This window comes from Bos grunniens, chromosome 14 (assembly GCF_055505025.1).
Source record: "Bos grunniens cultivar Pamir isolate PY7600 chromosome 14, Bosgru_T2T1.0, whole genome shotgun sequence".
NCBI classification, from domain to species: domain Eukaryota; kingdom Metazoa; phylum Chordata; class Mammalia; order Artiodactyla; family Bovidae; genus Bos; species Bos grunniens.
This window is the reverse complement of record NC_141178.1, coordinates 3,188,809-3,260,897: the sequence shown is the minus strand read 5'-3', so window position 1 is coordinate 3,260,897 and position 72,089 is coordinate 3,188,809.

Below are 72,089 nucleotides of genomic sequence, written 5' to 3'. Positions count from 1 at the left end.
GTTTCCTGGGCATGGGGGTCTCTCTCCAGGTCCACACAGGCCATACCCTTTCAGAGTCAGTCCTGTGTAGACGTGTGCACCTCTTTGCCACTTCGGCTTCCTTTCTGCCATTCAGGATGCATCGATGATGAACATGGTCAGTGAATTCTATTTATATCCTGTAACAATGGGATATTTCCAGTCATAAATGAAAAACTCTGAAGATAATCTCATCAATTTGAAAGATCTACATACACCAGGTGAATGAGACCCATCCCTTGGTTGAAAAATCAGTACACTAATTCAAATTCTTTCACTTCACATTAAAAGACCTGGACACTTCAAGGCCACTTTTCACTGAGGTTAGAATGAAACAGTACAGTTGTTCTCCTTTTTCCATGGACAGGGTCACATACATTACAACACCCTCAGTGGTTGCCTGAAGTCAGGAATAGTACTCAACTCTATATATTATATATTTCTCATACATACACACCTATGATAAAGTTTAACTTATAAATTAGACACAGAGATTATTAACAGTAACTAACAATAAAATAGGCCAATTGTTACAACATACTCTGGGCTTCCCTGGTGGGTCAGAGGGTAAAGCGTCTGCCTGCAACGAGGGAGATCAGGGTTCGACCCCTACATTGGGAAGATCCCCTGGAGAAGGAAATGGAAACCTACTCCAGTGTTCTTGCCTGGAAAATTCAATGGATGGAGGAGCCTGTTAGGCTACAATCCATGGGGTTGCAAAGAATTGGACACGACTGAGCGACTTCACTTTACAACATTCTCTAATAAAAATTATGTGAATGTGGTCTCTCTCTCTCTGTCTCAAAATATCTTACTGTACAGATTTAATGTTTTTTCTGCCTTCACTAATCACATATGCACTGTGGCTGAACTTTCGCAGTTAGAGGGTGTGGCTGCGAAACGAGGACAAAATTCTTTCTCCTTCACAATTTCGCTCATAGAAGATTCGTTCTTACCTTAGAGCTTAGCAGCCTCAGCATACAAATGTTTTTCTTTCCCGATCAAGTCGAGAATTTTCACCGTTTCCTTTCAGGAGGCCCGTTATGGCTTCTCTTTGGCATATCCAAATTGCCAGAATCACTACTCTTGAGGTTTGAGGTCTTTATTAAGTAAAATAGGGTTTCCCTGGTGGCTCAAACCATAAAGAATCTGCCTGCAATGCAGGAAACCTGGGTTTGATCCCTGGGTGGGGAAGATCCCCTGGACAAGGAAGTGGCTACCCACTCCAGTATTGTTGCCTGGAGAATTCCATGGACAGAGGAGCCTAGGGACTACATACAGTCCATGAGGTTGCAAAGGGCTGGATATGATTGAGCGACTAACACTTTCACTTTTAAAGCTTACTAAAACACAGGCACTGCTATAATGCAACCATAAGGAAGAGGGCTATTAACTGACCGACGGTGGGACTTGCTGGGCAAAGGGATGATCCAAGCCCAGGCTGGGTGGAGCAAGATGGCAAGAGGTTTCATTGCACTACTCACAGCAGCATGCAATTTGAAACGTATAAACTGTTTAATTCTGGAGCTTTCCATTTAATGTAACCATGGCTGATTGTGGGTAACAGAAATCTCAGAAGGTGAAACTGTGGGTGGGGCAGGGAATACTTTATAAGATTTCCACAGGTCTAGCTAGTTTCCTCATGTGGATGAAACTTTACCATAACTTTTGATAACCTTGGAATTGAATGTTTTCTTCTATCTTTAATATTAGGGAATTTTGAGTATTGTCATGATACACTAATAAATACCCACATTGCAAATCACAGCTGCACATTTCCAAGGTTACAGAATATATAAGAAATAATGCTATTTCTCTAAAGATCTCAGTGCCTTATACAAATCATCAGTTCAATTTATTTATTATTCAGTATGATTTAAAATTAGATGAAAAAACAAAAAGAGCAGAGTAAGATTGTTTGCCTGTCCATGATTATATTGAATTTTTGTGCATAAATCTACTCACTGGTATAATATGCCCATTTAGGTAAATGCTTTTACTTACAGAAGTTGCTTTTGCTCTTATAGACTATATTGCATTTTAGACCTATTTTTAACAAAAAATCTGAGGTTATTTTTAAAGTGCACCTCATGATCTATATGGAGGCTTTGTCTTCTTTCAGAATAAGGTCTCTAAAATCAGATTTCCCTGATTAATTTTTATGCTATGAATTATTCATCATTTATCCATTATAAACCAAATAGGCTGATATTACAGAACTCATAAAACAAGATAGTAATGTAATGCTGAATCAAAGCCAGTCAGTTTAAAGGCAGAGATCTTTTGCTTTCATGTTATTTTTTAATTCTAGAGATGATGTCAACTGCTGTTACAACATTTGTAAATCGAAAAGTAGATAGAAATTTTTTATATTATTTTCTATTCTAGTTTATCATACACTCTAAATTTTACACTTCAAAACCCACAGAACACACTGTTATATAAAAGAAACAAGATAGCTCTCTAAGTCAGAAGTGTGTTTGAAATAGTTTTATCAGTTTTTTTTTGTGATCAGTTGTATTTCCTATTCTTTTTGTTTCTCAAGTGAAAAATGGTACATCAAATGCTTATGTATTTATTGCTTCTGTTAGGCAACAATCATGGGTTTTAATGAATTATGAAAATGCTTGGCAGTAGTAGCCTAGAAACAAGGGCTGTTTCCTAGATTAAAGGCAATGTGTGTTTCAACCAGCAGAGACTCAAGCTTGGGAAAGAGTTACACAGAGTGGGAGCTGGACTTTAGGAAAACTTAGTTCTAACTAAGATGAATTCTAGACAGTTATGGACTTTGTGGGTAGTGGGGGGCGGGAGTGCGGCTGGCAGGTCCTCGTACATTTCAGACATGTGATTCTTCTGAGAGCATATTTCATCGACCTGAGTATGCATGTAGGCATGGATATTGAAATGTCTTCATACTCTATCACATTCCAAAGCAATTTGGAATTTGAGGTTCCTTTAAAAATTGCACAGTCTATAACCCTCCAGTTGATGAATAGCTAAAAAATATTGAGCATTTGCCAAATGTTAGGCATTATTCTTAATGTGAATTAATTTAATTGTCACAAAACTCCATGAGGCAAGTGATTTTTTTTTTCTTTTAATGAACACTTTATGGGTCTAGAAACTAAGACCTAGAGAAGGTGCACAATTCACCCAGTACCCCTAGATAGCATGATGTCAGATGGGCTATAAAGTCAGACATCTGGCACCAAAGATTGCTGAAAGGGAAAATAAGACTGTAATTACAAAACACTTTTTTTGGTTTTTCCCCTTACAACTAGAATTTTGATATTAAAAAAAGATGCAAAATCCCTTGACAACTGTTATCTTGAAAAGTTGAGTGGCTTTTGTGGGAGAGCTGGATCTGAAGGGAGCCTAACTCATGTTTACTCCCCCCGCTACCCCTCTACCCCAGCCCCGCCAGGGTATGCAGGCAGCTGTTATCTTGGAGAGAGGTGCAACTGAAGATGGACTAGAGTCAGAATTCCTTCCTCTGCAAGCGGCTGCCACGGCCCTGTGAGGGGCAGGGCCTGGTCCCAAGGTGCTTACGCAGGAGCCCTGAGGGTCAAGCGCAAGTGGGTCGGTTCCCTCTAAGGGTGTGGTCTCCCTGAGCTGGGAGAAAGATGGGCCTCAGGTTAGGCATTTACAACTGGCCTGCTGTTTGCATTTCAGGCAGCAAGAAGAAGTGGGCTTCAGACTGGATACTTACAATTAGCCTCCTGTTCGTATTTCCTGAGATAAGACATAGATAGGTTCCATTTTAGGAATATACAATCAGCCTATTTGCCTTCCAACATGGAAGCAACAACAGAAATGGTAGTAAATCCCCAGGCTTTGTCCCTCGTAAGCACCTTAAGGCAATCGTCACGGCAAGGACAGAGGGCAGCAAGACCCTGCTTGAGTAGAAGATAAAGGGATCTCTGCTCCCCCCTCTTTGAAACAAGGGAGATGCTGCCCATGTGCAGAAAGTCTCCTTGGGGTCAAAAGTCAGTAGGTGATTCCAGGCCATAATGAGTCTTGCTCCTCCCAGAACCCTTCACTTCGAGACTCATCTTGACTGAGGGTTACATGCACACCTCCTAAGACAAACTAACCAGGAGGGGACAAAGCAAGGTGATTGGCCGAAAGGAAGACAAAAACCTAGAAAACTGTCCACTGATAAAGGATTTAAACTTCCCCAAGGCACGGCTCTCTCTCCGAGTTTGCCCTGCACCTTTCCACACGTACTTTTCTTTTCAATAAACTTTTTGCTTTACACTTTACCTTCGGCCTCCTCTCCTGAATCCGTTCTTGACTAGGCAGGCCAGGACCAGGGACTCCAGTCCTCACTGCCGGCCCTGGGGTCCGGTGCTTAGGACCCCCTGGGAAGCTAAGACCTCACTTGCAGGGACTGTTCACCACCACTTCTGCTATGTGAGTCCAAAGTCATCCGCACCCCCAGCATGGGCATCATCCCCCTGAGAGGGGCAGTGCTGGAGCAAGAGGGGCTGCTGTAGTGCCAGGCACACAGGACGGAGGCCGGGCCTGGCACACTGGCCAGAATTCCAGACCTCTCTGACCCGTGGCTTCCAAGAGCACCGGCAGTGGCCGCCCCACCCTCACCAGAGGTAGGACGGGATCTGAGTCTCCCCGGCCTTCACATCAGCCAAAGCGGCTCTCATCTTCCTAGCCTTGGTTGACCAATACTGCCTGACGCATTTGTCCTTAAATGAGCAGTAGCTGAGATCAGGGCAATAGTGTTCACGTTACGGAACATAGGATCTGACACACAGGATACTTTTAGCATAAAAAAGTGAAAGTGTTACTCAGTAGTGCCCAACTCTTTTCAACCCCAGGGACTGTAGCCAGTTAGGCTCCTCCAGCCATGGGATTCTCCAGGCAAGAATCCTAGAGTGGGTAGCCATTCCCTTCTCCAGGGGATCTTCCTGAACCAGGGATATATTTCTTTCATTTAATGAAAGGTGGTATCAAGGAAGTTTGAGGCAAACTGTAGAGATAAATCTATGACATTCCAGCTCAGGAACACAACTCCAGGTTTTGAATGAAGGAGCAGAGACAAGGTAGGTCTCTATAGAGAAAGAACACAAATATAAGTCACAGAATATAACATAGGGGTATGTGCACAGAAAGTATGTAGAAAGCCTAGATTTTACTTCCCTGGTGGCTCAGACGGTAAAGCGTCTGCCTACAATGAGGGAGACCCGGGTTCAATCCCTGGGTTGGGAAGATCTCCTGGAGAAGGAAATGGCAACCCACTCCAGTACCCTTGCCTGGAAAATCCGATGAACGGAGAAGCCTGGTAGGCTACAGTCCAAGGGGTCACAAAGAATCGGACAGGACTGAGCGACTTCACTTTCACTTTAATTAGCTGCTGAGTCATGTGACTACAAGTCTGGAGCTCTTTAAAACCCACTTCCATAAGGGTGGTGTTTTTAAAATTAATCAAGTAGGCTGCTTGGATCTTAGTTGCTGCACGTGGGATCTTCACTGCATCAGGTGAGATCTTTCACCAAAGCTCACAGATTCTCTGGCTGTGCCCTGGGCTCAGCAGTTGCAGCCCACTGGCTCGAGAGCCCATGGGCGTCATTAGCTGTGGGGCACCGGCTCTCTCGTCGTGGCTCTCTGCTTTAGTTGGTCTGCAGTATATGTAAGTTTAGCTTCCTGACCAGGGATCAAAGCCACGTTTCCACATTCATTGCAAGGCAGATTCTTAACCACTGGACCAGGGAAATTCCTAAAGGGCAGTTTTGTTTTCAAAATTCCAATGTGCTATGTCAGCAGAAAGAAGAGAAGTGGCCTGAGAGTCAATGGACAGGCAAGCTACTATTCATAGCTATTTTTGAGCAATACAGAGACACAGATGAAATGCTAGCACTTCAAGAAAAATGAGTTTTTCAATATGAGAAGAGTCCCATCTTTCCCTACATCATATAACGTTGTTATTTATTTATTTTTTTAATAAATGATTCCCAGATGGTTCAGTAGTAAAGAATCCATCTTTCAATGCAGGAGACTCAAGAGACACAGGTTCAATCCTTGGGTCAGGACCATCCCCTGGAGTGGGAAATGGCAACCCACTCCAGTGTTCTTGCCTGGAAAATTCCTTGGACAGAGGATCCTGGCAGGCCACAGTCTATTGGGTCATAAAGAGATGGGCTCCACTGAGCACACACAGAATTCAAGATTCAAGTTATGCAACATGTTATTTTTTCCCCATAAATATAAATATTTTAATTCAAAGTGAATCAACAGTAATACACCATAAATTCTTATTTTGACACTGTCCAAAATAATCACCTGAAAAACACATTTTTTGTGTGTGTGTCTGAGAGAGTACAGAAAGCATGACTACTAAGAACCAGAGAGAAATACTATTGCCCACTGTAGTGGACATAACACCCATAAAACTCTTTGCAGTCTTTATTGTAATATTGTGCAGTGCAATTGCTGCATGGCCAACTAACGCAACAGAGGAGTGAAAGTGGAAACAAATAAACGAAAGAAAGAAAGCAGTAACGCCATGCTTAAAACGGTTAAAGAGTAAATAGTTCAAACAGATACATTGGAAAAGAACCTGTTTCTTGGAAAGATTGAGGGCAGGAGAAGAGGGTGACAGATGGTTGAATGGCATCACGAATTCAAGGAACAAGAACTTAGGCATGCTCTGGGAGATGGTGAAGGACAGGGAGGCCTGGCATGCTGTAGTCCACGGGGTCACAGAGTCAGACATGACTTAGAGAGTATACAGCAACAAATCACATTTATATCCGTTGGGTTTGTGAAAATAGACATTCTTACATTTTTCTTTTTTTCTATATATATATTTTTTATTATTATTATTGTTATTATTTTTTTACTTTACAATATTGTATTGGTGTTGCCGTACATCAACATGCATCCTCTACGGGTGTACACGTGTTCCCCATTCTTACATTTTTCATTGGATGATTTAAAACTTACTTGATAGAAACCAAGGGTAATTTTTGTAGTGGAGTTTTTAATAAATGAAAAGGTTTTGTTCCTACAATATCATACTTAGCTAAAAACCCTACAGGAATAAAAAAATAAATATGAGGATATTTAATAAAATACAGTTTACAAATTAAAACACGATGTAGTTACACTACCTGAAAGCCACATAGTGTTTCATCTAAAAAATATTAAAACCAAGTAAACCAGCAAATGTTGTTTTAAAATGGGTAGGCAATAAGGTTTTGAAAAACAGTTTTGATAAGATAAGGTTTTAGACTGGACCTGAGGCAAAGCAGAATAAATCAATGAGCCATTGCATTAAAATAATTATTTACTGTTGGCAATTTTCAAAACTAAAGTCATTTTTTAATTCCTGTAAACCATTGGCGCATACTCATTAAGACTTTTAGTGATGTATTTTGTAAGTTTCTCTTTTACAGGTAAAGTATAGAAAATATGTATATTTGTATATGACACAAGGGCTGACATTTGCCTGGAACACACATTTGAATCTCTTCAATAAATGAATGCAACAAAAGTGTGAGTATCACCACGTGAATGTTGGCTCTAGGGTGCAGTAGGAGAAGGCAATGGCACCCCACTCCAGTACTCTTGCCTGGAAAATCCCATGGATGGAGGAGCCTGGTAGGCTGTAGTCCATGGGGTCACTGAGGTTCAGACATGACTGAGCGACTTCACTTACACTTTTCACTTTTCACTTTCATGCATTGGAGAAGGAAATGGCAACCCACTCCAGTGTTCTTGCCTGGAGAATCCCAGGGATGGGGCATCCTGGTGGGCTGCCGTCTATGTGGTCACACAGAGTTGGACACAACTGAAATGGCTCAGCAGCAGGGAGCAGTAAGCACCCCAGTTTCAACATTCCTCACAGTTTCATCCAGAATAACAAAAGCAGTTCAAGAAGCAGATATTTGACATCTGACATGACTTTCAAGGTTGTGAAATAGGCTAATTCTGATACAGTCAAATCTATAAAGCAGACTTTTCCCCTCTCATTAAGCTTCTTCAATAGATTGAAATAAACAAACTTACATACTTGTAGTCTATTTTTCTCATTATCAATGTATGCATTCCTTTTCTAAATTTTCTTCATCTTCTTCCCACACATTAAAAAATCATACCATGGAAAGCACTCATACATTTATTATTTATGTATATATTAATAAAACATCACTTTTATTATTTTATATGTGCCTGTATACTTTTAAATTATTTGCTTTTTCATTAATGATCAGATGGAGGTTCATAACATTGAGCAGTAGGCAGTGATTAAAACCATCCCCAAGAAAAGGAAATGCAAAAAGGCAAAATGGTTGCCTGAGGAAGCCTTGCAAACAGCTGAGAAAAGACGAGAAGCAAAGGGCAAAGGAGAAAAGGAAAGATATACCCATTTGAATGCAGAGTTCCAAAGAATAGAAAGGAGAGATAAGAAAGCCTTCCTAAGTGTAAAATGCAAAGAAATAGAGGAAAACAATGGAATGAGAAAGACTAGAGATCTCTTCAAGAAAATTAGAGATACCAAGGGAACATTTCATGCAAAGATGGGCTCGATAAAGGACAGAAACACTATGGGCCTAAGAGAAGCAGAAGATATTAAGAAGAGATGGCAAGAATACACAGAAGAACTATACAAAAAAGATCTCCATGACCCAGATAATCACGATGGTGTGATCACTCACCTGGAACTAGACATCTTGGAATGCCAAGTCAAGTGGGCCTTAAGGAAGCATCACTAAGAACAAAGTTAGTGGAGGTAATAGAATTCCAGTTGAGCTATTTCAAGTCCTAAAATATGATGCTGTTAAAATGCTGCACTCTATATGCCAGCAAATTTGGAAAACTCAGCAGGGGCCATAGGACCAGAAGAAGTTAATTTTCATTCCAATCCCAAAGAAAAGCAATGAAAAAGAATAATCAAACTATTGCACTCATTTCACATGCTAGCAAAGTAATGCTCAAAATTCTCCAGGCTAGGCTTCAACATTACATGAACTGAGAACTTCCAGATGTCCAGGCTGGATTTAGAAAAGGCAGAGGAACCAGAGATCAAACTGCTAACATCTGTTGGATCATACAAAAAGCAAGGGAATTCCAGAAACAAATGTCAACTTCTGCTTTATTGACTATGCTAAAGCCTTTGACTGTGTGGATCACAATAAACTGTGGAAAATTCTGAAAGAGATGGGAATAATAGAGCACCTTACCTGCATCCTGAGAAACCTGTATGCAGATAAAGAAGCAACAGTTAGAACCTGACATAGAATGATGGACTGGTTGCAAATTGAGATAGAAGTACATCAAGTATGTGTATTGTCAACCTGCTTATTTAATTTACAGAGTACATCATGAGAAATGCCAGGCTGGGTGAAGCACAAGCTGGAATCAAGTTTGCCAGGAGAAATATCAATAACCTCAGATATGCATATGACACAACCCTTATGGCAGAAAGTGAAGAACTAAAGAGCCTCTTGATGAAGGTTAAAGAGGGAGTTAAAAAGCTGACTTAAAACTCAACATTCAAAAAATTAAGATCAGGGCATCCAGTCCCATCACTTCATGACAAATAGAAAGGGAAACCATAGAAACAGTAATAGACTTTGTTTTCTTGGGCTCCAAAATCACTGCAGATTTTGACTGCAGCCATGAAATTAAAAGATGATTACTCCTTGGAAGAAAAGCTATGACCAATGTAGACAGCGTATTAAAAAGCAGAGGCATTCCTTTGCCAACAAAGGTACATCTAGTCAAAGCTACGATTTTTCCAGTGGTCATGTATGGATATGAGAGTTAGAACATAAAGAAAGCTGAGTGCCGAAGAATTGATGCTTTTGAACTGTGGTGTTGGAGAAGACTCTTGAGAGTCCATTGGACTTCAAGGGGATCCAACCAGTCCATCCTAAAGGAAATCAGTCCTGGGTGTTCATTGGAAGGACCAATGTTGAAGCTGAAACTCCAATACTTTGGGCACCTGATTGGAAGAGCTGACTCATTTGAAAAGACCTTGGAAAGATTGAAGGTGGGAGGAGAAGGAGATGACAAAGGATAAGATGGTTGGATGGCATCACTGACTCAATGGACATGAGTTTGAGCAAATTCTGGGAGATGGTGAAGGATAGGAAAGCCTGTTGTGCTGAAGTCCGTCGGGTTGCCAAGACTTGACACAACTGAGCAACTGAACAACAACAATGACCAGGAAATAACAGAAAGATTGCAATTTGGAGTACACATATCTATGAGATCTGCGTGAATAAAATCCATTTTCTTAGACATTGTGCTGAATGACGTTAATTTGCTGCAAGGGCCGGTTGTTTTCTCCTATCTCTCCTCATGTTTTAAATCCACAGATACATTTCCTTGTCAGTGTTATGTAGTTGTAATGGTGATGGATGGTACTAGTGACAGTTTGAGGATTTTTCATTCAATCTCTAAAAACCTCATAGTGAAGAGAATCTTTTTTGAAACAGCACTTATAGCTTAAAGGATGACTCTTCTTGAAACAGCAGAGTGCAGTAAGGGCCATTTGACATTTTATTCAGTGAACCTTATACTCCTAAAATACAGTTTAATCCATCTTAGAAGTTGGAGCTAAATAACTGATTACAGCAATGAGCAACACTGTGAAAGTTTTGATAAACCAAAGCAAATCCTCCTCTCTCTGAGGAACTCATATAATAGATCGATAGTTTGCATCCAAGTAAGTATACTGCTGCTGCTGCTAAGTCGCTTCAGTCGTGTCCGACTCTGTGCGACCCCATAGACGGCAGCCCACCAGGCTCCCCCGTCCCTGGGATTCTCCAGGCAAGAACACTGGAGTGGGTTGCCATTTCCTTCTCCAATGCATGAAAGTGAAAAATGAAAGTGAAGTCGCTCAGTCGTGTCCAACTCTCAGGGACCCCATGGACTGCAGCCTACCAGGCTCCTCTGTCCATGGGATTTTCCAGGCAAGAGTACTGGAGTCGGGTGCCATTGCCTTCTCCGCCAAGTAAGTATGGGAAGTGTTTAATTCCACCTGATAAATAGTGAGGCAAGTTAGAATTGATTAGAAGATAAATGGCATATTATAGACTCACTTTGTCTTCATGTTTAGTCTCAAACTTAACTTTCTTATTACTCTATTAGGACTTAATTTCAACTCAGTTATTGCTTTGAAAACTGGTCTTATAGATCTACTCTACAAGTCTACATTTAGCATTTGGTATATTGTCTTATGTGCTCAGTCACATCTGACTGTTGTATCCTCGTGGACTGTAGCCTGCTGGGCTCCTCTCTCCGTGGAATTTCCCTGGTGACAATTCTTGAGTGGGTTTCAATTTCCTTTTCCAGGGGGTCTTCCCAACCCAGGGATTGAACCTGTGTCTCCTGCATAGCAAGCAGATTCTTTACCACTGAGCCACCTGGGAAGCCCATTAAATAGAATCGTTACAACAATCTTACAAAGGGAATGTAATTACACACTTAATAAAATCCAAAAATGAGCTCAGACAAATTGACTGACTTTTCCTAAGGTAATGATATCTCTGATTATACACTAATAATCAATTTTCTGAAAAAGAAATAGATCAATCAATCCCATTTGCAATAACATCAGAAAGAATAAAACAGGAATAAATTTAACTAAGGAGATGAAAGATCTCTACTCTGAAAGTTACAAAATACCAATGAAAGATATCAAAGAAGATACAAATAAACAGAAAAGCATCTTGTGTTCATGGACTGGAAGAATTATTATTGTTAAAATGTCAATATTATACTGTATTGGTGTTTTTCTTTCTGGCTTACTTCACTCTGTATAATAGGCTCCAGTTTCATCCACCTCATTAGGACTGAGTGAAATGTATTCTTTTTAATGGCTGAGTAATCCTCCATTGTGTATATATACCACAGCATGAAACGAGTAGCCAGTCCAGGTTCGATGCACGATACTGGATGCTTGGGGTTGGTGCACTGGGACAACTCAGGGGGATGGTACGGGGAGGGTGGAGGGAGGAGGGTTCAGGATGGGGAACACGTGTATATCTGTGGCGGATTCATGTTGATATATGGCAAAACCAATACAATATTGTAAAGTTAAAAAATAAAAAAAATGTCAATATTACTAAAAGCAATCTACAAATTCCATTCGATCCCTGTCAAGATCCCGATGGTATTGTTTACAGATGTAGAAAAAACACTCCTAAAGCTTACATGCACCACCAAAACCTGAAATAGCCAATTAAATTCTGAGAAAAGAGGATAAAGCAGGAGACATCAAAACTCATTTTCAAGCGATACTATAAAACTGCAGTCATTAAAATAGCACGGTGGTTGTATAAAAAGGACAAACAGACCAATAGAATAAAACTGAGAGTCCATAAATAAACCCAAGCATACTGGATCAACTATTTGACAGAGGAGCCTAGACTACTCAATGGAGAAAAGTCAGTCTTTTCAATAAGTGATACTGGGATAATTGGATATTTGCATGCAAAAAAAAATGAAACTAGACCCATGTCTTATACAACTCCCAAAGGTTAATTCAAAATGAGTTAAAGAACTGAAACCATGAAACTCCTAGAAGAAAACAGGAATAAAGCTTCTTATTATGGGTCCTAGTAACTGTTTTTACTAGAATCTGCCTGCAGTGCAGGAAATCCAGGTTCGATCCCTGGGTTGGGAAGATCCCCTGGAGAAGGAAATGGAGACCCACTCCAGTATCCTTGCCTGAAAAACATCATGGACAAAGGATCCTGGTGGGCTGTAGTCCATGGGGTCGCAAAGAGTCGGGCATGACTGAGTGACTAACTGGTTTTTATATTTTTATGTACACCAAAAATACAAGCAGCAAAATAAAAAATAAACAAGTGGTACTGTATCAAATGAAACAGCTTCTGTGCAGCAGAAGTCATCAACAAAGTGAAAAGATAGCCTGTGAAATGAGAAAAACTATTCGCAAACTGCATGTCTGGTAAGGAACTCATACTCAAAATATATAATGAACTCATACAACTCAATTGCAAATAAACTCCAAGTAATCCAACTAAACATGGGCAAAGCTCTGAACAGACATTTCTGCAAAGAAGATATGTGAAAGGTCAACAGGCACAGGAAACTACGCTCAATATCCCTAATCATTAGGGAAATGCAAATTAAGACTGCAATGAGATGCCACTTCACACTTCTTAAAATAGTAAAAAGACTAGAGATAACACACACTGGCCCCGATGTGGGAAATAGGGAGCACTGTGAGCTGCTGGTGGGCTTATAAAGTGGAGCAGGCGCTGAAAAGGACTCTCACAAAATTAAAAATAGAAGTGCTATAGGATCCAGCATTTCTGCTCTAGGAATATAAACAAAGGAAACAAAAGCTCTAGTTCAAAAAGGTATCTGCAACCCCATGTTCACAGAAGCATTATGAGATATAGAAAGGATCTGTGTCCATTGATACATGAATGGATAAAGAAGCTCTGCTATCTCTGTCCAAGAGAACATTATTCAGCTGTTTATAAACGAGGAAATCCTACCATCAGGACAACATGGATGAACCTTAAATGCATTATGCTAAGTGAAACAAGTGAGACAGAGGAAGACAAATACTGTGTGATTTCATACACAGAATCTAACAGTTGAAAGAAAATTTAAAACAATAGAGAAAGAGATCAGACTTGTGGTTTCCAAAGGCGGAGTGTCAAGGGAAGGGGAATTGGAGGAAGGTGATCAAAAGGTATAAATTTTAAGTTATAAGAAAAATAATACCAGGGGTGTAATATACACCATGATGACGGCTTATGATAGATAGGAAAGTCCTTAAGAAAGTAAATTTTATGAGTTTTCATCACAAGGGTTTTTTTTTTTTTCCTTTTCTTTTTATTTTCTCTGCCTGAGAAGATGGATGTAAACTGAACCTATCATGATATTCATTTCACAGTATATGTAAATTATATCATCATGCTCTGCCCCTTAAACTTGTACAGCAAGGTATGTATTGAAACAATTATTTCTTAGTAGAGCTGGAAAAAATGATTTCTGCTGGACTCTGAACCATATATGCTTCAACTACACCTCAGTGTCTTTCCATTTTTTCTCAGCACACAGCTGTAATTAATGGGTATGCTAACATTCTGTGATCTCTTCACTCTGAACATCCCTGACAGAAACTGTGCCTCAGAGTTACTGTAGAAAGATTATTTCTGCCTTCTTCCATTAAGCCCCAGGATATGTGGCTTGGGATTCAAAAGCTCAAGCAAGAACATGAAAGTCTTGGGAGATTGGGAATTATATTTTGATCCTAAAATTTCCTGTGTAAAGTCTTGAATTTAATTATTGAGTCTTTAACTTCGTGGGGTATGAACTTCGCATCACTCCTCTGAAGATTAATTTTTGATTTTTTTTTTAAATCTGCAAAGGAAGATGACCTGTCTGCCTTACTTGTTATTTAGAATAATTAACATCACTTCAAATAATGTATGTAAAAGTGCTTTGTGAATGCTAAAAATCTAAATATATGTCTATAAAGTATATCTGGATACATCATTAAATGTATATAAACATACTGTTAAAATTACCTAAACTTATTTTGCGACCTGATAAGGCTAATTAAGACTAAAAATAGTTAACGGAATGTATTGAAATGTATTCAAAAGTATATTTTACTTATAGAAATCAGCATATGCATATGGAAATACTGAAACTAACTGGAAAGAATTAAGTTCCATTGTGCTAAAAGATAAACTACACTAAATGGTCCAGGTATGTTATATTTTGTGCACTCTAATTCATATTATACTTTAGTTGAAATCAGTAGTGTAAGCTCTAAATATAGTATAAGTATAAGCTGTAAAATAGAATTTATTTTAAAGAACAGATATAAAGTTTAACTAGGGGCAGGGGTTGAAGAGAGAGCCTTGTAAAACAAGATTTGTGTATTATTATGTTTAGTCCCTCAGTCGTGTCTGACTCCTTCCGACCCCACGGACTGTAGCCCGCCAGGCTCCTCTGTCCATGGAATTCTCTAGGCAAGGATACTGGAGTGGGTTCCCATGCCCTCCTCCAAGGGATCTTTGTAACCCAGGGATCGAACCCAGGTCTCCTGCACTGCAGGCAGATTCTTAACCATCTGAACCACCAGGGAAGCCTTAATTTGAGTAAAGATCTTATTGAATATCAGATTCCAATAAGACCTTTAGGGCAATTTAACTGATAGCTCTTTTAATGACATTTTAACTAGTTTTAAGAACTGTGTATAAGTCAATAACAGAATAAGTAAGCCCTGCTTGATGCTGCAAAATAAGACTAAATGATAAGTGTACTGGTAAGTTCTTTCATTTTTTTGTTCTCTGCTTTGCTTTCCTCCTTGTTATTGAAGAGAGACTGTAAAACTATGTGTAGAGTTTGATCAAAGAAAGCAATGTGTTTATAATGAGTGAAATTATTTTCTAAAGAAGTCTAGGTTGAAACTCTAATACCTTTAAGATGAATGTATGAATTCATAACTTGCAAAAAATATAACCAAGAATAATAGTATTGTGTTCATACCCTATCATTTCAGAGTCTATGACAGTTCTAGGCAAGGACCCAATGAAGCTTTTCCTATGAATGAATGAATGAGCAGTATCATTTTTAGGTATTTCTGTTCTTAAAATATTTTTCTATAAACCAGATTTTCCTTTAAGGTCATATTTATTTTTCTATTATTGTATATACGATTTAATACCTGACTTAAGAATATAAAAAAGATAGAGTAGGGTACATGGTCTTGGAAAAATAATAGATATCCAAACTTTAATTATAATTCCCTTATGTCTTCTCCTGCTTTTCCAATTATACCCTTTCTCCAGAAGCTCAATATCCAAAACAAACAAACAAACAAAATACCCATGCAATCAAAAAATGGGCAGAGGACCTCATAGACATTTCTCCAAATAAGGCATACAGACAGCAAACAAGCACAAGAAAAGATGGTCAACAACACTAATCTTTAGAGAAATGCAGATAAAAACAACAAAGAGGTATCACCTCATACTGGTCAGAATAGCCATTGCCAAAAAATCTACAAACAGTAAAAGCTGGAGAGAGTGTGGAGACAAGGAAACCCTTTTGCACCGCCGGTGGGAATGTAGACTGATATAGCCACTATGGAGAGCAGTACAGAGGTTCCTTAAAAAAACAAAGAACTGTTCTGTGACCTGGCGATCCCATTTCTGGGCACATAGACTGAGAAAATCATAATTCAAAAGGACCTGCCTGCTAAATTGCTTCAGTCATGTCCAACTCTTTGAGACCCCATGAGCTGTAACCCACCAGGCTTCTCTGCTCATGGGATTCTCCAGGCAGGAATATAGGAGTGGGTTGTGTTTCCTTCTCCATTCAAAAGGATGCTGCTGCTGCTAAGTCGCTTCAGTCGTGTCCAACTCTGTGCGACCCCATAGACGGCAGCCCACCAGGCTCCCCCGTCCCTGGGATTCTCCAGGCAAGAACACTGGAGTGGGTTGCCATTTCCTTCTCCAATGCATGAAAGTGAAAGTGAAAGTGAAGTCACTCAATCGTGCCTGACTCTTAGCGACCCCATGGACTGCAGCCTACCAGGCTCCTCCGCCCATGGGGTTTTCCAGGCAAGAGTACTGGAGTGGGGAGTCATTGCCTTCTCTGATTCAAAAGGATACATGTACCTTAATACTCATTTTAGCACTAAAGAGTCAGAATGTTTTTACTTTTCTCACATGGCTTCTTAAAGAATGCCAAAAATTGAGTAGAACATATATGTAGATTGAAACTGAAAGTCACTCAGTTATGTCCAACTCTTTGTGACCCCATGGACTATATAGTCCATGGAATTCTCCAGGTGAGAATACTGGAGTGGGTAGTCATTCCCCTCTCCAGGGGATCGTCCCAACCCAGGGATCGAACCCAGGTCTTCCACATTGCAGGCGGATTCTTTACCAGCTGAGCCACAAGGGAAGCCTGTATGTAGGTTAACAAGCATAATTTTAAAAGTCAAGTGTAAACAAAGTTCTATATGTCTATTTTCTTCTTAACATTTAAGTTAATTTATCTATGTATGTGCTTCTCATGTGGCTCAGTGCTAAAAACTCTGCCTGCCAACACAGGAGCTGCAGGAGCTGCATGTTAGATTCCTTGGTTCAGAAGATCCCCTGGAAGAGGAAACGGCAACCCACACCAGGACTCTTGCCTGGAAAATTCCACGGACGGGGGAACCTGGTGGGCTACAGCCCATGGGATCGCAAAGAAGCAAACACAGCTGAGACTGAGCACACACGCAGGCGTCTATGTGGCTATCACACAGGCACTGATGAGTTTAGTTAATGGAATAAACGCTGGTTATACTCATGCTGCTTGGATACACTGTAATAGGTCTGGGGTATAAGGATGACAGTCACGGTACTTGACAGAAAGATTTCTGTAACCACATAGATGATGTATTGAGTGTCAGCTATGGCACCAGAAGGAAAAAAAGCTCACTCAAATGGAGTAACTGAGGAAAGATTAATGAACCTTTCTTCAAAGAGTTGGGGGCAGATTTAAAGGGAAAGAAGGATGAGTGGCTGACAAAGGTAGAAAGTGGGAGTGTTAGTCCCTCAGTCATGCCTGACCCTCTGGGACTCCACCCCACCAGGCTCCTCTACGCACGGGATTCTCCAGGCAAAAACACTGGACTGGATTGCCATGCCCTTCTCCAGTGGATCCTCCCGACCCAGGGATTGAACCCAGGTCTTCTCATTGCAGGCAGATTCTTTACCGTTTGAGCCACAGGCAGGATGTCGAATGGAGCAGCGGAGGCACAGATGGGCTGAACAGTTACCGCAATCTAGAGGAAGGTTCGCTCGTGAGGCAGACTCAGGGCTCACAACCCAGAAACCGAGAAACTGCAAATCTGTGACCCAGCACTCAGGGATCCTAAGGGAATCTATCGAAGTATGTCTACCCTTCAAATTTCTGATTTCCCATGTGCCTGCAACAGCTGCACAAAACTGGAAGGCAGAGACAAAGGGAGTTCCTCTGAGAGGTGAGTTCCCCTATGAATGGAACAGAATGCAGGGGGCTGAAGAGCCAGTTTGGAGGAACATACGGTCAATATCCAAAGACTCAAGGAAACAAAATATTTTAAAAGCTATGTTATGGATTTTATAATAGAGATACAGAGAGATCGAGATAGGATATAAAACACAGTATCTCAATTTTTATAATGTGATTCAGGATGAACTTTGTACATAAAGTCATATGTTCACGACCTCATGGTTGAAGGGTGTTGGAGATGCTTTCTAGACAAGGCAAATGGAAGTGTCAGTAAGATCATAAAAGTGAATAAAGGTGCTCAAAGATGCTATACTGATTATAATAAGAAAGTGTGTGGGGTGAGATGAAGGAGCGTGATTAGGGAGAGAACTGTATTCAGTGGAAGAAAGAGATTAAAAAAATACCATCAAGCTATGGGAGGTTAAGAACCAGTGAGGTACTGTATGAATAGGATGGGATGCTTTGGTGATTTGTAAAAGAATCCTGTGTGAAGGAGGTGCTGATGCTAGAGCCGTGTCAGAAATATGAAAGGAAGCAAAACATTTAACATCAATAGTAATAGAGAAAAAATTAAGAGATTAACAAAAAATAAAAAAATTTTGTCAAAGATAGCTTGTACCTAATAAGTGAGAAAATCCACTTAAAAGAAACAGACCTGTGTTTAGCATTAAACATAGTTGAAACACTACTTTTTAACCATTCATATAAGCTATTTAGTCAGTATTTTTATTTGGTAAGTTGATGTATTTATATAAGAAATTAGAAAGAAGCATTATCTGTAACTCCACTTCCTAAGAACACCTAATTTTGGCATACTTTGATTTTTTTGAAGATTGCTTATACAACAGTTTATTGATTTTCAGGGAAATGTAAACACCTAATCCATATGGTGTTATTAATACTTGTGAGATATAGTAACATAGTTTGTTTGGTCATTTACTCTAGTTTGTTATTAAATCTAGCTCTAGTAGACCTTATTACACAGCTTATATATAAGGATATAGAAAGAGCTACCAGGGAAAACCCGTCTTCCCTGGTAGCTCAGTTAGAAGAGAATCTGCCTGCAGTGCAGGAGGCCCGGGTTTGACCCCTGGGTCGGGAAGGTCCCCTGGAGAAGGAAATGGCAAACCTATTCAGTATTCTTGCCTGGAAAATTCCATGGAGAGACGAGCATGGTGCGCTACAATCCATGGGGTCGAAAAAGTGTCAGACAGCACTCAGCGACTAAACAAAGCAAATAGAAAAGAACAATAGCAAATCATATATATGTGGACATATCAACAGGAAGTGTGTATTTATATCCGTATATGTGTGTGTGTGTGGAGAAAGAGAAATATCTAGCTACAGCTAATATTATATCTTGTTGTTTTTAACTATTTAAATTACTTATATTTCTATATGTCCTGATTCTGCTTCAACAAGATTTCTCATACTACAGAGGAAATTATTATTTGGGAATTTGTTCTACTCATCTGTCTAGTGTGAGCTGCTGCCACCTGTTATTAATTCAACAAATTCTTTGTTATTTATTCTTTTATATTTATTTTTTTCACTTTTTAAATTGAAATATGTTAACATATATTGTATAAATTTAAGGTGAATGACGTGGTAAATTGTTGTATGTTGCAATGTAATTGCCAGCTATCTTGTCACATAATGATCCTTTCTTTTCAGTTGTTAGAATCATTGCTATAATCTCTTAGGAACTTGGATGATTGTACTACAATATCATTGCCTATACTCACTATACTGTGCATTGTGTCTCTGCTGCTGCTACTGTTGCTGCTAAGTCACTTCAGTCGTGTCCAACTCTGTGCGACCCCGTAGATGGCAGCCCACCAGACTTCCCCATCCCTGGGATTCTCCAGGCAAGGACACTGGAGTGGGGTGCCATTTATCTCTCTAGGGCTTGTTTATTACTCATTGCAAGTGTGTGCCCATAAACAGCACCTACCCTAACCCCCAAAGCCCTCTTCCCTTGTACTCACCGTTTTACTTTCTGTTTTCAGGAGTCTGGCGTTCTTAGATTCCACCTGTAAGTGATGCCTTACAGTCCTTGCCTTTCTCTGCCTCACTTACCTCACTTGGCACAATATGTTCAAGGCCCATCAATGCTGTCCCAATGGTACCGGTATTCACGATAGTCAAGGTATGTAAACAACCATAACTGCCCAACAGCAGATGGAAGGACAGAGAATATGTGTACATATGTATGTGTGTACATGTGTACACACACACACACAATGGAATGCTAGTCAGCCGTGAGAAGGAGCATCACCTGCCGTTTGTGACCACGTGTGTGTCCCTTGAGCACACTGCACTAAGTCGACACATTCTTAGGGAGCACTGATGATGGATGGAATAGGCTCTGTTCTAACCCCTGATAAATATTCATCTCAAAGTGAAATCCATCCTGGAATATTCACAATATCACCAGACTGAATCTTCAGCAGAGAATGATGTGTGGAAAACATAAATATCACCCATATAAGAAGAATTTTATTTCAGCTTTCTTGGGAACAAAATGAGTCATTTGATACAATATACACTTGGCATATCTTTCCTTAAAAGTCTTTGTTTACATTGATCAATATTAACACTTTCATGATTAAAATAATTTAAAGCTACAGATGCATGATGCCTGAAAATTTATAACACACTCATGTATTGAAAAGTTCTGCTTTGTGTTATCAGTCCTGTATCAGAGATGAGTGAAGTGCCTTATCTTAATTACTAAAGACAAGGATCTTCGATTCACAATGCTCTGACTCAAATCTCTCTCTATATATATGTGTGTGATATATAAAGATGGCACCAGTATTAATAGGTAGATCACTAGTTTCTTCGTTCTTTAGTCCAATTGTGAACTGTATGCAGTGTTACCTTTTTATTATACTTCCTTAAAAGTTAAATTACTTATATAATATAATGTAAACAATGGATGCCTACTTGGAAAACATTCTATTTCTTCCACTGCAGTAAGAAGGCAACAGGAATTCTTAGCCAATTTTTAAGTGCACTATACTGTACAACAGATCTCTAGAACTTACTCATCTCGCATAACTGAACAGGGGATTTGCTGTTCATAGCTGTATTTATAAGGTCATTTTAGATGTAACGTTTGAGTAGCTAATTGCCCTTGACATCACCTTTGAGTATCCTCTCAATATCTGTGCCTGGTATTCTTACTGTTACATCATCACTATCTCCTGGAACAGATGAATCTATCTTTCAATTTATTTTGTGAAAACAGTGAGAAAGTTGGTTCCACAACTCTCATAGTTTATTTGACAATAGATGTTTGTTGAATACTACTATCTTTTAGGCACCTTGTGTTTTAGGAGGAAAAATAAATTTAGCCTGGCCTCATGGAGTTTGCATTCTCCTTGACCTCTTTCCAGTAAGTAATCTCCCATTCCTTAAGTAAAGCAATGGTTGAAAAATTTACCAATACAGCCAAACCATGATTGGTTGGCAGTTTTACACGAGCGTGATGAATCGTATTTGCTTTAGGCTATGTGCAGTACTCAGTCAATTTCATGGTGGTTGTCGGGAGATGAATTTACTATGATCCCTTCAGCAACTCAGTGTAAAAAGTGATGGTGGGGATGAGAAATGTGTGTCCATTTATTCAGATATGAGAAAACAGTATCAGAACGTGGCATTGGCATTTCTTCCTTCAAATTTACCACTTTCATGCAGAAAATTTTGACAGTATGTGTCTGATTACCAATTTTATTGAACTTTTGATTTTAACTTCATGTGCTGGGTTATTCAAATGCTTCCTTTGCTGACACCTCCATGTCCCTTTTAGAACACTTTTTTCCTTAAAAGTATTGTAGGGATTCATTTGGTTTGACAAATAAGGACGACCTTTAAAGTTGATCAAACACTGACAACATTTGAAAGAGAAGGAATAGATGAAATATTGGCCTACAAATGAATTTGTATTTGCCTTACAAAAAAGACAATGATAGGTATTGTTTATAATCCATTTTTTATTTATTTACATTAAATATGAAAGAGAAATATATCCTTTCATGCATCATATTTCACAGCAATACTGTTATAGATTTCTCTGTCACAATGAGACAACACTTGTAATAATGCAAATCTGATAAAGAGTACCATAAAACTTCTCTTTAACAAGAATTGAAATGTATAAACTGAATATAGGGCTGAATTGCAGTGGTAAACAATCTGCCTGCCAATACAGGAAATACGACAAACACAGGACTTTGATCTCTGGGTCAGGAGGATCTCCTGGGGTAGGAAATGGCAACCCACTGCAGCATTCTTGCCTGGAAAATTCCATGAACAGAGAAGCCTGGTGGGTTACAGGCCATGACATGACTCTATTAATGCACATATGAATTGTTTAAATTTTTAAATGATTTATATAATGCCTCAATCAATATCCTTGTACATACATAAGTATGTACTCAATTAAAAATATCGTTGACAAATGAATGCAAAATAATGGGGAAAAATGCAACATGAATATGCATTACTTAAAGACAAAATGCTACACAAAGCTAATTGTTAATTTAAGCTTATGTTTTGTGTTTACCGTGTTTTATATTGCTTTGCTGTCAACATTAGTCTAGTTAATGATTTCTGAAAAAGAAATCAAATCTTTGATTTGATTATCTAAGACTTTATTGTCCTGTAGTAAAATGAGGGGGAAATTAAAATTTTCAATTGACCTAAGAAATAGAAAAAAGTGTACGTATGTGTGTATGAGTGTGTAAGTGAATGAGTAACTGAGACTGAAGAGTTGTGGAAGGATCCACTCCTGCCAAGAGTTCACTTGACTTTCAGTTATAACTGAATAGAGGGCAGAGGAGACACTAGGAGCAAGCTTGTAGTACTGGTAATGTTGTCAAGAATGTTCATTTATTTTAGAATCCAACTCTCTTCCTTTGGTTGTTACATGTACCATGTGGAGTTGAGGCTTCTCTTTAAAGGACTCAACCTATAAACATGATCGTCAAACTGACCATTACAGAGGTCACTTCTAAGATAGCTCGTGATCTTCTATACGGCTGCTGTAAGAACAGTATCTCTCTAAGTCTGGGCATAAAACCCCTTGGGCCATGTGTCTCCTGGGTTGCTGACCTATTGATTCTCCTGCTCTACATGACCAGCACTCCAGGGTCACACAGTAAAAGTGGGATACTACAGGCACAGACTAAACCAGACATAACTCACTCAGAGAAAAAGTGATTTTTTTTAACCTCTACAAAAAACAGTTTCATCTAAGACTAAATTTAGCAGACAATTGTAGGTAATTAAAAGTTTGCTAACTGTTTTAATTCCTTAATTTTGCACTGAGCTTCTCACTTTTGAATTCAAACATAAATTCAAAAAGGAGAAAATAGGTATCAAGGCCTTGCTTGCTTGTTTGCTCAGGCGTGTCCAACTCTTTGCAACCTATATAAGGCTCTATATAAGGACTCTATATAAGGCTCCTCTGTCCATTGGATTCTTCTGGCCAGAATATTGGAGTGGGTTGCCATTTCCTCCTCCAAGGGATCTTCCCAATCAAGAGGCTGAACGCCTATCTCCTGTATCTTCTGGTTTGCAGGAGGATCCTTTACCTGCTGAACCATTAGGGAAGCCCATATCAGTTCAGCTCAGTTCAGTCGCTCAGTCGTGTCTGAGTCTTTGAGACCCCATGAACCACAGCACGCCAGGCCTCCCTGTCCATCACCAACTCCCGGAGTTCACTCAGACTCACGTCCATCGAGTCGGTGATGCCATCCAGCCATCTCATCCTCTGTTGTCCCCTTCTCCTCCTGCCCTCAATCTTTCCCAACATCAGGGTCTTTTCAAATGAGTCAGCTCCTCACATCAGGTGGCCAACATATTGGAGTTTCAGCTTCAACATCAGTCCTTCCAATGAACACCCAGGACTGATCTCCTTTAGGATGGACTGGTTGGATCTCCTTGCAGTCCAAGGGACTCTCAAGAGTCTTCTCCAACACTACAATTCAAAAGCATCAATTCTTCGGTGCTCAGATTTCTTTATGGTCCAACTCTCACATCCATACATGACCACTGGAAAAACTATAGTCCTGACTAGACAGACCTTTGTTGGCAAAGCAATGTCTCTGCTTTTTAATATGCTCTCTAGGTTGGTCATAACTTTCCTTCCAAGGAGTAAGTTCAGTTCAGTTCAAATCAAGATTACAAATGAAGAAAGTCATTCTTTTATTTATACACCAAATCGTCTTATAATGCTCAAACCTTATGAGTAATTCCAGTAAAAACTGTTCTGTACTAAAGGTAAAGGAAACAACAATACAAAGCCTGAGGATTTTAAGAGAGTACAGTGCATTACAGATATGAACATTATTTTGGTATTGTTGGAATGAGCTGTGGAAGATGAGATTGAAGGTCTAGTCAGGGCTAATCTGGTGACATGCTAGAGAATTTGGACCCTATTCTGAAGTTTTATGCTCAGATCTAAGCTTTATTATGTTTATTCTGGTTACAGAGAGAGAGAGAGAGAGCATAGATTTTAAGTAGGAAGTAAACTGCAGGTAAGTCAAATTCAGTGGTTAATTCAGAAATCCAGCAAAAATTGACAGTGGCATTAATCTTTTTTTTTTTTTCCCCTTAAGAGGATACAAAGAAAGAGTTGGGTTTGCGAAGTCTTAACAAGGACAGATTAATTTATTTTTCAATAGCTGCTGCTGCTGCTGCTAAGTCGATTCAGTCGTGTCCGACTCTGTGCGACCCCACAGACGGGAGCCTGCCAGGTTCCCCCGCCCTTGGGATTCTCCAGGCAAGAACACTGGAGTGGGTTGCCATTTCCTTCTCCAGTGCATGAAAGTGAAAAGTGAAAGTGAAGTCGCTCAGTCTTAGGGACCACATGGACTGCAGTGCACCAGGCTCCTCCATCTGTGGGATTTTCCAGGCAAGAGTACTGGAGTGGGGTGCCGTTGCCTTCTCCATTTCAATAGCTAGACTACTATAAATTGGTAAGTGATTCACTTTACAGCACATGTCTTTTCATATCCAAAAAGTGTTTTTCTAGTTATCCAGCCTACTATGGGTTCTAGAAGGTGCTATTTAATTTTTACTGTTCTCTAGTAATAGTCACACAATAGTGGCCAACTCTTTGTGACCCCATGAACTTTAGCCTGCCAGGCTCCTCTCTCCATGGGCTTCTCCAGGCAAGAATAGTGGAGTATGTTGCCATTTCCTTCTCCAGGGGTTCTTAACCTATCCAGAAAATAAAATAAAAAATCAGTTTTCTGATTTAGGAAAAGCTTTAAGTTCCTTAATTACCTATGACTGCATCTATGCTTCTTAAAAATTCCAAGTGCTGTATTATTGCAACTGGTTTAAGAGGAATGTGACTGGCATCTTGATTATTAGACTCCTGTTGCATCTGGGAACTCAAATTGCAGCAGAAAATAAAAAGCCAAGTCAATTGAGGACAGCATTCAGAATTCACATCCTCCACCTCCAAAATGGGAAAAAAAATACTTCTAGGATCATTGCCGTCTAATAAGACACCAGTTGAAAGATGAAGGTAAAACAAAATTGTTTTCTTGTAAATGATAACAACTGTAGTGGTCAGGACTGCTACTTTTCCTTTACTAGAAGACACATTTCTTTATATTGTGGAATTATCCATTTACTTAATAACATTTAAATTCTAGCTAATGAAATAGTATTCTGAATTCTTATAGCAGTAAGAATAAATTTCTTTAGAAAATCCAGTGGCTAAAAAAACATAAAACTGCAGTCCTTTTCATTGGAATTAGTAAATCAATGCAATGAGAACAAATGTTACAGTCGTATCATAACCAGGATTTATTTTGCATGCCATTCCTGGGGCCAGCTGTTAATAAAATCATATTAACAGGGCTAAAGTAGCATGAAAATGTTGATAATGTTTAAACTTTAAGCTAGGGAGATTATAACTCAGATTATAAATTTTTTTCCACATTCCAATTTTCATTTAAATTTAAAAAAAAGTATTTCCAATAAAAATAATTTAAAGCATTGAAACTTCATGATCTGTACCACTGACTGCCTTTCTACAGTTGTTTTGTGATGTGGCCTTATTACAAAGAGTGCCCTACCTTCTTAAAAAAATACATCTTTCTTCCCCTTTTAATACCTTTACTCTTTAGTTTCATCAACATTAATTAAAACATTTATCTATTTTTAAGAGTATCCATATAATGGTATATTTAAACAGTTTTATTGTATATATTACACTGTTGATTTCAGATGTTTGAGACGTTTGAACATTTATTCAAAAGTATTCACAAATGGGGCTTCCCAGATGTCACAAGTAGTAAAGAACCCACCTGCCAATTCAGGAATCATAAGAGACACATGTTCGATCTCTGAGTCAGAAAAACCCTTTGGAGGAGAACATGGCAACCCACTTCAGTATTCTTATCCGAAAAATCCGATGGGCAGAGGAGCCTGGTGGGCTATAGTCCATAGGGTCGCAGAGAGTCAGGCATGACTGAAGTGCTTTAGCATGAACACATACATTCAAAAATGAATTTGCCCACATTATCAACATCTATTTAGGTCATGTTGAGGCTTATTTAACTATTTCTACTCAACAGTATTTCTGGTCAACAACTCAACCCTGAATATTCATTGGAAGGATTGATGCTAAAGCTCAATACTTTGGCCACCTGATGTGAAGAGCCGACTCACTGGAACACCCTGATGCTGGGAAAGAATGAGGGCAAGAAACGGGGGTGACAGAGGATGAGATGGTTGGATGGCATCACTGGCTCAATGGACACGAGTGTGAGTAAACCCCCAGAGATGGTGAAGGACAGGGAAGCCTGGTGTGCTGAAGTTCATGGAGTCGCAAAGAATCAGACACGACCTAGCAACTGAACAGCAACTGGACATCAAAAACAAAATGGTAGAAACCACGGTCCTAAAATTTCATTGTATCTGTCTCCATGCAGTGTGGTTGTCTCCTCATACTCATTTTCCTTTTCTTCTTTCCTGAAAGAGCTCCAAGGTTTAGTTAAGAACAATAATGTTCAGAATAAAGACCATATTCCCTATCCTTTTCAGCTATTAATACCTAGGAGAAGGTTATCAATTACTGGCCAATAAAATAAACATTTGAGTAGACCTCAGGAAGATCTGATGTCTAAAGAACTAATTCAGCTGAGTGGGGCCCATGATTCCTAATTTGCTTCTCCTGTTCTGTGGAATATATACATAGAATATATGTTCCCCTATACCTGGGATGTACACGTGAGGGCTAGAGCTCCTGCAGCTAGCTCGGGTCGCTACACAGAGCTGAAGACAGAAATCACACAAAGAGGTGAGACACAGGTGGATCACTGATGGAACCATACTGCTATCTTATACTTATAAAAAAAATCACAGAATTTTTTTTTTTAATGAAAAGAAATACGGTTCTATTTTAATTAATACCAGGAAGATTTTTATTCTTCTCTGGCAAATGATGGTATTCATTGTGACCTATCTCTAGAACAATAATTTTGTTTGAAATAAATAGTGACACAAACTTTCTTATACAAGAAAGAAATTTATTTAAAAACAAAATTACCAAAGTGGAAGTCCAAAGATAAAAGTGGATCTTGGAGTTGTGTGATCAGTGTATCCTAATCAGGAGGCAGATTTACTCAGTCTCTCAGCTCTGCAGCACAAGTGTCAGAGTCAGTGGTTCTAATACTGCCTTTTCTTGACCATAAAATAGCTACTAGTGGTTACTGAGACTCAGTTCAGGTCAGTTCATCTGTCTCTCAGTCGTGTTTGACTCTTTGAAAACCCATGGACTGCAGCACGTCAGGCCTCCCTGTCTATCACTAACTCCCAGAGTTTGCTCAGATTCATGTCCATCAAGTCGGTGATGCCATCCAACCATCTCATCCTTTGTCATCCCCTCCTCCTCCTGCCTTCAATCTTTCCCAACATCAGGGTCTTTTCAAATGAGTCAGTTTTTCGCATCAGGTGGCCAAAGTATTGGAGTTTCAGCTTCAACATCAGTCCTTCCAATGAATATTCAGGACTGATTTCCTTTAGGATGGACTGGTTGGATCTCATTGCAGTCCAAGGGACTCTCAAGAGTCTTCTCCAACACCACAGTTCAAAAGCATCAATTCTTAGGCCCTCAGCTTTCTTTATAGTCCAACTCTCACATTCATGCATGACTACTGGAAAAACCATAGCTTTGACTAGACGTACCTTTGTTGGCAAAGAAACGTCTCTGATTTTTAATATATTATCTAAGTTGGTGATAGCTTTTCTTCCAAGGAGCAAGCGTCCTTTATTTCATGGCTGCAGTCACCATCTGCAGTGACTTTGAAGCCCAAGAAAATAAAGTCTGTCACTGTTTCCACTGTTTCCCCATCTATTTGCCATGAAGTGATGAGACCAGATGCAATGATCTTAGTTTTCTGAATGTTGAGCTTTAGGCCAACTTTTTCACTCTCCTCTTTCGCTTTCATCAAGAGGCTCTTTAATTCTTCACTTTCTGCCATAAGGGTGGTGTCATCTGCATATCTGAGGTTACTGATATTTCTCCCGGCAATCTTGAGGTTGAATTCATCTTTTTAGTGTCAGACAAGGGGAGATAAGAAAGAAAATAATTTTGCCCAAACTGGTAATACAAATCTTCCCTTTAATCTTGATGTATTTATGTCACATTTCCCATTTTGAGTCATAAGAATTGACTGGGGAAGACCTTAGACCAATTTGCTAAAATTAATCACCATTTATTCCTGGAGGCACTGATGAGATCTCTCTTCTCTCAGTTATACACGGTTACATACAGTTACAGACAGATGTCTGAATCAAGTTAGGCTTACTGAGAAAAAGAGTTTTGTCCTCATTTCGTGTCAATGATGCTACATTAAAGATTGCCATTATCTTGAAAGTTCAAACTAAGCCAGATATTTTATAGAAAATATGAATCATTTGAATAGAAGGAAAATGAAGGCAAACACACTTAATTACTGTTTTGAGTGATTCGCTTTTGAAAACACTTTTTGAATATGAATTACTGACCTCTTGAATAAGCAGACTATCTAGACATTAAGAAATTTCAACTATATTCCTAGCAGTTTATGTTGCATCATGTTATATTACAAAAGTCCCATGGCCTGTATCTGGGCTCAGGATTAATTTCCAGTGGCAGTATTTATTGTCTTACAGTGAGCCAGGCAACGTGCAAGTAGCCATAAACCATATGCAGTAGAATTTTAAGAAAGATAAATGTTTATTGTGAAGGAAAGGTTTGTGTTGAAGAGTAGCTATGTTTTACAGTTACCGAAATTTTCGAGAGATTGGAAAAGGGCTTTTAAGAATAAAAAAAAAAAAAAAATCAGAATTAAAAAAGAAACACAGGCATTTCAATATGACTGAAGATTTTCTTACCTACTATATTTTCATGTTTATAAACTTGCACAAAACAATGTAGCATGTTTTTTAATAAATGCTATTATGACTCTAATATTTCAACTGTACTACTCATGTTTACTGATTATCCAGTTTTTGTGCCATATCAAAATTGTGCCAGGTAATCCATATTTTTCCTCAGAGTATAGTTCAAGACTGAGCTTCCCTGGTGGCTCAGTGGTAAATAATCCAACTGCAGGAGACTTGGTTTCGATCTCTGGATCAGAAAGTTATCCTGGAGAAGGGCATGGCAACCCACTCCAGTATTCTTACCTAGAGAATCCCATGGACAGAGGAAGCTGGAGGTCCATGGTCCATAGGGTCATAAAAAGCCCAACATGACTGAGGCAACTGAGCACAATCTCATACACCCTTGAGTAACACGGATTTGAACTGCATGGGTCCGCATTTATTATTTTTCAATAAATATGATGTCTGTATTTTTATTTTACAGATCTTTAACTTAGTATGAGAGATAGTTTGTGTTTGATTAGAAATCATGATTCTGTTGTTCAGTCACTCAGCCGTGTCCTACTCTTTGTGACTCCATGGATTGCAGAATGCCAAGCTTCCCTGCCCTTCACCACCTCCTGGAACTTGCTCAAACTCATGTCCATTGAGTTGATGATGACCTCCAACTATCTAATCCTCTGTCATCCCCTTCTCCTTCTGCCTTCAATATTTGCCAGCATCAGGGTCTTTTTCAATGAGTCAGTTCTTTGCATCAGGTGGCCAAACTATTGGAGCTTCAGCTTTAGCATCAGTCCTTCCAGTGAATATTCAAGATTGATTTCCTTTAGGATTGACTAGTTTGATCTCCTTGAAGTCCAAGGGACTCTCAAGAGTCTTTTCCAATACCACAACTCAAAAGTACCAATTCTTTGTTGCTGGGCCTTCTTTATGGTCCCACTCTCACATCCATACACGACTACTGGAAAAACCATAGTCTTGACTAGACGGACCTTTGTTGGCAAAGTAAAGTCTCTGTTTTTTAGTATGTCTAGGTTTGTCATAAGTTTTCTTCTAAGGAGCAAGCACCTTTTAATTATGGCTGCAGTCACCAACTGCAGTGATTTTGGAGCCCAAGAGAATAAAGTCTGTCACTATTTCCATTGTTCCCAGAGATCACAATATGTGGAATCAAAAGTTCTAGAATGTGAGTCCCGATTGTATCCACACTATTTCAGCTTCCTCTCCTTGGGCAAGTCTTTTTCAATTTTAGTGGCGCAGATAGCAGTGCTTGGATTTTCCACTGTACTCGGGTCAGTGCCCCAACTCCTGAGTTGTGCAAGAGTCAACCATTTATGGATCTATCTATCATCTATATAGCAAACTTTTGTATGCTCTCTGCATTTCTCCCCGTTGATTACCATTTATCTTACAAGACCTTATCCTTGACTTTTGTTGCTTTACAGTAATTCTGGAAATCAGGTATTGTATATTCTCCACATGTCTTCCTGTTTCCAAATTGGTTACAACTTTTCTTTGCATTTCCATGTTCAAAGTATAATATATGTTTTCAACTTTTACCAAAAAATCTTAAAAATTCCAATCTGTGCTTTATTTTGAACCTACATTGTAATTTCTGGAGAGGTTTCATTCAAAAATATTGAGTTTTCCAATGTAACCATGCTATTTTTCTCTTTTACTGAGATTCTCAGTTTCTCTCACAACATGTAAGTTAAATTTATTACATGTTATACATTTTCAGAAACTTTTAAAGGGTGCTTAATTTCTTGATTTGTTTTCTAAATATTTGCTACTAGTTCGTACAAGAGATTTTGTTAGTTGACCTTTTATTCTAGACCTTGTTATATTTGTTTTTTAATTCTGTATTGTCCTGTTGATTTTTAAAGACTTTCTAATTAGCAGTCATTTTAACTAATGAGGAGAGAGAAGAAAGTCTTCTTAAGTGAACAATACAAAGAAATAGAGGAAAATAATAGAATGGGAAATACTAGAAATCTCTTCAAGAAAATTGGACATATCAAGGGAACATTTCATGCAAAGATGGGCTTAATAAAGAACAGAAAAGGCAAGGACCTAACAGAAGCAGAAGAGATTAAGAAGAGGTGGCAAGAATACACAGAACTGTACAGAAAAGATCTTAATGACCTAGATAACCAAGATGGTGTGATCACTCACCTAGAGCCAGACATTCTGGAGTGTTAAGTTAAATGCACCTTAGGAAGCATCACTACAAACAAAGCTAGTGGAGGTGATAGAATTCCAGCTGAGCTACTTCGAATCCTAAAAGATGATGCTGTGAAAGTGCTGCACTCAATATGCCAGCAAATTAGGAAAACTCAGCAGTAGCTGCAGGACTGGAAAAGCTCAGTTTTCATTCTAATGCCAAAGAAAAGCAATACCAAAGAATGTTCAAATTACCACACAATTACACTCATTTCACATGTTAGCAAAGTAATGCTCAAAATCTTCAAGCTAGACTTCAACAGTATGTGAACTAAGACCTTACAGATGTACAACTGGAATCTAGAAAAGGTAGAGGAGCCAGAGATCAAATTACCAACATCCACCAGATCACAGCAAAACCAGGGAAATTCCAGAAAAACATCTACTTCTGCTTCATTGACTACATTAAACCCTTTGACTGTGTGGATCATGACAAACTGTGGAAAATTCTTAAAAAGATGGTAATCCCAGACCTTCTAACCTGCAGTCTGAGAACCTGTATGTAGGTCAAGAAGCAAAAGTTAGAACCATACGTGGAACAATGCACTGGTTCAAATTTGGGAATGGCGTACATCAAGGCTGTATATTGTCACTCTGCTTATTTAACTTATATGCAGAGTACATCAAGCAAAATGTCATGTTGGATGAATCACAAGCTGAAATCAAGACTGCTGGGAGAAATATCAGTAACCTCAGATATGCTGATGATACCACCTTAATAGCAGAAAGTGAAGAGAAACTAAAGAGCCTCTTGATGAAAGTGAATGTGGAAAGTGAAAAACCTGGCTTAAAACTCAACATTTGAAAAACTACGATCTTAGCATCAGGTTCCAACACCTCATGGCAAATAAATGGGGAAAAAATGGCAGACTTTATTTTCTTGGTCTCAATGGTCATTGTGGATGATGACTGCGGCCATGAAATTAAAAGACATCTTCTGCTTGGAAGAAAACCTAAGAGAAATCTAGACAGCATATTAGAAAGCAGAGACATCATTTTGCTGACAAATGTCTATATAGTCAAAGCTATGGTTTTGCCAGTAATTGTGTTTGGAAGTAAGAGTTGGACCACAAAGAAAGCTGAGCACCAAAGAATTAACGCTTTCATATTATGGTGCTGAAGAAGACTCTTGAGAGTTCCTTGGACAGCAAGGAGATCAAACCAGTTAATCCTAAAGGAAATCAGCCCTGAATATTCACTGGAAGGACTGATGCTGAAGCTGAAATTCCAATAGTTTGGTCACCTGATGCAAAGAGTCAAATTATTGGAAAAGACCTGGATGCTGGAAATGATTGAGGGCATAAGGAGAAGGGAGCAACAGAGAATGATGTGGCTGGATGGCATCACTAAATCAATGGACACAAGTCTGAGCAAACTCCAGGAGATAGTGAAGGATAGGGAAGCCTGTGGTGTTGCACGGAGTCCATGGGTAGCAAAGAGTCATAAATGGCTTAGGAAATAACAGCAACAAACAAACGTGGGTTTGTGGTATCCTGATGGAAAATTGTACATTTCATGTTGACTAACTCTGAATACTTTTTGTCAAAGGCTGTTTCAGTTGATCTGATTGGGATCAATTCTTGTTGGAATTAATCATTTCATTTTCCAGAAGGAAGTCATAATAGAGGACTCCCTTCCAATTCCACCACAGATACAGTATCAGGTTCTTTGGATGAAGACCAATCTTTGGTGTGGTTGGTGGTGGTTCATTTTGCCTGCCCCATGATTTGTTCCATTTCACATTATTATATGGCATACACTGTTCATCGCCCATCACATTTTGTTTTAAAAATGGAATGCTTTTTTTAGGTTTAAGTAAAGAATTACATGCAGAGAAATGGTCAATATTTTTTTTTTTTTTTGGCCTAACTTAGGTGGAACCCAAACATCAAAGCAATGAACATGACCAAGCTGGTGCAAATGACTTTCGATACTTGATTTAAATATTTTGAGTATGCTATTTCCCAAGTGGTATAATGTCGATCATTTTCCATTAACGTCTAGATTTGACAGCTATCAACTTCCGTTGTTCTGCCCAACTGTGGAGCGTCATCGAGTGACAGACAGTATTAAAGGAAATAATTGCAAAGGTAAAATAAAAGGGATAACTACTGACAGAATAGTGTAAAGAATAAGAAGTGTCATTAAGAAATTTTAAGGCAGGAAGAAGTAAGAACCGTGTCTTTTATATTCTTCAGAGCAAATTTTACATCTTCCTGGGGATGACTTATTCTATTATAGAGTGATTATTCATTTTATTAAAATATAGCATACAAGTCTATATGAGCCTTAATTTACACTTGTCATGGTTTTTGAAATTTAAAACAATTTCCAACAAAGTAAGATAGAGAAAAGGTTAGTGAAGACAGAAATATGAGCTAATTCAGCTTGTTTGTTCATAGATGTTAAAATACACTGAGTAAAATTATGTGTATCTCTATGTATATATATATTTTTTCAAAAGCCAGTGGAACTCAAAAGTGAAAGTATTAGTTAGCTGTGTCTGACTCTTGGCTACCTCATGAACTGTAGCCCAACAGCCTCCTCTGTCCATGAAACTATCCAGGCAAAGAATACTGGAGTGAATTGCCGTTCCTTTCTCCAGGGGGGCTTCCTGACTTAGGGATCAAACATGGGTCTCTTGCATTGCAGGCGGATTCTTTACTGTCTGAGTCACCAAGGAAGCCCATAATTCCAAGTAAGTAGCAAAGTAAACAGATTCTCAACACACAGGCGTAGTGTTTCTGGGGAGCTGATATAGCGAGATCTCCACAGACCCTAAAGGAAACACAGAGGTGGGTGAGACATGTGGGTGGAACTACAGTGATCCCCAAGCCCCCAGAACAAGCGCAGTGAAGACTAGAAGCCACATTCTGCCCCAGGGTCGGGGGGAGGGAATCTCCAATGCCAAGTGCAGTTCTGAGAAGAGCGATGTGCTTCATAAACCCTTGTTGGATGAATGATCTGTTCACTATATATAGGCTTTGCTATATACATTGAAATTCAAGATTGTGAGTAAACTTGCTTACACCAATTAATGTTAAAAAGCATATATACAGAATATACGTATTAGTCAATACAATTCACAATCATGTGTTGCTCAGTCGTGTCTGACTCTTCACGATCCCATGGACTATAGCCCACCAGGCTCCTCCATCCATTGGATTCTCCAGGCAAGAATACTAGAGTGGGTTGCCATTTCCTTCTCCAATTCACAGTCATAATTACATAATAATGCAACTAAAACCACTTCCACAATAAAGGTGCAAAAAATAAACCAGTCCAGAATAATAAAATAATCCTTTGATTACAATCATGATACTGACTACCTACTACGAAGACATTTTCAAGATTTAAATGGTTATCAAACACTTTTTAAGAAAATGATATTTCTAGTTTAAATAAAGTCAAATATAATTTATTATCATTTGACTCTATTTCCACTGACTATATTTATAAAAGATTAACAGGCTATCATGAAACAAAAATAACTCTAATCAGAATAGGGGACTATGAGAAAAATGTACAGCAATTTTGAGATGCCAGTAATGCTAAACTTTTTTATTTTTTTGGAAATGAAAAATGTATTTTCTTTCTGATGTCTTTCCAAAACATGAAGTAAGATATGCATTTCATATCTCTGATTTTCATTTGTGGAATTCATTCTGAAGGGACAAATTACATATTTTATATACAAATATTTACAATGTAAAATGTGTAAGATAGAAAAAGGCTTAAACAAAAACCAAGTAAAATTAGGTAGATGTCTTAACTGAGATGTCAATACTGATCCCTTTTGTTATTTAAATTTTCAAGAAATCCTTCCATATTTTAAGCAGCATTCTGGATTTTATTTCACTAAACCAGAAGAAAGTCCTGGTACAGTTAGCATTGTTTAAAAAAAAGAAAAGGGAGGCAATTTGGTTGCACTAAGAAACAAATGCTGAACTATTGACATGTATATTTTATCAGATTAAATATATATATCCTTTCATTTATATCAGTCAAAATATCACATTGGGTGTTGGATATTTTTACCTGTCTGTCTTAAAATTCAGGACTACCTTTGCAATCATGGTCAAACCAGAGGAATACCAGAAACTTTACTTAAAGTATTTTATCTATAGGCCATACATATATAGAATTACCAGATTTTCCATGACTTCTTTTGACTAAAAATTCTATCCCTAATCTTGCAAAAGTATCACCTGTAAAGGGCGGATACTAAATTTTCAGAAAGTAGTATCTCACTGTTTATTATTAGCAAGACATTTGGCTTCAAGTCCTGTGGGAATGATATTGATTACTCCACCTGTGGTGCAGGCCTATGGAAACGGTTTGGCACTTCTTCTTGGACTCTGAGGTACTTATTTAAACCGGCCCCTCCAAGTGCCTTGGATTGTGGCTCCCCTGATGTCTCAGCCCATTAAGTATCTGCCTGCAGTGCAGAAGACCTGGGTTCGATCCCCGGGTTGGAAGACTCCCTAGAGGAGGGCATGGCAACCCACTCCAGTATTCTTTCCTGGAGAATCCCACGGACAGAGGAGCCTGGTGGGCTACAGCCCACGGGGTCGCAAAGAGGTGACACAGCTGAGTGAGTAACACAACACAACAGCAGCAAGTCCTGGTGCCATGTAAGAAGTGAACACCTTAGTCTTCAAGAAATGTCATGAAAATTAATCAAGTTTGGATTGTTAAGGACATTAAAATATAAAACAAGCCAAGGATGACAGGTAGTATTATTTACTTCAATATTTGAATTTTTTGTGGCAAATAGGAAGGGTTGTATGTAGTTTATCCATTTGAAAGAATCCTCAACATTCAGAAAATGAAGATCATGGCATCTGGTCCCATCATTTCATGGGAAATAGATGGGGAAACAGTGGAAACAGTGTCAGACTTTATTTTTGGGGGCCCCAAAATCACTGCAGATGGTGACTGCAGCCATGAAATTAAAAGACTCTTACTCCTTGGAAGAAAAGTTATCATCAACCTAGACAGCATATTGAAAAGCAGAGACATTACTTTGCCAACAAATGTCCGTCTAGTCAAGGCTATGGTTTTTCCTGTGGTCATGTATGGATGTGAGAGTTGGACTGTGAAGAAAGCTGAGTGCCGAAGAATTGATGTTTTTGAACTGTGGTGTTGGATAAGACTCTTGAGATTCCCTTGGACTGCAAGGAGATCCAACCAGTCCATTCTGAAGGAGATCAGCCCTGGGATTTCTTTGGAAGGAATGCTGCTAAAGCTGAAACTCCAGTATTTTGGCCACCTCATGCGAAGAGTTGACTCACTGAAAAAGACTCTGATGCTGGGAGGGATTGGGGGCAGGAGGAGAAGGGGACTACAGAGGATGAGATGGCTGGATGGCGTCACTGACTCGATGGACATGTGTCTGAGTGAATTTTGGGAGTTGGTGATGGACAGGGAGGCCTGGCGTGCTTCGATTCATGGGGTCACAAAGAGTTGGACATGACTGAGCGACTGAACTGAACTGAATTGAACTGAGCCTTAGTTTCGGAGGAGCCTGTTAGGCTGCAGTCCATGGGGTCGCTGAAGGTTCCACACAACTGAGCTACTTCACTTTCACTTTTCACTTTCATGCATTGGAGAAGGAAATGGCAACCCACTCCAGTGTTCTTGCCTGGAGAATCCCAGGGACGGGGGAACCTAGTGGGCTGCCGTCTATGAGGTCACACAGAGTCGGACAAGACTGAAGCGACTTAGCAATAGCAGCAGCAGCAGTCTTACTTTAATAGCATGAATCAAGTTTTGATTATCTTGTAAATCAGGTGAGAACAGCTTTCAAATGAGGAGTAAGGAGTGACTGTCAGGTTTGGCCGCCTTGTTCTTTTAAAGTCATTTCTTACAACATATTGCAAATCAGGATTTTAGAATGTATTAGATAAACCCTCTGAGGCAAAGGCTTAGTTCCAACAGTTCAAACAGTATAAACAGGGCTACCGTTTCAGTGTGAAAGACATACAGGATCAAGCAATATATTAAACTTTGCTAACAAAAACCTAGTTGGATTAAGTTCTGTAATAAATAACAACACTATACTCAAAATTGATTTTTAAAATATATTTCCACTTAAAGGTGTTCTGACTGTACTTTTTTAGCTGACTTTGCTTCTGTTTCTAAAACAGCACAGCTTTCAAGAATACTTTTAAGGGAAAATTAATGCTTTAACTGTGTATATATTGATGACTCAGCAAAAATATTGCTGAGTTGATGACACCTCCCAAAGCTCAAATCCCAGTATTTAATGAAGTCTTTCCTAATCTCTTGGCAAGAGAAAGGATAACAAGGTTTGTCTACATTAAAAACATATGAAAGTGGAAGAATGTTTTTTATTATGACTTCTTCTCAGATATATTTATTTTTCTTGGTATATACCTCCAGTGTTTTTGAAACGGCTTTAGTGTCAAATTGTAACTATTTATTATTGATAATTCCCTCACCAGTAATACTATACACCTGTGAGAAAATCTTATTTTATCAGTAGACTTATTATATAAAACTATGGTTCATTCTATATTATTATTATAAGAATGAATGTTTACTTCAAATTTCAACTAATATTATGTACAAATTGCTGGATAGTTGAGTGTATGTGCTTAGATATTTTTCAAATCCTTGGCACTTCATGGAACCTGACATATCAGAGATAAAACTGCAATAGTGCTTTGCTTTACTTTGACACTTTTATTTGAATTGTATGTGAATCCTGGTGACTACTTTTAAATGGAATTAGAAAAGCTTCATTTATATCTCACTTAGAAAATGTGATGGCAATCAACTTCTACATCAAACTACTTTACCATTCAACGTGTGGTCTCCATTTGCTTTGAGTGTGCTTTCATTCATTCACTTACTCATTCATTTACTAAGTATGTAGTGAATATCTACTTAAAACAGATAGGGCACATAGGAGCCTGTGGCTAATACTTTCTTGCAGAGAGAATAAAAGACAAGTCAGGTGTTTGTAAAAGAATTTTCAAGTTGAGAAGAAGATGAATGGGTAACTCTGTAAAGGCAAAACAGACATGGAACCATGGGAAGAGCATAAGGAATGTGAAGACTTGGGGGAGAAGACAGTAGAGTGTATGTGGAAGATAATCCAGAATTCAAGAGATAAATTCCATGCTTAGCAGCTGTTGCTGCTAAGTCATTTCAGCAGTGTCCAGTTCGGTGAGACATCCCTGGGATTCTCCAGGCAAGAACACTGCAGTGGGTTGCCATTTCCTTCTCCAATGCATGAAAGTGAAAAGTGAAAGTGAAGTCGCTCAGTCGTGCCTGACTCTTAGCGACTCCATGGACTGCAGCCTACCAGGCTCCTCCATTCATGGAATTTTCTAGGCAAGAGTACTGGAGTGGGGTACCATTGCCCTCTCCATAAGGTTCATACCTTGAGCCTTAATATTGTTTGTTTTTCCTGTTCTCTTACCAGGTTTCCTTGGTGGCTCAGAAGGTAAAGAATCTGCCTGCAATGCAGGAGACCCCAGTTCAATCCCTGGGTTGGGACGATTTCCTGAAGAAGAGAATGACAATCCACTCTAGGATTCTTGCCTAGAGAATCCCCATGGACAGAGGAGCCTGGAGGTCTACAGTCCATGAGGTTGCAAAGAGTCAGACACGACTAAGTGACTAACACTTTCACTTTTTTATCAGTAGCAACTGATTTAGGGCTTTGATATGAGGAATGAAGCTCCAGTATTCTGGTCATCTGATGCAAATAGCAGACTCATTGGAAAAGTCCCTGATGCTGGGAGAGTTTGAGGGCAGAAGGAGAAGAGGGTGTCAGAAGGTGAGATAGCTGGATGGCATCACCAACACAATGAACGTGAACTTAGGAAAACTCTGGGAGATGGTGAGGGGCAGGGAAGCCTGGCGTGCTGCAGTCCATGGGGTCACAAGAGCCAGACGTGACTGGGCGACTGAGCAACAACAAGGAGGAATGAAAATGAAAGTGTTAGTCGCTCAGTCCTATCTGACTCTTTGCAACCACATGGACTCTAGTCTGCCAGGCTCCTCTGTCCATGGGATTTCCCAAGCCAAGAATACTGGAGTGGGTAGCCATTCCCTTCTCTAGGGGATCTTCCCAACCCAGGGATCAAACCCAGGTCTCCTGCATTGCAAGCAGTTTCTTTACCATCTGAGCCAACAAGGAATGCTATATTGGAGGGATTGCCATGCCCTCCTCCAGGGACCGGGGAGGGAGGTTCCCAACTCAGTAATTGAACCCAGGTCTCCCACATTGCAGGTGGATTGTTTACCAGCTGAGCCACCAGGGGAGCCTGATATGAGGAACAGAAGATGGAAATTTTATGTTCCTTTTGTCAGGCAAGTGTATGCTCCTCGGTTCTTTGTCTCATCACAACAAAGATTTGGAGTGACGGACGTTAAAGCCCCCTCAGCGTGTCACAGCTCTCGGGTCTTGGACAGATCGTGTTATAGCTCTCAGGTCTCGAATGGACCATGTTATAGCTCTTAGACAAATCAGTGTTACAGCTCAGTGTTACAGCTCTATTTTATTTAGAAGATAGCAGGAAAATATATCTTCAAGGCTTGAGGGCACGTTGATCCAAAGACGGAAGAGAAGAACACTCCAGCACGCGGGAGAGCCCTTTGGTTCCTCTATTTATATGTTTTTTTCCTTCCCCCTGGGCTTGCCCTATGCAAATTGGGCTTAGTCAGGAGTGCTATTCTACCTGAAGTCCTCACTCTGGTCCTCCAACATTCCTTTGACCTTCCTCTGTTCTATTTTCGAGGGCTTTTCCCTTTCTTGTCTTTTAGCCACTGCCATTTTGGACTCCTTTTCCCTATTCTACCTACCTAACACTTTCCTCCTCCTGCCCACCCTCCTGTCTCTTCTGTCCCTGCTGCCCACCCCTCTTCTCCTTCTCTTCCCTTTCCTCCTCCTTCTTCTTCAGAAACACATCACTTGCATCCGTATGGAGAATGCAGATGAGTTGAGAGAAAAGTCTGCTGGACAGCTCTCAAAAGGAGTAAAGCAAAGAGATTCTGGGAAGATGGTTTATAGACTACAGGCCTCTTCCTAATCTGTCAGTTTTTTCCTATCTGCATTTCCTGAGCCAGAAACAAGAAGCCTCTAGCTCTGTTTGAAATCTAGCAGAGAGAAATGGTGTGTGGCCTTTAGCACTGCAGTGAAAATGTGGAACTCTGCCTTTTCTGACACCAGAAAGCAGATACTCAGGGATCTGCTCATAAACTGTGAGGCTAGGATACGCTATGGTTTACAGTATTTCAGAAGAAGAATCAGATCATTTGAGAAAAACACACAAAAGTAAGCCAGTGAAGGATATTAAATATTCTGACAAGGGAGAAGAAAACTAGGAAGGGTAATATCATCTTTGAGGCAAAAGAATTATTGATCCAGAAGAATTGTCACTTGCTATTTAAAGGGCAGAGAGAGTGGAAGCAAGAAAGTGTCATGGAATTCAGAAAACAGGACTAGTGTCAGCCTGTAAAAGGAGACCTTTCAATAAAGAGGCAGAGACGACATTGACATTAACAACTGAAAGATGAGGAGTGAAAAGAATTAATATATATTATTTCAATTAATTTGGAAGTAAAGTGAAAATGGTGGGTAAGTTTTTCTTGAAGAGGGCATAGAAGAGAATGATGTTGGGTCTTTATGTGGGGGAGATTAGAACAGGTCACAAGGTCATAAGAGAAAGAAGGTAGTAATATATGACAATGGTATTGAATTGCTTGAATTTGCAAGAAGTAAAGCTCAAAATTCTAACTTTGTAAATTTCCTAAACTTCACTCTTCACTCCCTGATAGAAAATAGATGAAGGTAATAAAGCCTGCATATGCTGTTATTAAGGGAAATTGTGTACTGAAAATAATAACATTCTAAAAATACGTGAGTATTTGTGTGTTTGTGTGAATGTATGTGTGTTTCCCCTGAAAAGTTTTTAAATATAATTTATGGTGACTTCATAATGATCTTGGATATTGTAATGTAAAATATTAGAATACTATCAAATTTCATACATCTTTAATTTAGGGAAGCTTTTTTTTTTTTCAAAGTACAAGATGAGCCATCATATTGGAACTATTAATGATTTTCTGTGAAATGCTCTTATTTCTTAAAAGAAATGTTTTATTTTCACTTAGTAAAGGTTCTTCAAATGAGACATATATATGCTTTTTAAAAAATCAGTTCACCTTTCCTCAAAGAGAATGGAAGTAATGTTCAGATTCCACTTTATGGCAGGACGTTTTTCACACACTGGTTGATGATTGACTTCTAACAAATGGTAAGCACAGCTTGAATTGATATTTCCTGACATGAGCTGACTGAAAGCTATTAAAAAAACAGCTGAGTGAATGTTGTCTCCCCATGCCACCTATTTATGTCAAAAAGTGTTTTTATAATAGTTGATGTGCACTGAAAATGTAAACTTAATGCTTGTGTTCTTTCACAAAGTGAAGTCTGTTAAACTGCTTCAGTAATCACAATCTTCATCAACTTTATATGAGTTTAAAATATGATAAACTCTTCATTTGTAACTGAGCTTTTACTTGTGATTGATGTGTTTGCTATTCAACTTAATGAAATCTTACCTATACTGAAAGGGGGAAAAAAAAAAGTTAATAGCATTATCCTCAATTCTCTAGCTTCCTATAATGCTCCAAATTATATCATTGAAAAATTAAGGACTTTCTCTTTCCTCTGAAGAGTTCCCTCGATGGAAGTTAGACTTTTTTTTTTCATCAATAAAAAGTGATTAATTGATGGGGTGTGTTTGGGGAAAGCAAGCAAAACATAATATATTTCATTTATTTTATCTAGTTTTTTTTTTTATTTAAAAATAGTTTTACAAATAAATTATGAAGGTTGTATGCACTAACAACCAGGGTACTGTGTGTCGACTTTTTCTTCTCCCCCCTCAGTGACCCCAGATCCAGGGTGACTGTGGCAAACGGGCAAGGCAAGCAGAAGTGTATTTATAGCTCTGACCCTCCCATCTGGAGCTATTCCTGCTCCTGGCTTTCTGAATTCCTCTTTAAGCAACCATCTTGTGGAGGAGATCAGACAATAGCTCACTTAAATTGCTATAGGGTGTACTGCCTAACACACACTTTAATGGGAGTTAGTGCTATAAGAAGTCCTCATCAGGACTCAAAAGTTTCTCCTTTTTTTCATATGAAGCTTGTAGGTACAAATTCACGTTTTAGATAATTTTTCAGAAATAAGTTTTTCTTTCATTATCTCATTCCCTCTGCGCACTGCAGGCTCTACTGCCATTTCCTCTCAGGTCTTCTTACAATGTGGAGCTCTCTCATTCTTTATTGAAGTGCAGAACATCAAAAACTGGAGAACGGGAAAAAAGAAAGTTTGAGGTGAGAGACAAAAGAAGGAGAGAAAATCTTCTAAACTTTTTGAAGTTCTAAAGATTTGTGTGTTTGCCTGACTCTTTGCGACCCCACGGATGTAGCCCGCCAGGCTCCTCTGTCCGTGGGATTTCCCAGGCAAGAATACTGGAGTGGGGTGCCATTACCTCCTCCAGGGAATCTTCCTGACCCAGGGGTTGAACCCTCATCTCCATCTCCTGCAGTGCAAGCAGATTCTTTACTGCTGGGAAGCCCCTCAAGACTGAGAGATGGGTTATATTCTTTTACCAGGATCGTAAAGAGATGGCCAGTGGTATGGAGAGGTTGACCAGCGTTATCAGGCTGCAGTGGACATGTTTCATTTCTGGTGGTCCTGGTCAGGTCTGATCTTGTAGTTATCTCTGTAGAGTGAGAAAAACCATGTAATCTTGAATAAACAACAATGAAGGAGCTCCACATTGTAAGAAGATATGAGAAGAATAATATTATGACTCATAACCCCTTGGTTTAACCATCTGATGAAGAGAATAATTGTTTAATCCTGTAGTTTGACTGGTGTTAACCTTTTTAAAACAATTTATTTGGTTAATTCTGGGAATTTTATATGTTTTTTAAAAAGTACATAATCTCTTAATCACCAGCAATATCCTTTATTTTTTCTAGGAAGATTTTAACCTAGAAATTGATGCTATATTTTTACATCTTGTTTGTTTTTGTATGTTGTGCCTTTTTATTCTTTTTTGGTTGTCTCTGGAAACTCCTCACTGATATGTTCTTTTGATATTTATACTAATATCTACTCAAGTTTTGGTACTATTTTTTTTAAAGCTTTCAATATTATACTTTATTTTTAAAAGATAACTGTAAAATTGGGTGATAGAACTACAGCCAATTCAGAGCAGTGTTTATTCTGGGACTAGTTTAGCTCTACTAAAAAGGTTCCCTTCTGAGAAATATATTCAATGTCCCCTCTATCACAAGTTTTCTCCACTTTGCTTGATGAAAACACTGATTATTCACATCATCTGTGAACTTTAGGGGTTATTTGAACAAATGCTTTCCAAAGGTCTTTCTCTTTTTCAAGCATGCAGAGATCACTTATCAGCTAAATTCTTTAGAGTATCTGTCTGTAGATATTTGAATCTTTTGCTGTCTGTGTATCTCTCTCCTCACTATTAATTTGCTCCACAAATTCTTAGTTACTTCACCTTCTCTGGGGCTTCCTGGTGAGTCAGAAGATAAAGAGTCTGCTTGCAATGCAGGAAATAGGATTTGATCCCTGAGTTGGGAAGATCCCCTGGAGAAGAGAATGGCAACCCACTCCAGTATTCTTGCCTGGAGAATCTTGTGGACAAAGGAGCCTGGCAGGCTAATGTGCTTGAGGTTGCAAAAAGTCAGACACAACTGAGCAACTAACACTTTCACTCTTCTCAGCTTCTTTGAATGAATATATCTGTCTCATCAACCAATTGAGACTACCAAGCTACTTGGTTTCATCTTCCTGGTACAGTTGCCTTGAAGTTGCTTTCAGGGATTAAGCTGGAGCAGTTGTCTGGCTTCTCTCAAGGACCCTTTCTTTCAACTTCAAAGTTCTCCATCGCTTCTTAGCCAGTGTCTGAGACTATATAACATATACTTCATACACACATTGTTTTCTGTTTGCAACGGTAGCACAGTTCATCTAGTAGTTAGTCACTAACAGAAGTCTAATGGAGGATTTGGAAGAAAGTGAGTAGGGAGGTCAATTTTTTGGAAGTAACTGATCACTTCTCACCTTTAGTCATGAAATTTTCATGTTAATAAAATCTTGTGCTGATGTGATATTGTTCTAAACCTCATCAGCACTTTAGATATAGGATATTACATACATCTAATTTCTGTAATAAAAAATCGATAACTAAAGATTATTTAAGCAATGCAGAAAAAAAGAAGCAGTTCTTTAGGAATCATAAGGTGGTATTTTGATAAAGAAAAATATCTATTTTTCTTCCAAGGCATTGAAAGGGAAAAGCATAGGAAACTAAAATCACCTTTTCCAATCTATCTCTTCCCTCCGGGATGTATTCATTCATCTAACACCATTCTAGGCGAATCTTCTCAGATTTCTTCACAGTATTCTCTCTTCATATCCATAAATACTCTTTATCAACAATTTTTCTAGGATTAATTTTGGGGAGGAAGATGGTGGCATTTCCTAGTTTACGATTTGGCATGAAATTAATGTATTTTCTTTTAATTTCAAACTGCATGTAATGTCTTTCCCCCAGAAAGTTTTCAAAGTCTGAAGGTTTATGGCCTCTTAAAATTTATATGTTAAAATCCTAAAACCAAAATGTGCTGGCATTAGCAGCTGGATTCTTTGGGAGATTTTAGATCTTGAGGTGGAATCTTAAGAATGACGTTCTCATCTTGGATTTCCAGTCTTTAGAACTGTAAGCAACACATCTTTGTTTTATACAAGCTACCGAGTCTGTATTTTTTTTTTTTTATGTCAACCTGAATGGACAAAGACAAACTTTAATATTAGGTTTTAACACCATCCATTACCTGTCACTATAGATCTCTCTAAATCTGCTAAGGTACTTTACCTCTATTTCCATAATAGTTTGCAACCAAGAAAAAACTGTTGCTAGGTCTTCAATAAAATGGCCTTTTATGCAGAATGTGGCTTTCACAGAAGATGAGGTAAGATGCATCTAGACAGGAGATGCACTGCAGATGCATGAACATATGGACTTTAAGAATATAATCTGCTTCAGGCCATGAGGGTTCAGGCGGTAAAGAATCTGCCTGCAATGCTGGGGACCTTCTTCAACCCCTGGGCCAGGAAGATCCCCTGGAGAAGGGAATGGCAACCCACTCCAGTGTTCTTGCCTGGAGAATCCCATGGACAGAGGAGCTTGGTGGGCTACAGTCCATAGTGCCACAAAGAGTGAACACGACTGAGGGAGTAACATTTGCATGCGCAGAGTAGTCTTGCAGGCATTGTTTGAGGGAGAATGACCAATTAGACTCACATTTTAGGTAGGTGTTTCTGGAGAGCAGAATAAAGCGAAGAGATCTGTTAAGTTGGTGAGTGGTAAGCCAGGGAGTCAATGCAAAGAGAGATGAGGGAATGGGTATAATTTCTGAAGAATTTTTGGAAATTCATCAAAATTATTCAATGATCAAATATGGAAACATCAGGTAGAGTGAAGAACAAAGAATAGTTTCTGTGTTTCTTGTTTGGATATTAGGATTGATAAAGGTGCTATCATGTGAAATGAAAAGTACAAAAAAATTACCTTTTCATCAGGAAGTAGTACTTATTTTTGTTTGTTTAGTTTAAGCGTCTGTGGGACACACAGATAGAATCTAAAGTTTGTGGTTGCAGGTGGAAAGGAAGTTAGGATATATTTTTTAGTTGAGTTATGATGTTCTTGTTATTTTACCCGATCTTACTCTCTTAAATTCAGTGTCCAATTTTTAAAGGTTATAAATAGACAAGAGATGATTTAATTCTGTATTGAACAACTCAATACCAATGGTCTGTATTTCTATAATGAAACAACAATGCAAGTCCAGGATGAAGCCAGATTCGGTTTAACTTTCTTCCACTGTTTAAGCATGGGAGCATGGAGATTTTACTTTTTGGATCCTTAATTGTATGGTATGAAGGAAACTTCTGCTTTTCTGAGCATAAAGGGACTCTGCAGTCTTAGAAAAAAAGAAAATGTAGGTCACTAAACAACCTAAACATAAGTCATTAAACAACCTTACTCACCCCAAAGTTCCCGTCTATTCATCTGGCAGTCCTTTTAATGCTATTCTCAGGAGAGGAAACTTACAAATTTGTGAGCCTTTGATTCAACTCCTTGACATGTAAAATGGACCAAAAAGCTGACAGAAAAAGAAATTAAAAACCTGGGTAGCTACACATTGAATAAGAGCTCAGGTGATTGGGAGACAGCGTGCCAGGAAAACAATGGTGTTTACTACATATAGACGTTAAAGTGATTCCACGGGTGAGCAATATTACTGAAAGATGAGCAAAGCACACTTCGTTTTTTCTTTTTTTTTAAATTGTTTTATTTATTTTTAATTGGAGGATAATTGTTTACAGTGTTGGTTTCTGCCACACAACAGTGTGAATCCATCATTATTACACATACGTCCCCTCCCTTTTGAGCGTCCCTCTGACCACCCCCTAAAACCCAGCAATTTATTATTTTTTTAAAATTATTTATTTATTATTATTATTATTTTTTTTACTTTACCATATTGTATTGGTTTTGCCATACATCAACATGCATCTGCCACAGGTGTACATGTGTTCCCCATCCTGAACCTCCCACCCACCTCCATCCCCATATCATCCCTCTGGGTCATCCCAGTGCACCAGCCCCAAGCTTCCTGTATCCTGCATCAAACCTGGACTGGTGATTCATTTCTTATATGATATTATAAATGTTTTAATGCCATTCTCCCAAATCATACCCCCCCACCCTCCCACAGAGTCCAAAAGACTGTTCTGTACATCTGTGTCTCTTTTGCTGTCTCGCATACAGGGTTGTCGTTACCATCTTTCTAAATTCCATATATATGCGTTACTATACTGTATTGGTGTTTTTCTTTCTGGCTTACTTCACTCTGTATAATAGGCTCCAGTTTCATCCACCTCATTAGAACTGATTCAAATGTATTCTTTTTAATGGTTGAGTAATACTTCATTGTATATATGTACCACAGCTTTCTTATCCATTCATCTGCTGATGGGCATCTAGGTTGCTTCCATGTCCTGGCTATTATAAACAATCTTGCTATGAACATTGGGGTACACGTGTCTCTTTCAATTCTGGTTTCCTCGGTGTGTTTGCCCAGCAGTGGGATTGCTGGGTTGTATGGCAGTTCTATTTCCAGTTTTTTAAGGAATCTCCACACTGGTCTCCATAGTGGCTGTACTAGTTTTTCTTACTGCCTAATAAAAGCTGATGGTACATAACTTAGCTGAAAAGATATAGTGCTCTATTAAGAATATTTCCTAACGTCCTGTCTCTTTAACTTTAGTCCTGACATGGCATACACTTTACAGCAGACCTTATTATGACTTTTCTGACATTGTGACATTACATCTTGCTTCCAGCTGTGTTGAATATTCCAAAGGAATATTTTTGGAGATAAGATACAATTAGTGGTGCCAGAAACTCTCTCTACATGTAGGCAGCACAGATTATAGCTGGAGAAAGGTGGGCCAATAATAGTTTAGTTGTATCATCATCTAGGCCTCAGGGATATCTACAAAACTGAGAACCTCACCCACAACTTAGTTTTAGAGGGCTTTGTTAGCTGTAATAACTGAATTTAAATTGGCCAGGATAAAATATAGATAAGAAGTATTCTTAGCTTCATGCTTAAGCTCTTTTGATCACAGAATATCAGGGTTAATGCTGACATGTTTTGAAACTCAGAAAAATTTCTGGGAGAAATACTGAATTTGCATTGTGTTCTGAGGGCAAATGCTACATGACCAGACTAATAAAGCCAGACAACCAGTATTCTTGCATACACAGAGTAAAAAAGTTTTTGCTTATCCTTACCACTGAATTAGCCTTCCAATGAAAGACAATGTATTTCTTAGTCTAACATAGAGAATTATTCTAAAATAGAGTAAATATATTTAAACTGCTTATTGTTCACTTCTATTCTTTTAAACTCCCTTAAAAGCTGCAGAAAAGCCACAGATGTATTAATTCAGAAAAATTTATATAGTGTTTGAAATGTCAAAGTGTATTAGGATAGAGTTATTAGAACAGAACACAAAAACTACTTTGATCCTACATCCTACTTTCTCAGAAAAGAATGCAGGGGGCAGGAAGCATGAACAGGACAAAGTGGAGGGATTACTAGAAAGTGAATTTAACTGTCACTCCACCAGCTAGTAGCTTCTTGTGCTAAGCAACACGACTGTTCATAGGGTTGCTGTGAAAACCACCCAGACCATGAAAGTCCTTTTAAGTAACAACAAAATAAAAATATTTAACGACTACTACCAAGCATTTTTCCAAGTGGCAAAGGAAGTGCAAATTTCCATTATTCCATAACTTTTAATGTTATTTTTTGCTTTTTACTCTGTATCAGTCTCAGCTCAATTGCTCACTTATTTCTGACTCTTTACAATCCCATGGACTGCAGCACGCCAGGCTTCCTTGTCCATCACCATCTCCTGGAACTTGGTCAAATTCATGTCCATTGAGTGGGTGATGCCTTCCAACCTTCTCATCCTCTGTCATCCCCTTCTGATCCTGCCTTCAATCTTTCCTAGCAATAGGGTCGTTTCCAGAGTCAGTTCTTCGCATCAGGTGACCAAAGTTTTGGAGTTTCAGCATCAGTCTTTCTAATGAATATTCAGGGCTGATCTCCTTTAGGATGGACTGGTTGGATCTTCTTGCAGTCCAAGGGACTCTCAAGAGGCTTCTCCAACACCACAGTTCAAAAGCATCAATTCTTTGGCACTCAGCTTTCATTATGGTCCAACTCTCATATCCATACATGACTATTGGGAAAAAAAAAAAAACAAAAAAACATAGCTTTATCTAGACAGAACTTTGTTGGCAAAGTAATGTCTCTGTTTTTAATACAGTTTTAATATGATTTTATAACCCTATTAATAAATCTTATGGGTTGCAGCAAAAACAGTTTTAAAAGGGAAGATTATACCAATAAAATCTTACCTCAAGAAACAATAAAAATCTCAAATAAACAGCCTAACCTTAAACCTAAAGAAATTAGAGAAAGAAGAACAAACCAAACTTAAAGTTAGTAAGAGGAAATAAATTATAAAAGTCAGAGCAGAAGTAAATAAAATAGAAACAAAGAAAACAGTAGCAAAGACTGATGAAGCTAAAGGATGGTTCTTTGAAAAGATAAACAAAATCAATAGACCTATAGCCAGACTCATCAAGCAAAAAAGGGAGAGGACTCAAATCAACAAATTAGAAATGAAAAAGAAGTTGCACCTGACATCACAGAAATACAAAGGATCATAAGAGATTACTACAATCAAATGTATGCCAATAAAATGGACAACCTGGAAGAAAGGGACAAATTCTTAGAAAGGAACAATTTATGAGGACTGAACGCAGAGGAAACAGAAAATATGAACAGACCAAACACATGCACTGAAATTGAAAGCATGAATAGTAAATCCAAACAAAAGTCCAGGGCCTGACAGCTTCACAGGCAAATTCTATCAAACATTTAAAGAAGAGTTAACACCTATCTTTCTGAGAATCTTTTAAACATTGCAGAGGAAGGAATACTTTCATATTCATTCTATGAGGCAACCATCACTCTGATACTAAGGCCAGACAAAGATACACAAAAAAAGAAAATTGTAGGCTAATATCACTGATGAATGTCACTGATAAATAAAGATGCAAAAGTCATCAACAAAATGCTAGCAATCTGAATCCAATAATGCATTAAAAGGATCACACACCATGAGCAAGTGCAATTTATCTCAGGACTGCAAGGATCTCTCAATATCCACAAATCAATTAGTGTAATACACCATACCAACAAACTGAAGAATAAAAACCATATAATCATCTCAATAGATGGGGAAAAAAGCTTTTGAGAAAATTCAGCACCCATTTATCATAAAAACTCCAGAAAGTGGGCACAGAGGGAATGTATTGGAATATAATAAAAGCCATGTATGATGAACTTACAGCTAACATCATATTCAGTGGTGAAAGCTAAAAGTATCTCCTCTAAGATGAGGTAGAAGACAAGGATGTCCCATCACACCACTTTTATTCAACATAATTTTGGAAGTCCAAGCTGCAGCAATCAGAAGAAAAATAAAGGGAATCCAAATTTGAAAAGAAGTTAAGCTGTCACTGTTTATGGATGACATGATACCATACATAGAAGACCCTAAAAATACTACCAGAAATCTACTGCTGCTATTATGTTAGTTGCTAAGTTGTGTCCAACTCTTTTGTGACCCCATGGACTATAACCCACCATGGAATTTCCCAAGCAAGAAAATGGAATGGGTTGCCATTTTCTTCACCAGGGAATCTTCCCCATCCAGGGATCAAACCCTTGTTTCCTGTACTGCAGTCAGATTCTTTATTGCTGATCCACTGGGGAAGCAGAAATCTACTAGAGCTCATTAATGAGTTTGGTATATATGCAGGTTACAAAATTAACACACAGAAATCTGTTGCATTTCAATAAATTAACAACAAAAGAGCAGAAAGAGAATTCAAGAAACAATCCCATTTACCATCAAAAAGAATAAAATATCTAGGAATAAACTACCTAAGGAGACAAAATACCTGTACTCCAAAAACTATTATATGCTGATTAAAGAAATCAAAGACCACACTAACAGATGAAAAGGTATGCCGTGTCTGTGGATGGAAGAGTCAATATTGTCAAAATGACTACACTACTCAAGATAGTCTACACATTCAATGCAATCCCTGTCGAATAACCAATGGCATTTTCCACACTTCACAGAACTAGAATAACAACAACGAAAACAATCCTAATATTTGTATGCAGAAACAAAAGACATCAAACAGTGAAAGCAATCTGGAGAAAGAAAAATGAGGTTGGAGGAAGCAAGCTTCCTGACTTCAGACTCCACTACAAAGCTCCAGTAATCAAGACAGCTTGGCACTAGCGCAAAAACAGATATATAGATGTATAAAGCAAGATACGAAGCCCAGAGACAAACCCGTGCACATATGGACACCTTATTTTTCAAAGAAAAGGCAAGAATATACGATGGAGAACAGACAGTCACTTCAATAAGTGGCCCTGGGGAAACTGGACAGCTATGTGCTAAAACGTGAAATTAGAACACTTCCTAACAACACACACAGAAACAAACTCAAAATGGATTAAGTACCTGAATTTAAAACTAGAAACTATAAAACTCTTAGAGGAAAATATATGCAGAACACTTTTGACATATATCAGAGCAAGATCTTCTTCGACCCACTTCCTAGAGTAATGGAAACAAAAATAAACAAATGGGACCTAATTAAACTTAAAAGCTTTTTCACAGTATGTAAATGATAAATAAAATGAGAAGACAACCCACAGAGTGGGAGTGGGAGAACATATTTTTAAATGTTGTGACTGACAAGCTCTCCAAAATCTACAAATAGCCTGTGAAAAAAATGTCTCCAAGCAACTCATGAAGCTAAACATCATCATCAAAAAAATAAAATAAATAAATCAAATAAAAAATGATGGAAGGTTGAAATAGACATTTTAAAGAAGACAGGAAGATAGCCAGAACACGCATGAAAAGATGGTCAACATTGCTAATTAACAGAGAAATGCAGATAAAAACTACAAAGATATATCTACTCAAGCTAGTCAAAATGGCTATCATAAAAAAATCCACAAACACTAAATGCTGGAGAAGGTGTGGAGATAAAGGAGTCCTTCTGCACTGTTGAAGGGAATGTAAATTGGTACAGCTGCTATGGAGAATATGGAGGCTCATTAAAAAAAATTAATTGGTGGAAAAATGCTTTACATTTTTCTTTGCAAAATGTTGGTGTCTGCTGTACAACAGTGTGAATCAGTCGTAATTATATATATTTCCCCTCCCTCATGAGCCTCCCTCCTCTGCCATCCGACCCCTCTAGGTCATCTCAGTGTGCCAGACTGGGATTCCTGTGCTTGTATCGCAGCTTCCCACTAATTATCTGTTTCACACATGACAGTGTATATACGTCAGTGCTGCTTTCTCAGTGTGTCCCACTCTCACCTTCTCCGGCTGTGTCCGCATTCCCGTTCTCTACTCGGTCTGTCAGAAACATTTTTTCTAGATTCCATACGTATGCATTAATCTGCAATACTTGTTTTTCTCCTTCTGACTTACTCCACTCTATAAGAGGCATCCACCACACTAAAACTGACTCAGATTCATTATTAAGGCTGAGTAATATTCCATTGTGTATATGGACTGCATCATCTTTACCCATTCATCTATCAGTGGACACCTGGGTTGCTTCCATGTCCTGGCTTTTGTAAATATATCTGCAGTGAACATTGGGGTCCATGTGTCTTTTAGAGTTGTGGTTTTATCAGGGTATTTACCCAGTAGTGGGATTTTGAGTTGTAATGTACTCCTTGGCAATTTATTCCTAGGAAATGCCATGAATGTGGTGTTTTGATAGACTTAAGAAATAATATTTTATTTTAGTATTAGTCTTTCTATCTTTCTTTATCCTCAGAGTTTAATAAGGATCTTGCCATGGTGAGTAACCAGTAAACGTGGTCAAATAAAATTAGAACTTGATGTACTGGTTTTTCCCATTTCTACCATAAGGGAAAAACATAAGATGATAAGGTAGACCAAGAAGGCAATATTTATTTGAACATCTACTAAGTTGTAAGCATACCGTATACATCATTGCATTCAACCTGCATCACAAACACTGAGTTGGTTGTTTTGAACTTCATGTTACATCATGAGTCATTTGCTTAACTTTTCACATTTGGCTATTGGAAGAATCAGGATATGGTTCCAAGTCTAGTTTTCCAACTTGTCTACACAAATTTGTAGGAGGTAAAGGGTTCCTTTGCCTTCCTGACATGCTTCCCTCCCCATGCAGTGGCTGATGGAAGTGTCAAAACTTCTATTCTTCTAGGTAACTGACATTTTAAGGAAACTGAAAGGACAGGATCTTGGTGAACACATAACGGTCCTCCCTATATTATAGCTATTTCTTACTTTTGCTAACAAGGAGGATTTTCATTTGTAGATATATCCAAGTCAACTTTCCAACTTAAAGTTCAGAAAATCATACTTCTCTTTCAGAGTTGCATCTGCTGCCTCTCTTAGCTTTGCTTTGCTAATAAGGAATCACTTACCACAGGAATCACACTTCACACAATCACCTAAAATGATTTTTTTTTCCTCCAGTTCAGCAAAGATAAGTCAAAGGATAAAAGATTTTGGCTATATTTTCTGAAAGAATTTCCACAATTATCCTACTCATGTTTAGAAAGGTTTCCTTTTTTCCTTCTTACTCAGGAGTTGAATTTCAAAAAATATTCAGAATTTCTAGTTAGGAAAGCAAAGTCTATGCAGACGTAAAAAATCTATGGATTTTTGGCATATTTCCTTTTGGGATGTAACATGTAAACTGTTCCCCAGAATTGTGTGATTTCTGCTCTTTTGTGATAAACAGGTTATTTGCTAAAAAGAAAAGGACAAAAATCCCTAAAGATTGACCTTGGTTTGGAAAGTATTTTGTGTATAAAAAATATTGCAGTACACCATGTAATTTTATGGAAATTTGACACAAGACCTTATTTAATTTATTCACTAAGTTATGATAACTCTAGGCTTTCTAGTCTGATTTACGCTGGAGGAACTGTGGGAAAAGAGGACATTATTTTGTGGTCATGCTCAGTAATTGCTACATGCTGTAAAGACTGCAGTATGGCAAATGGAAATAATTACAAAGTTATCTGTACAATATGACATGCTTTCTATTCTCCTGGGATGGCACACTGGACAAGAAATCCTAAAATTTCACTTAAGCTGATATTATCCCTCCAATTAATTGTGAAATATAGGATCACCAGATAAGAGACTATCAAAAGTGCAGTGAAGTAACTATGCCCTAGATTTGTGAAGCGTATGATGGATGAGAAAAGACTCACCTTGGCTGATCCAAGAAAGTGCAAGAGCTATTAGGATATATGGGAACCTGTCACTCTTCATCTTATAATAACTCATAGTAATAAATGTGTCTCTGGAGAAACTTCAAAAAAAACAGCAAAATTACCAGACACAGAATTACCACTCAAGTCTAGAAGAGAAAAGGTTTGAAAAAAATAAGTGTTCTGAAGATTTTGTCTTTTGATGTCTTTTCAGAAAGTGTTCTTTGCATGTGTTTGTCATTACCTGTGTCCCTGGTGGCTCAGGGGGTAAAGAACCCGCCTGCAATGCACGAGTCCTAGGTTTAATCCCTGGGTTGGAAGATTCCCTGGAGAAGGGCATGGCAACCCACTCCAGTATTCTTGCCTGAAGAACTTCATGGACAGAGGAGCCTGGCGAGGTGTAATCCATGATTTCAGAGTCAGACATGACTGAGCAACTAACTTTCACTTTCATATCTGCATCACTGATTACTTAACTGATAAAAATATTTATTCTCCAAATTGTTATTGTTTCATTGTTTCCTTTATAGTTCAAAATATAATACACAGATTTGTCTATTCTTAAAGTTTATGTATAATGCAAATATCTAAATTTAAATATATATTTTCCTGAAGTTAAACTAAATCCAATAGTAAAACAGATATTTAAGAGCAGTTTAGGAAAAAATTCCCAAAGAAGTAGACATGAGTAATAGATTAGTAGACACTAGTAAGAGATTGCACATATATATATATGTGCAATTATATATAATATAATACATATAATATGTGCATATAATATATAGGAAAGCATATATCTATATTATAATGTAGATATGTATACAATATATAGGAAAGTAGTTTATACTGTCCATATAATTTTTCTGCTCCAGTGTTCACTTACGGCATTTAGTATAAAATTGATAATTGTTACCAAGACCTCAATGCCTGCTTCGCATTATCCGACCTGCCTGCATCTCAATTGCATCTTTTTCTTCTCCTCTCTTCCCATGGTTCCTTCAATGACCTCCTTTCAGTTAGCTGAAAATGCCAGTATGCTTCTTTCCACAGTGTTTTTGGTCTTGTTTTCTCTGCTTGGAAGTCTTTGCTCCCAGATTTTGTATTATGTGTCCTTCTCGTCATTCAATTGTTAGCTCATTTATTACCTACTAAGACACCATGGCATCATTTTTTTTAAAAAGAACTACCATTATATATTATTACAATATGAATCAATATTTTAAATCTTCCCTTTTGTTTTTGGATAAACAATTTTAATCTTGCATACACAAATATATTAAATGCTTACATCAGTCAATTTATATCAATAATCATTGATGGATACTAGATGTATATGTGTCAGCTTGATAAGATACAGGATAAATATTAATATGTAGAGACAATCTCTCCCTTCAGAAAATTAATTATTAGTATCAAAGAAAAAATAGCAACTTCACCAAGAAAATATATGGCAGACACCATTTTAGCCAATTGATTAACTGCAAATCATCAGAAATAGAATCAATTGGCATCATGATCCTTATTATCTGACACACTGATAAGGGTCAAATACCATTTTGATGTTGATTAAGCTAGAAATACATAACCTGACTATAATAATGAAGAAAGACCAGACATATCTAAATTGAGGGCCATCTCACCAAACCCCTGTTCTCTAGGCTCTTAAAACTGTAAACTCTTGAAATACAAAGATGTAAGAACTATTTCAGAGTAAATTAGATTTAATTAAAAAATAATAGCTTTCCAAAGGAAATGCAGATACAGGATACCTGACCAATTTTTGCCATTGGTGGGCTACCCTGAAGAACAAGTCCTACTAGTCCAATAAAGGAGGGTAAAGCATTTAAAAAAATATTTCCAATGAAAAGACCTGACATGTATTTCCTGGATGCTTTTGCTTTTCTCACTGGCTTTAATAATTGTCCAAATGTTATTGAGCTACAAGCAGAACATATATTGAAAATTATGGAGACCTCATGTTTTCTTGTATGAACAAGATTTTCCCTCATGGAACTTAGAATATACTTTATTTAGCTATCTCATCAATGCTTACACAAAATAGTGTAATTAATTGTACACTATTTTTATCTTTGGAAGACAGTAAAGACTAAGCATTTCCAAAATCATATTTAAAGAATGGATACATTAATGGAGATAATCAATGCATAGCTTCCATCTTTAAACTGTATTAAAATGCAAAACTATAAACTATGTCCATCACTCTTAATGTTCTATAAACCTGTATATCTCAATGTGATTTTTCAATCATACACAATGGAATAGAGGGCAAGACTTTTGTCAAAAAATTTCAATAAAACATTAATTGAGTTATACTTTAAGAATTCTATCAGTGGAAACAAAGTGCATTTAATTTGAATTTTTTCTTCTTTGATTGGTTTTTCATGAGAATTAATATCTATGACTTGCCTTCTATACTAATCTATACTGAACTCCTTCATTTACTCTATATTTATTGAGGACATATTTTACATTTAGTGTTTTCTGAACAAAAGAGGTATGAACCCTGTCTCTCACTGCAGCCTGGTAGTAACTCCACATTATAGTGTGACTTACAGTGTGGAACTTCATTAGATGGACCTTATCAGAGCTCAGGAAGATATACTATAGAAATTATTCACTTTCCTTTTTGTGTTCTTTCTTGTCTTTCATTTAATCCATACGTATTAAGGCATACAGTCAGCAAAAACAAGACCAGGAGCTGACTGTGGCTCAGACCATGAACTCCTTATTGCCAAATTCAGACTTAAATTGAAGAAAGTAGGGAAAACCACTAGACTATTCAGGTATGACCTAAATCAAATCCCTTACGATTATACAGTGGCAGTGAGAAATAGACTTAAGGGCCTAGATCTGATAGATAGGGTGCCTGATGAGCTATGGAATAAGGTTTGTGACATTGTACAGGAGACAGGAATCAAGACCATCCCCTGGGAAAAGAAATGCAAAAAAGCAAAATGGCTGTCTGGGGAGGCATTACAAATAGCTGTGAAAAGAAGAGAAGCAAAAAGCAAAGGAGAAAAGGAAAGATATAAACATCTGAATGCAGAGTTCCAAAGAATAGCAAGAAGAGATAAGAAAGCCTTCTTCAGCAATCAACGCAAAGAAATAGAGGAAAACAACAGAATGGGAAAGACTAGAGATCTCTTCAAGAAAATCTGAGATACCAAAGGAACATTTCATGCAAAGATGGGCTTGATAAAGGACAGAAATGGTATGGACCTAACAGAAGCTAAAGATATTAAGAAGAGATGGCAAAAATACACAGAAGAACTGTACAAAAAAGATCTTCATGACCCAGATAATCATGATGGTGTGATCACTGACCTAGAGCCAGACATCCTGGAATGTGAAGTCAAGTGGGCCTTAGAAAGCATCACTACAAACAAAGCTAGTGGAGGTGATGGAATTCCAGTTGAGCTATTCCAAATCCTGAAAGATGATGCTGTGAAAGTGCTGCACTCAATATGCCAGCAAATTTGGGAAACTCAGCAGTGGCCACAGGCCTGGAAAAGGTCAGTTTTCATTCCAATCCCAAAGAAAGGCAATGCCAAAGAATGCTCAAACTACTGCACAATTGCATTCATCTCACACACTATTAAAGTAATGCTTAAAATTCTCCAAGCCAGGCTTCAGCAATATGTGAACCATGAACTTCCTGATGTTCAAGCTGGTTTTAGAAAAGGCAGAAGAACCAGAGATCAAATTGCCAACATCTGCTGGCTCATGGAAAAAACAAGAGAGTTCCAGAAAAACATCTATTTCTGCTTTATTGACTATGCCAAAGCCTTTGACTGTGTGGATCACAATAAACTGGAAAATTCTGAAAGAGGTGGGAATACCAGACCACCTGATCTGCCTCTTGAGAAATCTGTAGGCAGGTCAGGAAGCAATAGTTAGAACTGGACATGGAACAACAGACTGGTTCCAAATAGGAAAAGGAGTACGTCAAGGCTGTATATTGTCACCCTGTTTATTTAACTTATATGCAGAGTACACCATGAGAAACTCTGGACTGGAAGAAACACAAGCTGGAATCAAGATTGCCGGGAGAAATATCAATAACCTCATATATGTAGATGACACCACCATTATGGCAGAAAGTGAAGAGGAACTAAAGAGCCTCTTGATGAAGGTGAAAGTGGAGAGTGAAAAAGTTGGCTTAAAGCTCAACATTCAGAAAACGAAGATCATGGCATCTGTTCCCATCACTTTACGGGAAATAGATGGGGAAATAGTGGAAACAGTGTCAGACTTTATTTTTCTGGGCTCCAAAATCACTGCAGATGGTGACTGCAGCCATGAAATTAAAAGACACTTACTCCTTGGAAGGAAAGTTATGACCAACCTAGATAGCATATTCAAAAGCAGAGACATTACTTTGCCAAAAAAGTTCTGTCTAGTCAAGGCTATGGTTTTTCCTGTGGTCATGTATGGATATTAGAGTTGGACTGTGAAGAGGGCTGAGTGCCGAAGAATTGATGCTTTTGAACTGTGGTGTTGGAGAAGACTCTTGAGAGTCCCTTGGACTGCAAGGAGATCCAACCAGTCCATTCTGAAGGAGATCAGCCCTGGGATTTCTTTGGAAGGAATGATGCTAAAGCTGAAACTCCGGTACTTTGGCCACCTCCTCTAAAGAGTTGACTCATTGGAAAAGACTCTGATGCTGGGAGGGATTGGGGGCAAGAAGAGAAGGGGACGACAGAGGATGAGATGGCTGGATGGCATCACTGAGTGGATGGACGTGAGTCTGAGTGAACTCCGGGAGTTGGTGATGGACAGGGAGGCCTGGCGTGTGCGATTCATGGGGTCACAAAGAGTCGGAAATGACTGAGCAACTGATCTGATTAAGGCCCTACTTGACTCCAAATTCTATGGTAGGTGATTTTTGGTTTCTCAAGTTTCATCCTAAAGAAGATAGCAGTGGACTGAGAGAAATGAGTAAGGAGGTGATGAATCACTGGTCTAGGGGTCGATACTCTTCCATTCTTTCTGTTAATTTTCACTACAGTTCTTCCTTGACTTATAATGGGATTCAGTTCAGTCGCTCAGTCGTGTCCGACTCTCTGCGACCCCATGAATCGCAGCACGCCAGGCCTCCCTGTCCATCACCAACTCCCGGAGTTCACTCAGACTCACATCCATCGAGTCAGTGATACCATCCAGCCATCTCATCCTCTGTCATCCCTTCTCCTCCTGCCCCCAATCCTTCCCAGCATCAGAGTCTTTTACACTGAGTCAACTCTTCGCATGAGGTGGCCAAAGTACTGGAGTTTCAGCTTTAGCATCATTCCTTCCAATGAACATGGATTACGTCCCAATAAACCCATCCCCCCCCCCAAAAAAAATGTCAAAATGCACTGAATGCACCTAACCTGCTGAACATCTTAACTTAGCCTAGAATACTTGTATTAGCCTGGAGTTGGCAACTCACCTAACACAAATTCTATTTTGTTATAAAGTGATAGTGAATTGCCATGCCCTTCTCCATGGGATCTTCCTGATCCAGGGATCAAACCTGCATCTCTTATGTTTCCTGCCCTGGCAGGCAGGTTCTTTACCAGTAGTGCCAGTTGAGAAGCCCAAAGGGTAAGATGCTTCATGTAATTCATTGGATACTGTACTGAAAGTGAAAAAGAGAGTGACAGTGACTATATAGGCTGTTGACTCTCATGAACGCATGGCTTGTGGAACTGAGGCTCCTTCCCCCTGCCCAGCATCACGCTATCTTACCTCATGGCCCTAGTCCAAGAAAAGCTCAAAATTTCTACAGAATGCATATGGATTTCACACCATCATAAAGCCTCAAAATCATAAGCTGACCCATCCAGTGTTGGGACCATCTGTAATAACTCGAAAATTCTTATGTTGGATTTTTAAAGATACATATTTTCTATCCCATATGTGTGAACATCAATTGCTTAACAATTAAATGACTTATATACATATAGAACATGTATATAAAGAAAGCTGAGTGCTGAAGAATTGATGTTTTTGAACTGTGGTGTTGGAGAAGACTCTTGAAGGGACTGCAAGGAGATCCAACCAGTCCATCCTAAAGGAGATCAGTCCTGAATATTCATTGGAAGGACTGATGCTGAAGCTGAAACTCCAATACTCTGGCCACCTGATGCTAAGAACTGACTCATTGGAAAAGACCCTGATGCTGGGAAAGACTGAAGGCGGGAGGAGAAGGGGACGACAGAGGATGAGATGGCTGGATGGCATCACCGACTCAATGGACATGAATTTGAGCAAGCTCCGGGAGTTGGTGATGGACGGGGAGGCCTGGCGTGCTGCAGCCCATGCGGTTTCAAACGGTCGACGTGACTGAGCGACTGAACTGAACTGAGAACATGAAAAGTGCACTCATGCTTTGCTTTATTTCAGATCAGATAGAGAGTACGGAGTGGGGCATGCAGCTTGATCAAACCCTGCTGTGGAATTGTGCAGAGATCTGTGTAAGAGACTCTGCTGTAAGCTAAGGCTTGACTCTCTAAGAGTAAAATCAGAAGGCAAAAGGAAGGACAAGGAACAAGGCCAGGAGTGGGATAGGGTTTTTTAAAAAGACTGAAGTAACTTCATTGGACACTTTCTGCCACTGGACAGAGGGAAAGTGGCTCAAGTCGCTGCAGCTGACCACCAAGCAGTGACTGAGGAGGGGTCTGGAAGGAGTTTTGAGAAAGGGAAATATACTATAGAAATTATCTAAGGAGTAGCAATGCAAATTGAGAAATTCTACTGTAGCAATAAAGGGAGAGGTCAGTTTTGGTCTCAGAGCCACTAAAGCGTCTCTAGGGATGAAGAGGTGCTGACTTGAGAACAGTTAGCATCTCTAATGAGGACAATTAACCAGACATTAATAAGCATTAGATTGACATGGATCAGTTCCCACAAATGTAGAGCAAGGGCCAGTTTCATAAATCAAGATGGAAAATGTCTATATGAGCTGCCAGAGAGACTTAAAAACCATCATGTTTTCCTAGACCTTATTGTGACAGAAATGTATGCTACTATTTCTATTATAATATGTTTAAATTTATTTTTCATTAAAATTCACTGTGTATCAATGGGCAGACTGTTTTACAGTATTTGCCCTTACATTTAGGTCTTTAACTCCATTCGAGTTTATTTTTTATGTACGGTGTTAGGGAGTGTTCTAACTTCATTCTTCTAGAAGAAAAGGATAAATTCTTAGGAAGGTATAAACTTCCAAGAGTAAACCAGGAAGAACAGAAAATGAATGTGACCAGACCAGTCACAAGCACTGAAATTGAAACTGTGATTAAAACTCTTCCAACAAATAAAAGCCCAGTAACAGATGGCCTCACAGTCAAAGTCTATCAAACACTTAGAAAAGCATTAGCACCTACACTTCTGAAACTCTCCCAAAAAAAACTGCAGAGGAAAGAACACTCCCAAGTTCATTCAACTAAGCCACCTTCACCCAGATACCAAAACCAGACAAAGATACCACATCGAAAAATTACAGGCCAATATCACTGATGAACACAGATGAAAAATTCTTGACAAAATACTAGTGAACCAAATCCAACAACACATTAAAAGGATCATACATCTACATCAAAATAATACAAGCCATGTACAACAAACCCTCACTTCCCTGGTGGCTCAGATGGTAGAGAGTCTGCCTGCAATGTGGGATACTGTGGTTTGATCCCTGGGTTGGGAAGATCCCCTGGAGAAGGAAATGGCAGCCCGCTCCAGTACTCTTGGCTGGAGAATTCCATGGACAGAGAGCCGGGGTAGGGGGTGGGCCCAATCGATGGGGTTGCAAAGAGTCAGACACAACTGAGCGACTAACACACATTCACACACACGACAAACCATCAGCAAACATTATCATCAATGGGGGGAAACTGAAAGCATTTTCTCTAAGATCAAGACAAGGATGTCTATTCTTGCCACTATTATTCAAAACAGTTTTGGAAGTCCTAGCTCCAGCAATCAGAGAAGAAAAAGAAATAAAATGAATTCAACTTGGAGAAGAAGTAAGAATGTCAAATTTTGTAGATGACATAATACTATACATGGAAAATCCTAAAGATATCCCCAGAAAATGATGAGAGATCATCAATGAATTTGGTAAATTTTCAGGTTACAAAATTAATACACAGAAATCTCTTGCATTCTTATAGCACTGAAAGGTCAGGAAGAGAAACTGAGGAAATAATCCTATTTACTATCACATCAAAAGATAAAATAACTAGAAATAAAGGTACCTAAGGAGGCAAAAGACTTGTTCTCCAAAAATATAAGATATTGATGAAATAAATCAAAGATCACACAAGCAGATAAAGAAATATACCATGTTCTTGGGTTCCAAGAATCAATGTTGTGAAAATTGATCCCACAGCAATACATCCCACAGCAATCTACATATTCAATGCAATCCTTATCAAATTACCAATGACATTTTTCACAGAATTACAACAAAACATTTTACAATTTGTATGGAATAAAAAAGACACTGAATAGCCAAAGCATCTTGAGTAAGAAAAACAGAGCTGAACGAATTAGGCTCCCTGATTTCAAAGTATTTTGTAAGCCACAGTAATCAAAACAGTATGGTACTAGCCCAAAAATAGGAATGCATATCCATGGGACACGATAGAAAGTCCAGTGACAAACCCACACACTTACGGTCACTAATCTACGACAAAGGAAGCGAGACTATACAATGAAGAAAAGACAGTCTCTTCAATAACTGTTGTTAGGAAAATTGGACAGCTGCTAAACTTATTTCTTAAGTATCTCCTCAAATTTTTCTTCATTAATTTTTATATTTTTCCCTCCTACATTTTCATTTACCTAAATGCATATTAGTTTCTAGATCTATCATAACTTGGTACCACAAACTGGGAGGCTTAACAACAGAAATGCATTTTTGCACAGTTCAGAAGGATAATTAATGTCCGAGATCACAGTGTTGGCAGGGTTGATTTCTTCTGCGGGAGAGTTTTGTTCCATGTCTCTGCCCTAACTTCTAATGGTTTGCACTCTTTGGCTTTTCTTGGCTTATTGTTACATCACCCAATATCTGCTTTCATCTTTATAGGGTGTTCCCACTGTGTACTTATCTGTCCTTGTGTCTAAATTTTCCTTTTTTATGAAAAAATCATCATATTGGATTAAGGCCCACTTTAACGAAGACCCTGGAGGAGGGAATGGCAACCCGGTTCAGGATTCTTGCCCAGAGAATTCCTTGGACAGAGGAGCCAGATGGGCTACAGTCCAAGGGGTCACAAAGATTTGGACATGACTAACTAAGCACAACAGAGCACAATGAAACCCACCTCCTTTTAACTTGGTCATCTACAAAGAACCAATTTCCCAATTTCCATAAGGGAACATTCAACAGAGACAAGAGGTTAGGACTTCAATGCCTTGGTGGGACATAATTCAACACACAATTTGTGTACATTTATTTTTTATTGAAGAAAGTAGGGAAAACCACTAGGCCATTCAGGTATGACTTAAATCAAATCCTTTATGATTATACAGTGGAAGTGAGAAATAGATTTGAGGGACTAGATCTGATAGATACAGTGCCTGATGAACTATGGACGGAGGTTTGTGACATTGTACAGGAGACAGGGATCAAGACCATCCCCATGGAAAAGAAATGCAAAAATGCAAAATGGTTGTCTTGGGAGGCCTTACAAATAGCTGTGAAAAGAAGAGAAGCGAAAAGCAAAGGAGAAAAGGAAAGATATAAACATCTGAATGTAGAGTTCCAAAGAATAGCAGGGAGAGATAAGAAAGGCTTCCTCAAGCGATCAATGCAAAGAAATAGAGGAAAACAACAGAATGGGAAAGACTAGAGATCTCTTCAAGAAAATTAGAGATACCAAGGGGACATTTCATGCAAAGATGGGCTTGATAAAGGACATAAACCCTATGCACCTAACAGAAGTAGAAGATACTAAGAAGAGATGGCAAGAATACACAGAAGAAATGTACAAAAAAGATCTTCATGACCCAGATAATCACGATGGTATGATCACTCACTTAGAGCCAGACTTCCTGGAATCTGAAGTCAAGTGAGCCTTAGAAATCATCACTATGAACAAAGCTAGTGGAGGTGATGGAATTCCAGTTGAGCTATTCCAAATCCTGAAAGATGATGCTGTGAAAGTGCTGCACTCAATATGCCAGCAAATTTGGAAAACTCAGCAGTGGCCACAGGACTGGAAAAGGTCAGTTTTCATTCCAATCCCAAAGAAAGGCAATGCCAAAGAATGCTCAAACTACCACACAATTGCACTCATCTCACACGCTAGTCAAGTAATGCTCAAAATTCTCCAAGCCAGACTTCAGCAATATGTGAACTGTGAACTTCCTGATGTTCAAGCTGGTTTTAGAAAAGGCAGAGGAACCAGAGATCAAATTGCCAATATCCGCTGGATCATAGAAAAAGCAAGAGAGTTCCAGAAAACCATCTATTTCTGCTTTATTGACTATGCCAAAGCCTTTGACTGTGTGGATCACAATAAACTGTGGAAAATTATGAAAGAGATGGGCATACCAGACTATGTAACCTGCATTCTGAGAAATCTGTATGCAGATCAAGAAGCAACAGTTAGAACTGGACATGGAACAACAGACTTGTTCCAAATCAGGAAAGGTTTACATCAAGGCTGTATATTGTCACCCTGCTTATATAACTTATATGCAGAGTACATCATGAGAAATGCTGGGCTGGAGGAAGCACAAGCTGGAATCAAGCTTTCCGGGAGAAATAGCAATAACCTCAGATACACAGATGACACCACCGTTATGTCAGAAAGCAAAGAACTAAAGAGCCTCTTGATGAAAGTGAGAGAGGAGAGTGAAAAAGTTGGCTTAAAACTCAACACTCAGAAAACTGAGATCATGGCATCTGTTCCCATCACTTTATGGCAAATAGATGGGGACACAATGGAAACACTGACAGACTTTATTTTTGGGGCACCAAATCACTGCAGATGGAGACTGCAGTCACAAAATTACAAGACATTTTCTCCGTGGAAGAAAAGCTATGATCAACCTGCTGCTGCTGCTGCTAAGTCGCTTCAGTCGTGTCCGACTCTGTGGACCCCATAGATGGCAGCCCACCAGGCTCCACCGTCCTGGGATTCTCCAGGCAAGAACACTGGAGTGGGTTGCCATTTCCTTCTCCAGTGCATGAAAATGAAAAGTAAAAGTGAAGTCGCTCAGTCATGTCCGTCTCTTTGCGACCCCATGGACTACAGCCTACCAGGCTCCTCTGTCCATGCGATTTTCCAGGCAAGAGAACTGGAGTGGGTTGACATTGCCTTCTCCGATGATCAACCTAGACAGCATATTAAAAAGCAGAGATATTACTTTACCAACAATGGTCCGTCTAGTCAAAGCTATGGTTTTGCCAGTAGTTATGTATGGATGTGAGAGTTGGACTGTGAAGAAAGCTGAGCACCGAAGAATTGATGCTTTTGAACTGTGGTGTTAGAGAAGACTCTTGAGAGTCGCTTAGACTGCAAGGAGATCCAACCAGTCCATCCTAAAGGAAATCAGTCCTGAATATTCATTGGAAGGACTGATGCTGATGGTGAAACTCCAATACTTTGGTCAACTGATGTGAAAAACTGACTCATTGGAAAAGACCTGATGCTGGGAAAGATCGAAGGTGGGAGGAGAAGGGGACAGCAGAGGATAAGACGGTTAGATGGCATCACCGACTCAATGGACATGAGCTTGAGTAAGCTCTGGGTGTTGGTGATGGACAGGGAAGACTGGCGTGCTTCAGTTCATAGGGTCACAAAGAATTAGGACTGAGGGACTGAACTGTACTGATTTTTAATTTTAAGGTGGTTAATCTTGATTACAAAACACTCAGGAGTCGGGCTGTGTGCTTAGTTGCTCAGTGTGACCTACTCTTTGGGGCCCTTCTGAACTGTAGCCTGCCAGGCTCCTCTGTCAATGGGGTTTTTCAGGCAAGACTACTGGATTGGATTGCCATTTTATTTTCCGTGGCATCTTACTGTCCAAGGGATTAAAACTGTGTCTATTGTGTCTCCTGTTTGCAAGTGAATTCTTTAACTGCTGAGCCATCAGGGGTCAGGAAGAGGCTTATTAAATATTATTCTGGACCCCAATTCTTCAGTGCAAACCACAGAAAGCACAATAAAACTATCTTTTTTTCCCCTTTAGGATTGATTTTTTAAATATAAGTTTATTTATTTTAATTCAAGGCTAATTACTTTACAATATTGTATTAAATGTGTGTGTGTGTGTGTGTGTGTGTGTGTGTAAAGGTTGATTTCCCAACAACCTCGTACGTTATGCCAGTGGAACCAAGTAGTAAAATTTGCTTCAGGTAGAGCCGTATCCTAAGGCTGTTGATTTGCATTCAATGACACAGAAGTGAAACACAGCCTTGACTTTAGGCAGACAGAACATGCTGTGTATTTTGTGGTCCTAATTCTTTTCAGGCAGCTGTAGTTTTCTTCTTTATTAGGCAATTTTTTATATGTCCCCTTTTGCAATACAATTTGTGTGCAGTTTAGTTTCAATAAGATATTTTCTGCATTACCTTCAGTTATGGTAAAAGAATTACTACTAAATTCTGAAAGTAGAACTCAAGAGGTTTCGAACAAACTGGAGCACCAATGCAATGCAAACATTCCTTGAGTTGTATTTTTTCTGAGAAAGCTGGTCCAAGAAACTGAGAATTTATAATATGCTTGACCTCTGCAGATGGTGACTGCAGCCATGACACTAAAAGACACTTACTCCTTGGAAGAAAAGCTATGACCACCCTAGAGAGCATATTAAAAAGCAGAGACATTACTTTACCAACAATGGTCCATCTAGTCAAAGCTATGGTTTTTCCAATAGTATATGTTTTCAGGTGATTATGTCAGAGAGAGAAGTAGGGGTAAAACTTGATGATGCATTGGCGATTACTGGAATGCTTTGGAATACAGAAAAATAAAAAATGAATATTATAAGGAGAAAAGAGAAATAAAATATGAGGTAGGGAGTGCTTACATCAAACTTCAGAGAACTGATTCCACTTAGGGACTTTTTCACTGAAGCCACGCACGTTTGCCTCATGGAGTCAGATCACGCTCGCCATCTTTGTTCTGAAACATTTTTTTTTTAATGTGGCTCTCTACGTTTCTTCTCTGTGCCATTCCTTCCCACCAAGTTCATGCCTGCTCTCCTTTTGGAGAAATGAACTATTCGAAGCTGAGGCGCCTTTATTTCTCTCTTGCTTTCTCTCTCTGCACTCTTCCTCCCTCAATTGCAAATAGGAGTTCCTTACAAGGTGCCTGATAACTGCTTTCAGAATTAAGTGGATTAATCATCATGATAGTAGTCATGAAAGGATGTGAGACTTGGATCATAAAGAAATCCGAGCCAAGGAACTGATCCTTTAAAACTGTGGTGTGGGGGAAGACTCTTGAGAACCCCTTGGACTGCAAGGAGATCAAACCAGTCCATCCTAAAGGAGATCAACCTTGAATATTTATTGAAAGAATTGATGCTGAAGCTGAAGCCCCAATACTTTGGCCACCTGATGTGAAGAGCTAACTTACTGGAAAAGATCCTTATTCTGGGAAAGATTGAAGGCAGGAGAAGGGGATGACAGAGGATGCAATGGTTAGATAGCATCACTGACTCAATGGACATGAATTTAAGCAAACTCTGGGTGGTAGTGGAGAACAGAAGAGCCTGTTACAAGAAGTTGGACACGACATAGCAATTGAATAACAACAACAATTATCATGGTCTTTCTTAAAAAGGAATTTAAACCTTCAGTCAGTTCAGTTCAGTCACTCAGTCATGTCTGACTCTTTGTGATCCCATGGACTACAGCACACCAGGCTTCCCTGTCCATCACCAACTCCCGGAGTTTACGCAAACTCATGTCCATCGAGTTGGTGATTCCATCCAACTATTTCATCCTCTGTCATACCCTTCTCCTCCTGCCTTCAATCTTTCCCAGCATCAGGGTCTTTTCAAATGAGTCAGTTCTTCACATCAGGTGGCCAAAGTGTTGGAGTTTCAGCTTCAACATCAGTCCTTCCAATGAATATTCAGGACTGATTGGACTCCTTGCAGTTAATAGAAACTCCTTAAAATTAAAATTTTGTGTCACAATATTTAGTTGTTTGTTCAAAAATCACTGACTGAAGACTTACATGCAACACATTTATGCAGACACACAGGCTCCGAAGCCGATGTGGCACATGGGAGCCAACTTGTACTCCTATTTGAACCAGAGATGCTTGTTGAACTTTCAGACACTTTGTGGGCTTTTTTGTAAAGCACAGCTATTACTACAGTCTAAATAATTTATATTGAAAAACTGTGGAGGTAAATACTCAAAGTTCATCACTTTCCAGTTATTTCCTGCACGTTACTAGTCTGTGTGGTCAGTGCTCTTGGAGATCTTACCTGTGCTGCCTACTGACAAAGTGGCATGATGATGCAGGGTGATACAGGATGTATTATGCTGAAGTGCAGAGTCCATGGGTGAGGATGTGGTGACTCGGGGATGGCAATCTTTGGAGAATCATTGGCTTGTTTTATCATTGCTTTTTTTTTTTTAATTTTTAAACTTTGTTTAAAAAGTTTTTAAATCTAATGTTGGAGCCTAGTTGACTTACATTGCTATTCCTGGTGTGCAGCAAAGTGATTCATTTATATGCATACATATATTCATTCTTTTTCAGATTCTTTTCCCATATGGACATTATAGAATATGGAGTTCTAAATAGAATACTTTCAGTTTATTAAAAAAAGAGGTAAATACAGAAATATATAGAAGGAGTTCACATATACCTCAAACGCAGTCTCCCCTATGAGTACCATGTTACATTAGCATGGCAAATTTATCGCTATTAATCAAACAGCACTGATACAGTATTGCCAACAAAACTCCACAGTTCATGTGTATTACTGTACTTTTTATCGATGGGATTGCTTCAGTCCCAGGATGCCATCTGGGTTACCACACTGCATCCAGGGGTCAGGCCTTCGTAGCCCTCTCTTTCCTGGGAGAGTTTCTCAGACCTTATTCTTGACGGTTTTGAACTGTGCTGGTCAGTTGTTTTGTAGGATGCCTTCCACTGAAAGTTTTCTAATGCATTTCGTATGATATAATTGTGTTTATGGGTTGTGGAGAAGACCCCAGAGGTACAGAATCGGTTTGAAAATAGCATACTAGGGATGAATATCACCAGGGGGGTTCATGATTTGATGGTGCACTGGATTGTCTGGCTGAGAGAGCATTTGCCAGGTTTCTCCACCTCAAGTTACTTCCTTTTCTCCCTTTGCACACTGCAACTCTTTGCCAGGAGGTTGCTATGTGCAGGCTACCAACCAAGAGCTAGGAGTTACGCTCCCCTTTTCCTTGAGCACAGATTTTCAACATCAATTACTTGGAATTTTCAAAATGGAATTGTTTCTTCTTTTCTTGTTTTGTTCAGTTGCTAAGTCATGTCCAAATTTTTGCAACCCCATGAACTGCAGCAAACCAGGCTTTCCTGCTTTTTACTATCTCCTGGAGTTTACTCAAACTCATGCCCATTGAGTCGGTGATGCCATCCAACGATGTCATCCTCTGTCGATCCCTTCTCCTCCTGCCTTCAATCTTTCCCAGCATCAGAGTCTTTTCCAATGAGTCAGTTCTTCACATCAGGTGGCCAAAGTATTGGGCCTTCAGCTTCCACATCAATCCTTCAGGAGAATATTGAGGATTGATTTCCTCTAGGATTGACTGGTTGGATCTTCTTGCATTCCAAGGGACTCTCAAGAGTCTTCTCCAGCGGCACAGTTCAAAAGGATCGATTCTTCAGCACTCAGCCTTCTGTATGGTCCAACTCTCACATCCATACATGACCACTGAAAAAACCATAGCTTTGACTATGGGGACCTTGACCAGAAAAGTGGTGTCTCTGCTTTTTAACTTGCTAAGTTTGTCATAGCTTTTCTTCCAAGGAGCAAATGTCTTTAATTTCATGGCTATAGTCATCATCTGCAGTGATTTTGGAGCCCAAGAAAAGCAAATCTATCACTATTTCCACTTTTTTTCCATCTATTTGCTGTGAAGTGATGGGATCAGACACCATCATCTTAATTTTCTGAATGTTGAATTTTAGGCCAGCTTTGTCACTCTCCTCTTTCATCTTTATCAAAAGCCTCTTTATTTTTTTTTGTTTTTACTTTCTTTCATTAGAGCGATACCATCTGCGTTTTGAGGTTGTTGATACTTCTCCAAGGAACCTTGATTCCAGCTTGTGATTAATGTAGCCTGGTACTTCACATGATGTACTTTGCATGGAAGTTAAAGAAGCAGGGTGACAGCATGCTGTCTTGTCGTACTCCTTTCCTAATTTTGAACCAGTCCTTTATTCCATGTCCACTTCTAACTCTATCTTGTTAACCTTCATAGAGGTTTCTCAGGAGTCAAGTAAGGTGGTCTGGTATTCATCTCTTTAAGAATTTTCCACAGTTTGCTGTGATCTACACAATCAAAGGCTTTAGCCTAGTCAATGAAGCAGAAGTATTTTTTTTTCTTCAATTGTCTTGCTTTTTGCATGATACAACAGATGTTGGCAATTTGATCTTTGGTTTCTCTGCCTTTTCTAAATTCAGCTTGTACATCTGGAAGTGTTCAGTTCGTGTACAGCTGAAGTCCAGCTTGAAGGATTTTGAGCATAACCTTGTTAGCATGTGAAATGTGCACATTTGTTTATTAAATTGTTTATTTTTAATCACATGGACTCATTTATATCTATTTATACTTTGGGTTATAATCCACTATTACTTCCTCTATTTTGTTGCTCAGGATGTTATTTTTACAGCTTTGGCCGTTGTGAACTCTTTCAATTATCTCCTGTGTGCCTTTGACATACCCTCATCAAGGTGTGTGCATGCCCTGAGCACTCTTGCTCTTTGCTTTCTTACACTAGGTGACTCTCCAGCCTCATTTTCTGTATTGCTTGACCAAATACTCAGATTTGCCATTTCACCAAGGAGGGCAGTCCCTCTCATTGGAGAATGGTATTGGGTGTCCCTGGTGGCTCAGATGGTAGAGAATCTGCCTGCAACACGTGAGACCTGGGTTCAATCCCTGGATTGGGAGGATCCCCTGGAGGAGGCCATGGTAACCCACTCCACTATTCTTGCCTTAAGAATCCCCATGGACAGAGGAGCGTGGCAGGCTACAGTCCATGGGGTTGCAAAGAGTTGGACACAACTGAGTAATTAAGCACACACATTATGGAAATGGTATATAGAAACCAGTATTTTTATGTTAGATGTCCTTATCACTATTGGACGGTTAATTTTAGTATCTCTCAATTGGCAGAAAAACAAACAAACAGGTA